The following is a 72,089-nucleotide window of genomic DNA, read 5'->3' on the forward strand; positions in this document are numbered from 1 at the left end:
GAGACAGCTCTGGAGGCCAGGATGTTGGATGTATTTAAGGCAGAGATCGATAAGTTCTTGATTATGGGGAGAAGGCTGGGGAGTGGGGCTGAGGAGGGAAAAAAAGGATCAGTTATGATTGAATGGCAGAGCAGACTCGACACGCCAAATGGCTTAATTTTGGTCCTATGTCTATAGTCTTATGGTGTTATGGTAAACATAGTGGTCATATGTTAGCAAAGTACATAACTAGACTACTTAAAGTTAATACTTACACAAAATACACATTATAATGAATGCTGTCACCTTAGTTATTTAGTAGTTTGCACTAAACTGCATTTCAAGTGATGACTCCCAATTACTTGACAGTATAGTATGTGATAATATTTAAATGTGTTTCATTTCAACTATTTAGGAGGAATAATTTCTCTGAGCGGCTGCAGGTTATTTCTATAAAACTTGGTAATATGTTCTAAACAAATGTTATTGGAAATTTCAGTGAAATTAATGGTCATAAGAATTGTTGAGGAAGTACATTGTAATCAGGCTTGTTAATCAATAAATGCTATTGACAAGAAATTTATCCCCATTGCTAGCTGAGAATATGTTATGTAGGAGCATCATCATGTTGTAGTCTGGCTCTGTATTCACAGCCTTTGCAATACAAGTCACAGTCAAAGCTACAATGTGCTGGTATACAGTACAGTACATTTAATGGCTCCCACTAAGATTGAATGTCTACACATACAGTTCCGTAAGAATTGAGCTGATATGCTTATTCAAAACTATTTGATCTTTATATCTTTTTCTCAAGCAGGCTGAGGCATGAAGGACAACTTGAAAGATATCATTCAGATCTGAAGGCTAGATTGAGGCTTCTTCTGAAGAGAATTCACAAAACACAGGGACAGCCTCTATTTTTTTTTGCCGGCTCTTCTTTTCATAAGTTTTGCGATAGATTTTATCCTGTAATTGTTGCTTATCCTCTTGAGCTTTCCTTTTTTCCCCAAATGTTTCAATTTGCCTTGACCCTTGATCCATTTTGTTGTTGCCAATCATTGTCTCCCTTTATCCTACATGTCACCTTTTCCAGTCCTTGGGCTCTAGCTCTTTTCTCTCTTGCATCCTGGTATTTATTCCTTCTCATGCCTCCCTTTGTATTTTCAAAATGTGTGGGATTTCTCCTCCATTCCCATATCTGCAATACTTGCTGCTGGATATTTAATGTAAAGAATCACTTCAGTACATTCTTTTCTCTCTTTCCAATTTAAGATGTTGTCTCAGATGCTTTCAGCTTGGAGTGATCACTTAATTCTCATTCTTTGTATCTTCTTAGTTTTGCCCCCTCCCCTTCACCACTTGCATCTGTCTACACAATATCCTGCTTTCCTTGAGCTATCTATCAATGATGTTCAGTCTTACCTTTGTATAAATGATCCCTGTCAACATGTCCCTCAACTTAATACCATATATAAGCAGATAATTACCAGTCATACTCTGCTCTACCTGGCCTGACCAATCTCTCCTGTATGCAGCTTATACATCAGATTCAGTTTATTGTCATTTAGAAACCACAAATACAATGCAGTTAAAAAATGAGACAACGTTCCTCCAGAATGATATCACAAAAGCATATGACAAAACAGACTACAGCAGAAAATCCACTTAACATTTGGCAGTCCCCAATCCAGAGTCCGGAGAGGGTGCTGTGTATTAATATCACGCTACCGTCTTAGCGCGTTCCCCGGAAAGGAGCTCCAAATCCACCAGACAAACAAGACCAAAAACTAAAGCTACAAGACCTGCACAAAACCACATACCGTAGATTTCGCACTACAGAGCGCACCTGATTAGATAGATAGATAGATAGATAGATAGATACTTTATTCATCCCCATGGGGAAATTCAACATTTTTTCCAATGTCCCATACACTTGTTGTAGCAAAAACTCATTACATACAATACTTAACTCAGTAATAATATGATATGCATCTAAATCACTAACTCAAAAAGCATTAATAATAGCTTTAAAAAAAAGTTCTTAAGTCCTGGCAGTTGAATTGTAAAGCCTAATGGCATTGGGGAGTATTGACCTCTTCATCCTGTCTGAGGAGCATTGCATCGACAGTAACCTGTCGCTGAAACTGCTTCTCTGTCTCTGGATGGTGCTATGTAGAGGATGTTCAGGGTTTTCCATAATTGACCGTAGCCTACTCAGCTGGCTCTAATTTTAGAAATAAAATCAATTTTGTACTTGTACAAGCCGCACCGGATTTTCGGCCGCAGGTGTCCCACGTTGTAATATGAGATATTTACACAGAAAGATATTACACGTGAGGATTTTTTAACTTTTAATTAAATCCATATGGTAACATAAACAAATACATATTGCAAATGCTTTTTTTCGAACCGTGCCTGTAACGCGGCTACTTTTAAATATACGTTGCGTATACTTTTTTACTGAACAACATTCCAATATCTCCTAACGACTGGTAAAAAATATATATACTGCAGCCTACCAGGAAAAGTTATTGATCGCCTTTAACTTAAAAGCAGCGTTTTCGCTCCGCCGCTCCGCCGCTCGCCCCCCGCCTTCCCGTTTATCGCAAACCGGTATTTTTCCCACAAGACGCGGCGAAACCGGGTGTGACGTCATAGCATCCCGGGATGTAGTACAGAAAACAAATATAGTTAAAACCCTTCTAACTTTAACTAACAAATGAATTACTAAGCGAAAATATTATAAACTAAATAACTGCCATAAAGGCAGCACAATGCACAAGGTGCAGAAAGGGACAAAACTCCAAGAGATCCTGCAGGTGCTGGAAATCTTGACCAACACTTACAACATGCTGGAGCTACTCAACAAATCAGGCAGCATCTGTGGAGAATCTTGGCCTAAAATGTCAATCATGTGTTCCCCTCCATAGATACTGTCTGACTTCATAGATACTGCTTGACTTGTTGAGTTCCTTCAGCACTTTATGTGTGTTGCTCAAAATATATATATATCCAGGATAACAAACAGCATGTTAAGACACTGGGATTTTATCATTGATGACTTTTATACTATCAAAACATGTAAAATAGTGATATGGGTTGAAATTCTATCATATTACTTCATTAACGTGTCATAACTCTGTTGTTGTCACCCAAAGGAACGTACAGGGGTGCGCCGCTTAACGTCCATTTGGACAAGGTCCAATCGCATATACGTCTGTAGTCCCGATCGTAGAATGTGACGTAGCGGACGAAACCAATCTTGTGTATCGCGTGTCTCTTGAGTGTAGTAGCATTATCTCTCTGTTTAATTTTCTATCGAAAGTATTACCGAAAAGTGTATCATGGCTTCCAAATGCAGCAAAACCACTCCTACTTTGATCCTGATCCTCTTTGATAAGTTGTGTGTGATATAGGCTAAGAAAGTGTTTACATAAAAGTTTAAAAAGTGAAGAAAATTAAAAAGTTTAAAATAAAATAAAAAATGGTAGTTTATGTATGTATTATAGTGCACAGTATACAGTTTTAGTATAAGTTCTTGGCTATTTTGTCAATACAGGTACACTACAGTACTCCATATAGATTTGCTAAGTATATAATCACATAATGTCCAATTTCACTGAATGTATCATGGACGTTAAGCAACACATACCTGTACTACTACATGAAAATGCAAGAATATTCAGTATTTTGAACACAACATAATAATAATAGCCTTAGTGCAGTACCGCATGGACAGATGAAGATTGTTTTCCTACATCACTGATTTTAATCAAAAACTATGGTATGATTTAAAAACACCTAATGTTCCTAGAAACTGCCACTGAAGTATTTGTCAGTGTATACTGCTTCAGTAATTATGATTTGTATATATGCAAGGGCTAGTTGCTGGAGGTATTTTAAAGATTATTAATGATGAACTTGTGTAACTACACCACACTGTCAAATTGAAGTTTGATAATTTAATTCAATGACAAGCAGGAGAAAAAATTGGAAGAATAACCCCCACAGCTACATATGTTCATGCATTTTGACTCTTTAGTGAATCTCCTGCATTTTTCAAAGATTATCCTGCAGAGTTTACTTGTTGATTTTAACCCCCTTTATCTACATTTGAAAATCTTCCTATAGGGATAAATATCCTTAGAATAGAGGATATTTATTGGATACAGGCCTCTAAAGCAAACTGTATCAACATTACATATTACTCATATCGTTTACTACAATTATTGAACAAAGGCAAGTTTAGCACTGATTAAAATTATCATTAATGCCATATATTATTACTTCAGATTGACATGCTCTTCATATTGGAATATGAAGACAATGAGCATAACTAGTAATAAAACAGTATAGAGGACCAACACATTGGATCTTTGCCAAATAATTTTCCCCAATTAAGTTATCTTCAACATTTCCTTTTACCATAACTTCTGTAAATATTCCTAAGTAACTAAGACAACAGTCTCATAAAGGAACACAAATTTTGCATTTGTGTCGTACCTTTCATAACTTTGGGTTGTCTTCAAAACTTCACAGCCAACTAAATCCTTTGGAAAAATAATCACTAGTTGTTAACTTAGCCAAATTGTGCACAGTACATAATGCAAGGTAAAGCTGTTTGAGATCGTTTAAACTAATTTGGCAGGGCAACGGGCATCTGAGTGATAGGGCTGAGGATGAGGCAGTTGGTATACAAGTCGATGCATTGTGTGGTGAGACCATGAGGAAGGACAGGAAATTGCGAGGCAAAATTGCAGTCAGTGAGATGAGTTGAAGTGTAACGGGAGCAAAATTTAAAAGGCTGATGAATACAGGACTGAAGGTTTTATATTTGAATGCACACAGTATATGGAATAAGGTCGATGATCTTGTAGTGCAGGTAGAGATTGACAGGTATGATATTATGGGCATCACTGTGTCATGGCTCAAAGAAGATCACAGCTGGCAGCATAACATCTAAGGATACATACTGTATCAAAAGGACAGGCAGCTAGGCAGAGGGAGGTGGTGTGGCACTGTTGATAAAAAAATGAAATCAATTCATCAGGAAGAGGTGACATAGGATTGGAAGGTGTAGTATCCTTGTAGATACAGTTAAAAAGCTGTAAGGGTAAAAAGACTCTGATAAATACATGCCTCCCACAAGAAGCCAGGATGTGGGATATATTGCAAATTAAAACAGGCAATAGAAAAGGCATAGAATATGGGCAATGTTACGAGAGTCCTGGGGGATTTCAATATCCAGATAGATTGGGAAAATTAGGTTGCTACCGGATCCCATGAGGGAATTTGTTGAACACCTATGAAATGGCTTTTTAGAGCAGTTGTGGTGGAGCCCACTGGGGGATCAGCTATTCTGGATTGGGTATCGTGTGTGGAACTAGACATGATTAGGAAGCTTAAGGAGCTCTTAGGAGACAATGATTATAATATGATAGAATTTACTCTACAGTTTGGGAGGGAGAAGATAAACTCAGATGTATCAATATTTTTCTGGAGCAAAGGAAATTATAGAACCATGAAAGAGAAGTTGGACAAAGTTGATTGGAAGGGAACGCTAGCAGGGATGATGTCAGAAAGAAATAGCTGGAGTTTCTGGGGGAATTTGGAAGGTGCAATTGTAGATTCATCCCAAAGAAATAGTATTTTAATGGGAGTATGAGGCAATGGTGGTTAATAAGGAACGTCAAAGTTAGCACAAAAGCAAAAGAGAGGACATATAATACAGCAAAAATAAGTGGAGAATTGGGAAGCTTTTAAAAAAGAACAGAAGACAACTAAAAAGGCCATAAAGGGGGAAAAAGATGAAATATGAAAGTAAGGTAGTCAATAATATACCAGAGGATACCAGAAGTTTTTTTCAGATACAGTACTGTGAAAAGTCTTAGGCATCCCATATTTTTTAATACAAAATTTGTTTTAGATAATTATTTTTTTGTTTTCTTCATTAGTGTGTCCCCTCTAAGTCAGAAGAAATCCAGAACTGCTATCAGCTCTGAATGCACAGAAACCACTGGAACCCAAGTATATCCTTCTCCAGCCTTGGAGAAGTCCAATCAGAAGTGGTTGGCTTGGAAGAGTTTCTGCCAAAAAGCCATTGCTCAGAGGTGGAAATGAAGCTAAGAGACTCACCTACAAGCAAAAACTCAAGAAGTGGAATACCGAACAATGGCAACAAGAGCTCTGAACTAACAAGTTAAAATTTGAAATTTTTGGCTCAGACAGGAGACAGTTTGTTTGTAGTAGAACTGGAGAGCACTACATTGATGAGTGTCTGTAGTCAGCAGTGAAACACAGTGGAGGTTCCCTATAGGCTTGGGCTGCATTTTTGCAAATAGAGTTGGTGATCTGGTTAAAATTAAATGCATCCTCAACACTGAGAAGTACAAGTAGAATCTCAGCTGTTCTGCAATAGGTCCGATCGGTCACAACTTCATTCTGCAGAAGGACAATGACCCCAAACACATGGCCAAGGTCAGAGAGAACCATCTTCAGTGAAAAGAAGAACAAGGAGTTCTGCAACAGATGGTAGGGCCTCCACAAAGCCCTGATCTCAACATCATCGAGGGTGTCTGGGATTACTTGGAGAGACAGAAGCAAGTGAGACAGCCAAAATCTGCAGAAGAACTGTGGCAAGTTGTCCAAGATGCTTGGAACAACCTAACAGCCAATTTTTTTCTATGAAACTGCACTACAGTGTACCTAAGTAAATTGATGTAGTTTAAAGGCAAAGGGTGGTCACACCAAGTATTGATTTGATTTATTTTTCTACTGTTTACTGTTCTTTATAGTATTTTTAAAAAATATTTAGAAAACTTGATTTCATTATTTCTGAAAGCATCATTGCCTTACAGAGTCTTTTGCATGTGTCTAACACTTTTGCACAGCATTGTATATAAAGAGTGAAAGAGAGGTGAGAATGGATATTGAACTGCTAGAAAATGATGCTGGAGATGTAGTAATGGCAGGGAGGGGCACAAAGAAATGACAAATGAACTTAATACTGCAAGTATTTGCATCAGTGTTCACTGTGGAAGACACCAGCAGCATACCAGAAATTTGAGAGGGTCAGGGGACAGAAATTAGTATAGTTGCTATTGTTGTAGCATGAACAAAGTCACCAGAGAGACGTAGCTGGTGGATATGAAGTCGTCTTTTATTCAACAAAATGAGACACAGCAGGCATCATATTGAGACTATTTTGGAGGAAGACGCCTGTTCGACTCAACATTATATGACATTTTATATGCTAAAGATCAAAGGACATTCTATATTTACAATGTATCTATAATGCTTCCTTTGAATTACATATCATCTTTGCACCTCGTTCTTTGCACTCATACTCCAGACAATGTTATCAAACATTGTCTGGTTTTTCAATTAACTGCTGCTCACATCTCTACGAACCTATTTAAAACATAGAATATAGAACAATACAGCACAGAAACAGGCTATTTGGCCTACAATTTTGTGTGGAACCAGCTAAAAATTAAATCAAAAACACCCAAACAATAATCCCTCCTAGTTACATTGTTCTCCACCCTGGATGCAGAGACCAGAGACCAATGCTCAATGGGAGAGGTGCTCGACCATGTCTGTGGTGTGGTATACTGGGTGCTGTTACCTGAGCTGCAGAAGGCTGTCGTACTACACTGAGACTGGCTGACACTGTACCGCCCCAGCATTCCTCGTGGCCAGCGCTATTGATTATTTTTGTTTTGAAGTGCTTTCATGGGATTATGGTGAGATGTTCAAGTTCATTTATCATTACATTTTAGCTTGTCTTATACAGTTATTTGCATGCATATTTGTGGATCCCCCTGACTGCAACCAGAATGTATAACAATCATCTCCCCGGTCTGTATGTGACTGAGTACTAGTGCTTGGTCTGATTTTGTGCTTGTCGCAATAAAGACGTCAGTAAAGATAAACCAGCTTTTCTCGTTTTCATTATGGACCAAATGCTCACCACAATTCTAACATGGATAGAAGATTGGCTGACTGGCAGGAGGCAAAAAGTGGGAATAATGAAGGCTTATTCTGGTTAGCTGCTAGTGACCGGTGGTGTTTCTCAGAGGTCAGTACTGGGACCTCTTCTTTTCACGTTTAAGATTTGGATGATGGAATTGATGGCTTTGTGGCCAAGTTTGCAGAATATATAAGGATAGGTGGAGGGGTAGTTAGTGTTCGGGAAGCAGGGAGTCTGCAGAAGGACATAGATTGAGAGGATGGGCACAGAAGTGACTATGGAATATAACGTAGGGCAATATATAGTCATGCACTTTGGCCAAAGGAATAAAGGCATAGATTATTTTCTAAACGGAGAGAAAATTTAAAAAAATTAGAGGTGCAATGAGTCTTGGGAGTCCTTGGGAGTAATTTGTAGGTTGAGTTCATGGTAAAGAAGGCAAATGCAATGTTAGTATTTATTTTGAGAGGACGAGAATATAAGATCAAGGATGTAATGTCAAGGCTTTAAAAGGCATTAGTCACTTTGAGTGTTGTGCACAGTTTTGGGCCACTTATCTAAGATAAGATGTGCTGCCATTGGAGAGGCTCTAGAGGAGGTTCACAAGAATTATTTTTGGAATGGAAGTTTTAATGTATGAGGAGTACTTGATGACTCTGGAATTGAACTTGCTGGAGCTTATAAGAATGAAGGGGGGCCTTATTGAAACCTATCAAATATTGAAAGGTCAAGAGAGAGTGGATGTGTAGAGAATGAATCTTGTTGCACTATAGCAAATTGTCAGGTATGATGTTGTGGCCATCAATGAATCAAGGCTGAAGAATGGTAATAGTTGAGAGCTCAATGTCCAAGGTTACACATTGTATTGGAGGGATAGGAAAGTAGGCTCTTCTGGCAAAGAATGGCATCAAATCAGTGGAAAGATGTGACATAGGATCAGAAGATGTTGAATCAAGAAACTGCAAGGGTAAAAGTACCCTGATGGCAGTTATATACAGGCCTCCCAACAGTAGCTGGGATGTGGACAACAGGTTACAACAGGAAATAGAAAACGTGAGTCAAAAGAACAATGTTATGATAGTCATGAGAGATTTTAACGTTCAGGTCGATTGGGAAAATCAGGATGGCACTAGATCTCTAGAAAATGAGTTTGTTGAATGCCAACAAGAAAGCTTTTTAGAGCAGTTTGTCACTGAGCCTACTAGGAGATCAGCTATATTTGATTGGGTGTTATGTAATGAACCGGAGGTGATTAGGAAACTTAAGGCAAAAGAGCCCTTAGGAGCCAGTAATCACAATATGATTGATTTCAATTTGAAATTTGGCAGGGAGGAAGTAGAGTCGGACATAGCAGTGTTTCATGGACTAAAGGAAATTACAGTGGTATGAGAGAAGAGTTGGCCAAAGTAAATTGGAAGGAGATGCTGATAGGGATAACAGCAGATCAGCAATGGCATGTGTTTCTAAGAAAAATGAGGAAAGTGCAGGACAGATCTATTCCAAAAATGAAGAAATACTCAAAAGGCAAATTAGTACAACTGTGGCTGATAAGAGAAGTCAAAGCTAATGTAAAAACAAAAGAGAGGGCATACAGCAAAGCAAAAATTAATGGGAAGGTAGAGAATTGGGATGCTTTTTAGTTGCTACAGACAGCAACTCTCTCTCTCTCTCTCTCTACAGAGAGCAACTAAAAGAATCATTGGAAGGGAAAAGATAAAATATGACAGCAAGCTAGCAAACAACATCAAATAATATAGTAAAAGCATTTTCAAGTATGTAAAAAATAAGAGAGTTGAGAGTAGATATAGCACCATTAGAAAATTGATGGCAGAGAAATAATAATGGGAGACATGGAGATGGCAGATGAACTAAATGAGTATTTTGCATCTGTCTTCATTGTGTTTGCCAGATGTTGAAGGGTGTGAGCGAAGAGAAGTGGGTGCAGTTACTATTACAAGGGAGAAGGTGCTCAAAAAGCTGAAAGACCTAAGGGTACATAAGTCACCTGGACCTGATGAACTGTACCCTTGGGTAGTGTTAGAGATTGTGGAGTTATTAGCAGCAGTTTTTCAAAAACCATTAGACTCTGGCATAGTTCCAAAGAACTGGAAAATTGCAAGTGTCACTCCACTCCTTAATAAAGGAGGAAGGCTGAAGAAAGGGAATTATAGTCCAGTTAGTCTGACCCCAGTGGTTAGGAAGATGTTGGATTCAACTGTTAAGGATGAGTATTTGGTGACATGGGACAAGATAGGTCATAGTTAGTACGGTTTCCTTAAGAGAAAATCTTGTCTGATGAACCAATTGGAATTCTTTGAGGAGATTGCAAGTAGGATAGATAAAGGGGATGTAGTGGATGTTGTATATTTGGATTTTCAGAAGGACTTAGACAAGGTGCCACACATGAGGCTGCTTACTAAGTTAAGAGCCCATGGTATTACAGGAAAGTTACTAACGTGGTTTGAGCATTGGCTAATTGGTAGAAGGCAGCAAGTGGAAATAAAAGGATGTTTTTCTGGTTGGCTGCCAATGACTAGTGGTGTTCCGCAGGGGTCGGTGTTGGGACTGCTTTTTATACTGTATATCAATGATTTAGATGATGAAATAGATAGCTTTGTTGCCAACTTTGCAGATGGTATGAAGATTGGTGAAGCAGTAGTTAGTGTTGAGGAAATAGGTAGACGGCAAAAGGTCTAAGACAGATTAGGAGAATAGGAAAGAAAGTGGCAAATGAAATACAAAATTGGAAAATGCATGGTCATGCACTTTGGTAGGAGAAATAACTGTATGGCCTATTTTCTAAACAGGGAGAAAATCCAGGAATCTGAGAAGCAGAGGGACTTGGGGGTCCTTGTGCAGAACAACCTAAAGGTTAACTTGAAGGTTGAATTGGTGGTGAGGAAGGTAAATGCAATGTTAGCATTAATTTCAAGAGGTCTTAAATACAAGAGCAGGGATGTGATTCTGAGGCTTTATAAGGCATTAGTAAGGCTTCATCTTAAGTATCGTGTACAGTCTTGAGCTTCTCATCTTAGAAAAGATATGCTGGCATTGGAGAAGGTCCAGAGGAGTTTCAAAGGATGATTCTGGAAATGAAAGGGTTATCATACGAAGAATGTTTGGTGGCTCTGGGTCTGTACTTGCTGGAATTTGGAAGGATGAGGAGGGATCTCATTGAAACCTTCTGAATCTTGAAAGGTCTAGACAGAGTAGATGTGGAAAGGATGTTTCCCATGGTGGGGGAGTCTAGGACAAGAGGCACAGCCTCAGAATAGCGGGGTGTCCATTTAAAACAGAGATGCAGAGAAGTTTCTTGAGCCAGTGTGTGGTGAATTTGTAGAATGTTTTGCCACATACAGCTGTGGAGGCCAGGTCATTGGGTGTACTCAAGGCAGAGATTGATAGGTTCTAGATTGCAACGGCATCAAAGGTTACAGGGAGAAAGCTGGGAAAAGGGCTGTGGAGGGGAGAAAAGGATCGGTCATGATGGAATGCCAGAGCAGACTCGATGGGCCAAATGGCCTAATTTTGCTCCTATGTCTTATAGTCTTGTTTCCTGTAGTAAATGAGTCTCAAATCAAATGAGAGGGCAGAGCCTCAGATAGATGGATGACCATTTAGAGCAGAGATGAGGAGGAACTTCGTTCGCCAGAGGGTCGTAAATCGGTGCAATTCATTGCAACAGACGGCTGTGGAGGCCAAGTCATTGAGTATATTAAAGGCAGAGTTTTATAGGTTCTTGATTAGTCAGGACATCAAAAGTTACAGCAAGAAGGTATGAGAATGGGGTTGAAAGGGTTAGTATATCAGCCATGATGAACTGGATGAGCAGACTCAAGAGGTGACTGGCCTAATTCTGCTCCTTAGTCTTACAGTAAAGAAAAACAACCAACTCTATTTCTTACGGTTTTGACGAGAGGTGGAAGTTGACCATGACTCTACAAGGACTCGCTGTTCATATTTAAAAAAAATATGTATTTTTATACATCCAATTTAATTGAGCCACTGAGAATTCAGTTTAATATCCTATCTGAACGAGTGTATCACACACAATTTATTATTTGCTCAGGATAGCTCTGTAATCAGAGTTCAGAGAGGCACAAACCAGTAAATCATAGAAATATGAGCAATTCTATTGAGTCACGCTGGCACTAATATTGAATGTCGTTCATGAAATCACGTGGTTTCCCATTGGGATGAGGTTGGTTCTTTTATCTGCTCACATGAAATAATTATTGGCATCTGTGATTGAACTGTCCTGAAAGCTGGAGATTGATCAACTTTGTGGCAAAAAGGTTCCCAGCAGTCCTAAACCTCTGCATGCTGTGGGTGGTACTAACTTCATCATCCACAGTTGTCAGGGAATGAAATATAAATTCATGAACTAGGTGACAAGTTCTTTATTTGCATATTCAGTTCCATCTTCTTTATCATGGACAAAAAGCACCAGTAACATCAAGCAAAGCAGATTGAACAAAGACAGGATTCCCAACAGTCCATGGGTCAAAATCAGATTTATTGAGTTTATATAAATGCACTCTCTCGTTTGCTTCATTGCACAAACAGCATCATCTCCATTCATCAGAACAGATATTGTTCTAAATCTCTGGTATTTTATCATGCAAATTAAACTCACATTGAGGGCAGCTGTTATAACAACCACATTTTGAGGTTGCTCCACAAGTGTCCCCAAAATACACAAGAGACAAAAAATTTGCGCAGGTGCCTCACATATAATCTTGTTTATTCTCTAAAGTCATGAGACTTCCATAGCATCACAGAAAGCCAGCTGCAGCGTCTACCCCAGAGATCACAGAAGACACCCTGAGAGTTGCTGTGGAACCGACAATGCAACACAGGAAGTTCTAGAAGCACTGCTGCCATCTGAGGAGTATTGTGGCAATTTTGTGGCAGTATTCAAACCTGTCCCATGCCAGTGAGAAACATGATGTTTGGACTTAGCCCAGAATTATGTGGGGATTGTGCAGCCATCCCAAAATCAAACAAGATGCCCAAAGCATATCATGCTATGCACCGACATAATGGGAGCTTTTAAAACAATGGCTCCCATTACGTACCACTGAAGAATGGTGAAATATTTTTGCCAAAGATGTCGGCTGCTGGGCAGGAATCATAATAGACAGACAACATCTGGACTATCCTTAACAATTACTAGTGGGGCATCAGGAACAGGCACAATAACTCACTCTCTTCTGAAGGCTTGCTCCCATGTTCAAAGTTCATGGCAAACTCAAAGCAAGTATTTAAGCTGAAATATGAAACAACAATGCGGATTATGCTTTGGACACTGACGAACATATTACTCCACACCCAGAGGCCTTTGAGGGAAAGTCCAAGAGAAACACACACGTACACGCATACGCATAGTATATTCACATGCAATCTACGTTGAAACCCAGATGACAGCCACAGTAGGCTCCCTGCATATGTTCTTGCAGAATTATCGAACCTGAAAAACTGCTTACTGTATTAATAGTCCAAAAGAGTGTTTTACATTCTCTAGGTGACACATAAATCTTTCATCTACACTGCAAGATGAAAACGTGCTGCCAATTTTTTATAAATTTGCCTAATACAATACCTCTGTGGAAAAATACAGCTTGCTGATTGCTTCTGCAGTATTTCTCCTTGGTGACTTTGTTTGACATATCTACTCCTAAAATATCTTTGGAGCTGTAGAATATTACAGCACATGTATGCGTCAATAAACCCAGCAATTCACAGCAGTGTGTTTATCAAATAGTCCCACATTCCTAGTTGCCTGGAAAATCCATTATGGTTTTAGGCTTCGTCTTTTACATAGTAACAAAGCTCCATAAAATGGATCAATACTGCTTAAGTATTTGGGATTGAAAGCTAGCCCTTGATGCCCAGCAACTAAGTTCCAAGCAAAGTAAGATGAAGGCTTCAGCATTCCTTAACTATTTTGACAATCTGATGCCACAGGTTTCATGTTACATGGGCATTGATGTTAGACAGACATTTTGGCTATCTGACAGACAACTTCCATCAGCCTCTTCTGTGCTGCATATCTAATGATCATCAGAATTAGTACATCAGTTGAACCACTTGATGACACATGCAAAATACTGCAAGAACTCAGTAGGCCAGGCAGCATCTATGGAGAAGAGTAGAAAGTCAAAGGTTTGGGCTGAGACCCTTCATGAAGAGTCTCGGCCTGAAACATTGTCTGTTTACACTTTTCCAGAGATGCTTTCTGGCCTGCTGAGTTTCTCCAGAATTTTGTGTATGTTGCTTGGATTTCTAGCTTCAGCAGACGTTCTCTTGTTTGTGATTGAAACACTTAATGCCCTGGTTTATTATTCTTTGTGGCTCATTCCCAAGCTCAGAAGTCAGAAAAAACCACCCACTCCACAATCAAATCCCAGACTTCTATACAATATGAGAGACGAGGCAAATGGCATAACAAGCCTTGAAACAACAAAAAGGGATGGTCTTCTGGTCATACCTTTAAGTTTCCAGAAGGTCCTTAACATGTCATTTGGTCTTCCTGTACTCCTGTGATTAACAGATTCTTCCTTATGAGGCATCATACTAGCAAATGTGATCTCCAGTGCTCAATATAATACAAGCAACTCAAAATCAGATAGAAATCCTGAAGCAAAACCAATGGATTTCCGCCATAGCTGTAGGAATCTAGAAGGGGATTGAGATAGAGTCCTTATCCTAGCAACTGCATCTTGAGCTAAAAGTAATAGAAAAATATTAATAAACAACATTTTGTTTGAGTGTCAGTGGGGTGCTAATAATAAGAGATATCCAGGGATGAAGGAATAGTCAATAATTACCTTACTTACAAAGGAGGACTATTTCCCCCCTTTTCAATAATCTTACAGTTGTTATACACTGAATTGGAGTTTATCTGACGCATTGTAGGAGGGGCATGGCACTTTTCTGGTGAACGATATGAGCCCTTAAGCCATGATACTTCTAATGTGCACTGAATCTGCAGAAGATATGTTGGTCCTGGTCCCTAAACTTGGGTGAGGAGTTCACCAGGACTTCTAAACACGGCCTAACCATAGTCTACATTCTCTGTGATCTTCTTAAATAAGACATTGTTAAGTCACCGACCAAATGTGCTGTCAAAAGTATCTAAAGATACTTAAAGCATAAGAGAGGTTAAAGAAGTAAATCAAAGTTCATTAGTCACATATTTTAGCTAAATGTCAGTGAACAGCTAACAAAGGATTCTCGTGTATCTAGGGCAAGGTGAATTCTGCCATGAGGCAGACAGGATGCCATTTGTTTTGTTTGACAAAACTATTAGTATGTTAATGAGAATAAACTGTTTTTAATGTGCTCCAATTAAGGATTAGATTATAAACTCCTTTAAATTGCCAGTCATCACGGAACTGGAGGCTAACATGAACAGTGTTATAAAATGAAAAAAGCCGGTGGTGCAAGTAAGACGGCTTTCATGCTGTGTCTAATCAGTGTCTAATCACATTATCAAAATGTCACAAGGTACTGTTAACAATTAGTTACTTACTGGAATTCAGTGACCATCATTGGGTAAGCAATTGTAACAGCCACTCCATGACAACGTCCCTGATGAACAATAAGACAAATGACTGGTTAATCTATTTTCTATTGGACAGGGAAGTATTGGCTGAGAGAGTATATGACTTTGTTTAGTTCTTTGCATGGTTACTTGCAGCAGCTCTCCTTAGCCTAAAGGTCAGGGTGCAGATGTGAAGCACATCAGCTCAGCATTTTTGTGCTCTGCCCTTGAATTTCAAAGTTCAAAATAAATTTATCAGCAAAGTACATATGTGCCACCATATACTGTCCTGAGATTCATTTTCTTGTGGGTATTCACAGCAAATACAAAGAAACACGGAAGAATCAATGAAAATCTGCACATATCAATGGTGCACAAACAACCAATTGTGCAAATACCTACAAAAAACTAAATAATAAACAAGCAAATAAATAAATAATATTGAGAACATGAGCTATAGAGTCGATAGGTTCAGGCCAGTGTTGCAGTAAGTGGTTCAGGAGCCTGATGTTTGAGGGGTAATAACTGTCCCCAAACCAGGTGGTGTAGGACCAATACCTCATTTCTGATGGCCACGGTTTGATGAGAATATGGCCTGAATGGTGGGGATTTGGGGGTGAATCTGACAGCAGAGCAGGAAGTCAAGTGTACTAGCATCTACCCTGCAGCTTCTTCCTGAGCTTGATTTTGCAATGTGAATATACAAAGTCACCAATGAGTTATAGAAGGCACAAGCTGCACAGAATGACCAGAATGAAGATGATGTTTCTTGGTCAAGTGGAATCTGTGTATTAACAGTTGGAATACCCTTCAAGTAGAAAAAGGCAGTGGGAAAGAATTTTGACCCCATCATCATAATTGGGCACTATGGGTGTAGGAGAAAACTTAGGAGTTTGCGAAGATTCACATGACATCTAAAACTTTGACACACTTCTATAGATATGTGGTGGAGAGTATATTGACTGGCTGCATCACAGTCTGGTATGGAAATACAAAGCCTTTGAATTGAAAACCTTACCCAATGTACTGGACATGGCACTGTTCCCCACAGGAAAAGCCTGTTCCATTGAACACATCTACACCAAATGCTATTGTAGAAAGCATTACCCAATGTAGAAAGCAGCATTATCCATCATCAGGGACCTCCACTATCCAAGACATGGTGCCACCAGGTTCAGGTACAGTTTTTACCCTACAAGTATCAGGCTTCTGAACCAGCAAGGATACGTCACTCAATTTCACTTGGCCCATCGTTGAAATGTCCCACAACCTATAGACTCATTTTCAAGGATTCTTCATCTCATGTTCTCAATATTTATTGTTTATTTATTTATCTATATATTTTTCTTTTTGTATTTGCAGTCTGTTGTACTTTGCGCTTGCTTGAATGCCCAAGTGGTTGTGTGCTTTATTGATTCTATTATGGTTATTATTCTATGGATTTATTGAGTATGCCCACAAGACGGTGAATCCTGGGGTTGTGTAAGTAAATTTACTGTGAACTTTGTTGCTTGGCGAAAGTTCTGCAGCCTCTGCAGCCAATGTATCCTTACTTCCAGTTTAAGATGGCATTTCTGAATTTGGGTGATAGTTTACAGGTGATTCTTAAAGCAAGAAATATGACTTAATACCTTATTAATAACATTTTTTTCTGTAGTAAATTATCACCAAAGATAATGATGAGGTGAGGGAAGGTGAGGCTGACCTGAGGATCGAGGCTTGTGAGTACGATGAAAGCTGGAGTGTGGCATGTTCAAGAAGAAGTGGTCAGAGTGAGGTCAAGGCATGTTCAAGTCAGAATCGGAGTTGAAGATAGTGTTGGAGTGAGTAAATTGGAGAGGAGGCAGAGCGGAGGAGCTTCAGAGCCCGTCCACCTAAACTGGGAGTGAGGTTGGATCAATCTAAGCACAGAACTGATGTGTCAAGGTCCGGTACAGGCTGGAAAGTGGCAGCAGGGGCCAGGCCAGAGTGCGGCTTGGGTCCCCATGCAGGGGGTGACATGTTGTTTGGACAATTTAAACACCGGAGCAGATAGACTGAAAAGGTAGGGAGTCAGGACCAGAGGCAAGGGTCGGGCCGATTCTGCTTGGTCTTCCACAACATTTACTCCACTTTCCCTGGTGCGGAGGCTGTGAGTTTTGAAGCGATTTGCCTCACTGTGTGATGAACTCAGGCTGATGCTAGCGGCCTGCTCCGGCTGCTCTGGGCTTCAGCTCTATGGACTCAATTTCATTCTGAATGCTGTTGCTTGTTTTTATTGTTTGCACAATTTGTGTTTCTTTTCTCTCTCTGTGCATTTGGTGCTGGTCTTATTTTTCTTTCCAATATTTTTATTAGTTTCTACATAGAAGAATAGAGTACAAGAAAGTATATATAAAAGGTCAAAAAAGATTTTAAAAACTACTAATTACATTATAAGGTCTTATTTTTAAACTAAGTTCTTTCAGTTTCTTGTTTTGTGGCTGCCTGTAAGCAGACAAATCTCAATTTATGCATATTTTGATGATAAATATACTTTGAACTTGGAACTTTCTCAAGTAATAATATGAATATTTATACAAATATTACATACGCTGGATACCTGTATGTTCTGCAGAATGGTAACGTCCCTTATGGCTCCCAAAACTTAAAATAACACTCATAGTCAAACAGTGAAGTGACTTTCAGTAATGTGATTACTGAAATCCTGTCCTACCAGCTATCTGCAGATTTTCCAGCAACAGAGCCACTTTATGACCTGTCTGTCAAAAGCAGGAAAATATATGTTTCCCCTGCTGTGCTGTAGGATGACAGGTTGCAGTGGTGTTGGTGGACAGAAAGAGTTTGAAGCATTATTGTACAACTTCATGAACAAGCCCCCCCAGTGAACTATTTGATTCCACCATGTAGTGTGACGCTACAATAACCAATAACATCAAAGAATGATATTGGCAAAAGGTAACAAGAGCACATTTTTTGGCAGTAATTTGATTTATAACATTATCTTTGATTGCACACAATACTGTAGCAGTTAACATAATGCTTTACAGTGCCATCTGTAAGATTAGGGTACAATTCAAACCAGTCTGTGTGGAGTTTGTATGTTCTCCCTGTGACCACTGTCAGTAGGTTGTGAGCATGCTATTCTGGCACCAGAAGCATGCGGCATTTGTGGAGTGCCTCCAGCACACCTTATACGTTGACAAAAATGACTCATTTTGCTGTAGGTTTCTATGTACGTGTGACAAATAAAGCTAATCTTTCATCTTTAAAAGCATTAGTAAACCACCTATTTTATAAATGCCATACACAAGTTACTTAAGCAAATGATATTCAATAGCTTACTCACATGTGTAATTTTCAAGAATCACCCACACCGTGCAGTGTTCCTACTCACATTGGGCTGTATCAGTTAACCCACCAAATGTCAGCTACTACAGTTTCTAATCAGAAGGTGGGTGGACAGGCAGATGTGTCCACCAGTCACTGCCTGCCCACCGTCCAACTTCCCTAAATAAATCAGCCCTACACTGCAGTGCTCAGCATGGAAATCAGATCAGAATTACCATTACCCAAACACTAGATGACGTTGTGATTTCAGTCTCTGAGGCCGACGTGAGGGCAATCTTCAAGAGGGTGAACGCACGGAAAGCATCTGACCCAGACTGGGTACCTGGCAAAGTACTAAAGACTTCTGTTGACGAACTGGCTGGTGGGTTCACCGATATCTTTGACCTCTCACTTCGGCAGTCTGAGGTACCCACCTACTCAAGCAGGCTTCATTAAACCAGTGCCTACGAGGAATGTGGTAACCTGCCTCAATGACTATCATCCAGCAGCACTTACATCCACTGTGCTGAAGTGCTTTGAGAGTTTGGTGATGAAACGTATCAATCTCTGCTTGAGAAGTGACTTGAATCTGCTCCAATTTGCCTACTGTCACAACAGGTCAACAGCAGATGCCATTTCATTGGCTCTTGAGTCAATTCTGGAACACCTGGACAGTGAAGATGCTTTTCATTGGCTACAGCTCAACATTCAATAGTATCATCTCCTCAAAAATAATCAATAAGCTTCAAGTCCTCAATACTTCCTTGTACAAATGAACCACACTTGCAGATCCCAGTTAGTTGAGATTGCCAACAACAATCTTCACAATCTCCACCGGCACAAGTGCACTACAAAGCTGTGTGCTTAGCCCCCTGCTCTACTCACTTTATACTCATGACTGCGAGACTAAGCGCAGATCCAATGCCATTTTTAAGTTTGCTGCCAACAACACTATCATTGGCTAAATGGTTCAGAATATAGGAGGGAGAACAAAATCTGGCTCTCACGCCATGTCTCACTCACTCATTATCAACAAGATCAAGGAGATGATCATTGACTTCAGGAGGAGGAAATTGGAGGTCCATATATCAGTTCTTATTGGGAGATGAAAGGTGGAGAGAGTCAACAACTTTAAATTCCTTGGCCTTAATAGTTTGGAGGATTTGCCTTGGGTTTATCACACACGTGTCATTATGAAGAAAGCATGGGAGCACTTCCACTTTATTAGAAGCTTGTGAAGATTTAGCATATCATCTGAAACTTTGATAAGCTTCCATAGATGTGGTCTGGAGAGCTTGTTAACTAGTATGGAAACACCAACGTCCTTGAATAGAAAATCCTACAAAAAGTAGTGGATAAGGCATCACAGGAAAAAACCTCCCCACCATTGAACACATCCACACAGAGCGCTGTTGCAAGAAAGCATCACCCTTTATCAAGGACTCCCAGCATCCAGGTCATGCTCTCTTCTTACTGTTGCTTTAAGGAAGAAGGTACAGGAGCCTCAGGACTCACGCCACTTGGTCCAGGAATAGTTAATACACCTCAACTATCAGTCTCTTGAAACAGAGTGGATAACTTCACTCGTCCCATCACTGAACTGCTCCCACAACCTATGGACTCACTTTCAAACACTCTTCATCTCATGCTCTCAATATTTGTTGCATATTTATTTATTATTTTTTTTCTTTAATGTTTTTTTTATTTGCGCATTCTGTTAATATTTTGCACATTAATTGGCCCCATTTGGCGTGTCCTTTTATTGGTTCTATTGTGTCTCTTGCATTTACTAAGGCTTGTGTACAAGAAGATGGATCTCTGGGCTGTATATGGTGACGTATGTACTGCGTATGTTAATCAAAATGTCTTCTTTGTTTGTTAAAAGTAAAACTGCTTCTTTGTTACGCTAACTGGTGAGGGAGTGCTTTTCTTGCAGAGCATTCTCAAAGCTTCTCGAAGCTTGTTTAGGTTAAAGTTGCTGATAACTGGGAATGTATTCATTTGTTAACCAATGGGTTGGGTGTTATTTTCTTTTGTGGGTCTGGGAGCGGGGATTGCGTGGTCTTTTCAGCAGTCGGGAAGAAGACGGCGAGGAAGGCGGACGGGTGCGGCACTGATGGTTGATCACCAAGGGTGGTGCCAGGTGTGCAGGTCGTGGAGGTCGGAGAAGAGCGAAGAGTGGTCGGAGAGTCGAGGATTGAGCTCCAACGATGTGCACAACTTGACTGAACTCTGATAAGTTTTGGCACCTTTTCTTTATTTTCTTTCCCTTCGTATATGTTGTATCATTATTAATCACTTAGTTCTAGTAAGATTTATAAAGTGTATTCTGTAACTGTACCTGGTGTTTTAGCTTGATATTGTGTGTGCGAGTTTGTATTAGCGTGTATTTCACAGCATCCACATATACGGGAGGCGGGGTTTGGCGGGTGGCTGAAATTTTCCCCTAGACATACACCAGCCTGTCGCACAAGTGTTACACATATATGCATGTACTTTGATAATAAATTTACTTTGAACTTTTCCATTGAATTCTGAAATGCCCATAAGCATTAGAAGCTCTATACCTGACTGTGATGCCACCAGTCAGAAGGATATCCACTGTATATCTGTAGAAACTTGCAAGAGTTAAATGCATGTCCTCTACTACATGGATATGGGAAGAAGCAATTCTGACTGTCTACCCTATCTATGCCTGTCATTATTTTAAAAACTTCTACCTGGATTCCTCTCAGCCTCTAATGCTGCAGGGAAAACAAACCAATTTAGTCTAATCTCTCCATATGCCCTCTAATCTGGGAATATCATGGTAAACCTCTTGTGTGCCTTTTCAAAGCCTCTACATCTTTGGGGTGACCAGATCCTCCAAGTCCAACCTGAATAAAATTCCTAAACGAAGATGCACGGTGGAGAATATACTGACTGTTTACATTATAGCCTGGCATGGAAACACCAATCCCCTTGAATAGAAAAGCCTTCTAAAAGTAGTGGATACATCACAGGCGAAGCCCTCCTTACCATTGAGTTCATCTACAAGGAGCGTTGTTGCAGGAAAGCAGCATCCATCATCAAGAACGCCTGCGACCCAGGCCATGCTCTATTCTCACTGCTACCATGAGGAAGGAGGTACAGAAATCTCGGGCCACACCAGCAGGTTCAGGAACAGTTATTATCCCTTATCCATCAGGCTATTGAACCAAAGGGAATGACTCTTGTCATCTTCACTCGGTCCATGACTGGACTAGACTCACTTTCATACTCTGTTTATCTCATGTTCTCGATATTTATTGCTTATTTATTTATTTATTATGATTGTTATTTAGTTTTTTCTCTTTTTATTTGTATTTGCACCATTGGATTGTTTTTTTGCACACTGGTTGTTGTCCATCCTGTTGGGTGTGGTATTTCATTACTTCTCTTGAGTTTTTTGTACTTACTGTGTTTACCCATGAGAAAATAAATCTCATGTTTGCATATGGTGACGTATATGTACTTAGATAATAAATTTACTTTGAACTTTGATCTTAAACAGACTGAGAAGAGAAGGTAATTTAGTCAACTGGATACAAAGCTGATCTGGTGGAAGGAGTCAGAGGTGAGAGTAGAGGGTAGCATTTCATTTTGGAGGCCTGTGAGCAACAGTAGATGTCACAGAGGTCGATGTTTATCCTCCCTTTTTTGTCGTGCAGTATATATATTAAGAAATTTAGATGAGAATTCAGGTGGCATGATTAGTAAGTTGGCAGGTGACTCCAAAGCTAGCAGTGTAGTGGACAATGAAGAAAGTTATTTGAGAAAAGAATAGGACCTACATCAACTGGAAAAGTGGGCAAAAGGAACAGCAGATGAAATTTAACTCAAACAACTGCAAACAGATACATTTTTAGGAAGTTAAGGCCATAAGACATCCAGTAGAAGCAGAATTAGGCCATTCAGTCCATTAAGTCTGCTCTGCTGTTCAATCATAGAGGATTTATTTTCACACTCAGCCCTATTTTCATTTCTTCCTTCTCATAACCTTTAGCATGCTTACTATCAACCTCTGGTTTAAATATGCCCAATGACTTAGCCTCCATAACCATCTGCAGCAACAACTTCCACAGGTTTGCCACCCACTGGCGAAAGAAACTCCTCCTCATCTCTGATCTAAAGAAAGGAGAGTTCTTGTGTCCCCTTCCAATCAACTTTGCCCAACTCCTCTCTTGTGCCAAGTTCCAGCTTTACTATATTAAACCTGAAACCTGCCAATGGTTTCTGTCCCAGTAGCACACTAAGAACTGGTATTGATTCACATGCACCGAGGTTCAGTGAAAAGCTTTTCTTGCATATTGTTCGTACAGATCAGATCATTACACAGTGCATTCAGGTAAAGTAGAACAATAACAGTACAGAATAAAGCATAACAACTACGGAGAAAGCTGCAGTGCAGGTAAACAATAAGATGGAAGATCATAACAAGGTGGATTGCGAGGTCAAGAGTGCAACATATCGTACTAGGGATCTAATTACCAGGATGATAGCAGTGGAAAAGAAGCTGCCCTTTGGTGGTAGGTGCTTTCAGGGATTTGTACTTTCTGCCCACTGGAGGACAGAAAAGAGAATGTCATGGATAGGTGGGGTCTTTGATTATGTCAGATGCTTTATGTTTGAAAGCTGCACAACCAGGACCACACCTACCTAATACTAGCCTAATCTCAGGACAATTTACGCTCGGCAGAGGATGGTGCTCGGAGAAGCTGTGCCGGAGGGGATGGTCGTCGGCTCGGAGGTTCGACGGACTCAGAGTCCACTGCGGTCAGGTCGCTTTCGGTGTGTGCTGCGTCTGTGAGGCTGAGTCAGGAGGTGCCGTGGAAGTCCATAGCAGGTGTGTTCCCTTCTGCCGCCGGCGTGGGATGGCGAGTCTGTCGGGACCATGGGGACTTGTGGAAACTGTGTGGTGATTTCTTTTGAATTTATAGTCCTTTAACATCTTTGGACTATTTTTACTGTTCCCATAGTCTGTTTTTTTAAATCAATTATGCTATTGTTTGCACTGTTGTAACTATGTGGTTTTGTGCAGGTCTTGTAGCTTTAGTTTTTGGTCTTGTTTGTCTGGTGGATTTGGAGCTCCTTTCCGGGGAACGCGCTAAGACGGCAGCGCGATATTAATACGCAGCAGCCTCTCCGGACTCTGGATTGGGGATTGCCAAACATTATGTGGATTTCCTCGTGTAGTCTGTTTTGTCATATGCTTTTGTGATATCATTCTGGAGGAACGTTGTCTCATTTTTTAACTGCATTGCATTTGTGGTTTGTAAATGACAATAAACTGAATCTGAATCCGAATCTGAAATTTACAATGACCAATTAACTTACTCACCGATACGTCTTCGGACTGTGGGAGGAAACTGGAGCACCCTGAGCAAATCTATGCAGTTCACGATGAGAACGTTCAAACTCTCTACAGAGAGAGTGCTGGAATTGAACTCTGAAACCCAGGACACCCCAAACGGTAAAAGTGTTGTGCTACCCACTGAATGACCATGCTTTTGCCAAGTATGGACAGAGCCCGTGGAGGGGGAGGCTTTTTTCTGTGATGTTCTGAGCTGTGTCCCCAATTTTCTGCAGCCACGTGCATTCCAAGTAATTGTTCATCCAGATAGGATGCTTTCCATGGTGTATCAATGTGGCAAGAGTCACACTTGGTAAGGGTCAATCATTGGAACACCTGGATAGGCTGAGTGGCCTAATTTCACTCCTATGCCTTACGGTCTAAATAGGATGTCACAGTTGGTCCCACTGAGCCTCACAATCCCTTTTTCTACGAAGATCACACTGCCATGAGGTAAGGCCTGCTCCGTGCAACGTTTTGCTCAATATTTAGTCTCATCTATGCTGCTCTTGTGAAAAACATCAAGATCCATCACTGGGGGCTTGATGGTCGACACTGAGTCAGTGGGCCAGAGGGCCCGTGACTCCATGACCCTTTGCCACTCAGCAACTAGCGTCCTTAGAGCTGGGTGGCTACAGAGACACCAATGACAGCAGCTGCTGTCGGTCAGCTAGCTATCCGCTTGAGTAGAACATTCAAAACTGTGTAAGTGAGCAAGATCTCATCAAGAATACACAAAGTGAGAGATGGCTCTCTTGGAAATGGCCATGATCGTGCTCATGAATTTGTATGCCATTGAGGGGATTTGTGCTGTATCATTTAGTGCACAATCACGTACTGTATTTTTCAGATACCAACTACCATTGACAGGACAGCAGTGAACTTCACCCAGCAGGACAGAGCCACATGGGACAGTGGGTCTTATCATCCATTTTCCTTAAAGTGGCTGGGGTATTAATTGAGATCTGCATTGCGCTGAAGTTTTTGAACAATTTGTTACCAATGGTTTGCTGAAAGGATTCCCCTCACTGAATGCAATATTGCTGCATCATTGTGAGAACGTATTTTACTCTTCCCTTCTCCACCAAAGTGCCTTAGATGACACAGTGACCAGGACATGCCCTGGTTCGGGGTGAATTCTGAGTAACAAGTGGTTATACATGTGGTTGGGATGATGAGCCCTACTTCCACTGCTTGGATTGATTCCTAAAGTACTCGCTCCCTGTGGCAGCTGCATAACGAGTCCTGCTGACACCATACTGGAGTGGCACTTTTTATTATGCTGTTTACATTGTGAATGCATACTGGTATTTATTTATGCACATTTTATTCCATATTTATTCTTTAACCTTTAATTTTAGCAGCTTTTTAAAAGTTTATCTATATTTCTTTATTTTTTTGTAATTGTTGAATGTTGTTGATTGTTGTGCCTGACTAGCACATCGTATCAAATTCCTAATGCATACAAACGTACAGTCGGTGGCCACTTTATTGGGTATGCCTGTCTATCTGCTTGTTAATGCATATATTTAATCATGTGGCAGCAACTCATTGTTTAACAGTGAGCAGACTTGATGAAGAGGTTCAGTTGTTCAGAATGGGGAAGTAATGCGATTTTAGCGACTTTGACTGGGGAATGGTTGTTGGTGCCAGACAGGGTGGTTTCAGCATCTCAGGAACTCCTGATCTTCTGGGATTTTCATGCACAACAGTATCTGGAGCTCATCGAGAATGGTGCGAGGATCAACATCCAGAGAGCGGCAGTTCTTTAGGCAGAAATGCCTCTTTAATGAGAGAGGTCAGAGGAGAACGGCCAGACTCGTTCAAGCTGACAGGAAGGCGACTAACTCCGACAATGCATCACAACAGTGATGTTCTGAAGAGCATCTCTGAACACACAATACATCAGACCTTGAAGTGGATAGGCTACAGCAGCAGAAGACCGTGTACACAGTGGCCACTTTATTAGGTTCAGGAAGTACCTAATATAGTGGCCACTGAGTGAATATAGCAAGCAAAGTCAATTGATCCTTGAAAGATACAACTATACATGTGGTTGGGATGATGAGCCCTACTTCCACTGCTTGGATTGATCCCTAAAGTACTCGCTCCCAGTGGCAGCTGCATAATCAGGTCTGTTCTGACTTGCACACCTTTGCAATTCGTTGGGGAGCCTTTTCTGTAGAAGTATCCTTAAATTCTCTTGTGACAGAGTTTTGTGGAACTTGTTTTACAGCAGATTTATCAGATTCTGGTTGAGTCTTGCAAATTTCTGCATGAAATAAACTGGTTTCATGCTAAAGCATAATACCACAGGCAATATAGCCTTTCAGACCCCGAGTTCATTTATTTCTGATAATGAGCAGTTTCAGCCTTAGCATGTCTTCTTTCCAGGATTCAGTCCTTTTTTCCCTTCTGGTAATTTCAGGTTGTTAAGTCTTCACAAATGCATTCAGGCACAGTGTGTATACTTCCAATAAGGTACTGATTTATTTTCAAGGCAAAACATTTAAGTAATACACATGTTGATCCTTCAGATTCCTGCTACGAAGTGCTTCATCAAGACACCGTCAATTTACATTGTAACAAAGCAGATGAACTGCATGACTTTTGTCCAAAAGGAAAATGGCATATTACACAGATACCTTTTGTTTTTTTAAAAAAAGTATTTTCAACATTCCCCATTCCATAACTTCAACAGTGAAGCCTAAACGTCTTGGCAATATAAATCAGAATCAGTTTTATTATCAGTGACTTCTATGATGTGAAGCTTGTTGTTTACCAACAGCAATACAATGCAGACATAAAATTAATAAAATACATGAATAAATTAATAGTACGTATAAAGGAATAACAGGGAAGTATTCCATTACTGCCTTAAACACAAGAGATTCTGCAGATGCTGGGGATCCAGAGTAGCACACACAAAACGCTGGAGGAACTCAAAAGGTCAGGTAGCATCTATGGAAAGAAATAAACCATCATTGCTTTGTGACGAGACCTTCATTAGGTGCTGATGAAGAGTCTTCACCCAAAATGTTCACTATTACTGTCCATCTCTTTTATGTGGATAGAAACTTTAAATATCATCTTTCTACCAGTTTTCAGACTTCACACCCTGTAAAGTTTGTTTATTAGTTGTCCCTGAATCCATGTAGTTCACATCAATCCACTTCAAGTGGCGAGGAAATTGCCACTCCTTTCTCACAAAGGTTACAGGAACTTACTGCATGCAGCAGGTTCCTGCAGACATAGAGTTGGTTATGACTATGAATACAAAGGGTTCTGGTAGCTCATTCATACTTAGGCTGGTTCGGTGTTTAAGCAACTGCTGGATTGTTTGGTTCTCAATTTGGACTTAAGGTTCTGCTCTGTTTAGGCTGGCATGGACTTGGTTTTTCCCTTTCTGGATCTGTCTCAGACACAGTATCATGAACGTGTGATTTGCCATCCAGATTTAGTCCATTTCTAGATGAGATTATTTGAGTTACATTTGTACTTTGGATTCTGCTTCTAACTTCCAAAAAGTCACTGTTGGGTTTTTTTTAAGGCAGAGGCCAATAGGTTCTTGATTAGTCAGGAGAGGAAAGGTTACAGGGAGAAGGCAGGAGAGTACAGTTGAGAGAGAAAATATATCAGCCATGATGAAATGTTAGAGCAGTTTTTATGGGCCAAATGGCCTAATTCTGTTCCTCTCACTTGTGGTCCACAACCTCTACTGTGTTTCCTGTCTCCCACTTGTATGAAGCTGACATTGCAGGGAATGAGGGGATTTGGAGGCAATGACCATTCACTGCTTTCATTCTGATTAATGACACAAGAAGAATTTTGACTAGACTGCTTTTCCTGTAGTGCAGAGGTCAAATTTGATTGAGAAAAGATAAAGCATGGTCTCAATCCTTTCATCATTAACAATTCTGCAAGTGTATACCCAGTGATAGTGCAGGAAATTGTGCTGAAAACTAATAGGAACTGGTCAAATGATGTCACACACTGAGTTTTAAATATTCCTGCAAAACTTATTTTTTGAGAGTTTCAACTACTGTAACTGACCTCACAACTGTTTAATTTTCAAACAGATTATATGAAATATGGCTCAAGTTGTTCTGTTTCATATAACTGGCAAACAAAAGAACTGAAACTTGGAAGGAATTGTCAGAAATGACCACTTCAAGTGGGCCATGACATGCACCAACAGACTTTGAAACCCTATACAGTAGTGTTTGTCCATAAGCCTACATAAGTCATATCAATCCACTTTGAGTGACTGTTAATCAGTACTAGGAAATTGTCAATCCCTTTCTCACAGAAGTCTACACAAACACAATGCAGACATTTAGCTGGCTATGGCCAGGATTGCAAATGAGGTTTTTGTGATACATTCAAGGGTAGTACTATATTTGCTTCTCAATGATTCTGAGGTCTTCGTCCAAATAGGATCAGTTAATGAAGATCCTTACAAATTGCTTTGTACCGACTATAGCTGCCTATAGAAATGTAACCAAAGTCTTTCATCTCAAAGCCGTAGCTATCATCTCTCTCTGAACTTCACCCTTGCTCATTTGCTATTTCATTGCAACAACTGTGAAATGACTTCCGTTCTTCAGCTATATACTAGACAGTCCTTTCTGTCTCAGTTCATGCTCCTTTTCAACAATTAGTCTAAGTGAATCTTATCTATGATTTCAGATGCAGTTACTGGAAAAACCTCTCTAATTGGATTTCACTTGTAAATTAGATTTTCACTACCAACATTAGATATCTCATGCCATAGGCGCAACAGAGCATCTGCAGTGCTCTCTGATAGGAACTCCCTCACTCAAACTGTGTTAGAAGGATTGTTTGTCTTTGCATCTTTGATGTTACTATAGCAGATATTTCTGCTTTGAGGCCTAATCTCACATCTGTTACTAAAGTATTAGATTTGCTAAATAAATGCTGATAAATTTCCTAACTCCAAACTATTCTAATTGGCCCCCTCCTTATGAGGTCATGATGTGCTTATCTTGTCCATCAATCAAAATCAGGTTTATTATCATCAGCACGTGAGATGAAATTTGTTAACTTAGCAGCAACAGTTCAATGCAATACATAATCTAGCAGAGAGAAAAAAATAATAGTAATAAATAAAATAAAACATAATAAATAAACAAGTAGATCAATTACGCATATTGATAGATTTTTTAAAAATGTGCAAAAACAGAAATACTGTTGTTACGAACCCCGTAACTGGGTCACTTACCAGCAAAGATGGAGACATCCGTTGAAGTCTGATGATACTATTTTTAACAGTATTTATTAGTAAAATACACAAAAATAATATCAAAGCAAATATACAGATAATATACATCGTCAATACTAAATCTAAAAGTGAGGGTATAATAATAATCAATAAGAAATAAGCTCTATCGTTGTCTAGGGGATAATGTATTGTCCGATGTAAATATAAAGTTCATTCAGTTCATGCAGGCTGCAGCCATTGGGGACTGCTATATTGCAATTGTTGGAGAGAGAGAGAGAGATTTGGAGAAAAACTTGCCGACTTTCCTTTTATGATTTCGATCCGTCAGGAGTCTCGTTGTCGTGGCCTTTCACTTGTGGCCTCTCCTTTAGCTAAACCGTTCTTCCGTGGTGAGCCCGCCACCCTGACAAGGGAGGACGCACACGAGCTCTCACCGGCTGTCGCTATTAAATGCTGTCACGGGATCTCTAGCGTTTCTCCTGGTGCGTCTAAAGGGGCTGTTCCCCAGACCCCTCTTTTATCCTTACTCACGGGGTCTCAGATGTCAATCAGGTTGGGATGATGCAATCCCTCAACCAGACCACTCTGGTCATCCCCTGAGGGTTTTCAATGAATAGTACAGTACTCAATACACAATTCCGTCTCCAAGAGACAATGGCCGTTATCAGTGGTTCCGTTTCGCTGAGGTCAGGACACATTCCAAACCTTGTGTATTCTGGACATCTCTCTCTCATTTCCTGGGTCTCAGACCCGAATTAATAGCGATCTTGCGATTCTTAAAAAGGAGGAGGCAACTTTGTACCCTTTGGCCCCTCAGAGTTGCGTCACATTCGTAACACTGTATATTAAAAAAAAAGTGAGGTACTGTCCAAAGCTTCAATGACCGTTTAGGAATCGGATGGCAGAAGGGAAGAAGCTCAAGTCAAGTCGATTGTCATTTCGACCATAAACTGCTGGTACAGTACACAGCAAAAACAAAACAGCATTCCTCCAGGACCATGAAACAACACAAAACTACACTAGACTATGTGAAACAGCACAAGGGTACACTAGACTACATAAAACAACATAAAAACTGTACTAGACTATAGACCTGCACAGGACTACATAAAGTGCACAAAACAGTGCAGGGCAGTACAATAATTAATAAACAAGATAATAGGCACAGTAGAGGACAAATTACAGTATAATAATAAATTTTGATGTCAGTCTAGACTCTGAGTATTGAGGAGTCTGATGACTTGGGGGAAGAAACTGTTGCACAGTCTGGTCGTGAGAGCCCGAATGCTTCGGTACCTTTTCCCAGATGGCAGGAGGGAGAAGAGTTTGAGTGACGGGTGTGTGGGGTCCTTCACAATACTGTTAGCTTTGTGGGTGCAGCATGTAGTGTAAATGTCTGTAATAGCGGGAAGAGAAAACCCAATGATCTTCTCAGCTGACCTCACAATCCGCTGCAAGGTCTTGCGACCTGAATTGCTGAGTGTGTGCCTTCAGGCTTTTGTACCTCCTGCCTGATGCTAACAGTGAGAAAAGGGCATGCCCTAGGTGCTGGAGTTTCTTACTAATGGACGCTGTCTTTCTGAGACACTGCTCCCTGAAGATGTCCTGGTACTTTGTAAGCCAGTGCCCAAGATGGAGCTGACTAGATTTACAACCTTCTGCAGCTTCTTTCAGTCCTGTGCAGTAGCCAATCTATACCAGACAGTGATGCAGCCTGTCAGAATGCTCTTCACTGTACAACTATAGAAGTTTTTGAGTCATAGCATCATATACTTCAAGAATGCACCCACACCATAACATGCAGCCTCATATGCAAATCCCATTGCACACAATAAACAGGGACAGCATCACCTACTCCTTGTTCCAAATTCATTTCATGTCCTTTACTTTTAGCTGGACATGCTATGCTTGGAGAACTGGACCAAGATCCGGAAAAAATTGTGTAAAATACTGCACCATCTCTACCAGCCTACACAGAAACTTATTTCATAAGTCACAATCTAGAGAAACCAAATGCTGCAAGGCATGAATAAGTGGTTTATCAGAATCAGCTTTAATATCAATGGCATATGTCATGAAATTTGTTAACTTAGGCAGCAATACAATGCAATACATGATAATACAGAAAACAAAAATGAGTGAATTACAGTAAATATATGTGTACACACACACACACACACACACACACACACACACACACACACACACACACACACACACACACACACACACACACACACACACACACACACACACACACACACGCGCAAAAGTTTGGTCACCCCTGGTCAAAATTTCTGTTACCGTGAATAGCTAAGTGAGTAAAAGATGACCTGATTTCCAAATGGCATAAAGTTCAAGATGACACATTTCTTTAATATTTTAAGCAAGATTTCTTTTTTATTTCCATCTTTTACAGTTTCAAAATTACTAAAAAAGAAAAGGGCCCGAAGCAAAAGTTTGGACACCCTGCATGGTCAGTACTTAGCAATACCTCCTTTGGCAAGTATCACAGTGTGTAAACGCTTTCCGTAGCCAGCTAAAACTCTTTCAATTCTTGTTTGGGGGATTTTAGCCCATTCTTCCTTGCAAAATGCTTCTATTTCTGTGAGATTCTTGGGTCGTCTTGCATGCACTGCTCTTTTGAGGTCTATCCACAGATTATCGATGATGTTTAGATCAGGGGACTGTAAGGGCCATGGCAAAACCTTCAGCTTGCACCTCTTGAGATAGTCCATTGTGGATTTTGAGGTGTGCTTAGGATCATTATCCTGTTGTAGAAGCCATCCTCTTTTCATCTTCAGCTTTTTTACAGACGGTGTGATGTTTGCTTCCAGAATTTGCTGGTATTTAATTGAATTCATTCTTCCCTCTACCAGTGAAAAGTTCCCCATGCCACTGGCTGCAACACAAGATCGATCCACCCCTGTGCTTAACAGTTGGAGAGGTGATCTTTTCATGAAATTCTGCACCCTTTTTTCTCCAAACATACCTTTGCACATTACAGCCAAAAAGTTATATTTTAATTTCATCAGTCCACAGGACTTGTTTCCAAATTGCATCAGGCTTGTTTAGATGTTCTTTTGCAAACTTCTGATGCTGAATTTTGTGGTGAGGACGCAGGAAAGGTTTTCTTCTGATGACTCTTCCATGAAAGTCATATTTGTGCAGGTGTCGCTGCACAGTAGAACAGTGCACCACCACTCCAGAGTCCACTAAATCTTCCTGAAGGTCTTTTGCAGTCAAATGGAGGTTTTGATTTGCCTTTCTAGCAATCCTACAAGCAGTTCTCTCAGAAAGTTTTCTTGGTCTTCCAGACCTCAACTTGACCTCCACCATTCCTATTAACTGCTACTTCTTAATTACACTACAAATTGAGGAAACGGCTACGTGAAAATGCTTCGCTATCTTCTTATAGCCTTCTCCTGCTTTGTGGGCATCATTTATGTTAATTTTCAGAGTGCTAGGCAGCTGCTTAGAGGAGCCCATGGCTGCTGATTGTTGGGACAAGGTTTGAGGAGTCAGGGTATTCATAAAGCTTTGAAATTTGCGTCACCTGGCCTTTCCTAACGATGACTGTGAACAAGCCATAGCCCTAACAAGCTAATTAAGATCTGAGACCTTGGTAAAAGTTATCTGAGAGCTCAAATCTCTTGGGGTGCCCAAACTTTTGCATGGTGCTCCTTTCCTTTTTCTCACTCTGAAATTGTACAAAGCAAAAATAATACACGAATCTTGGTTAAAATGTTGGAAAAAAGTTTCATCTTTAAACTTTATGACTTTGAGATCAGTTCATTTTCTATTCACAGTAACAGAAATTTTGACCGGGGTGCCCAAACTATTGCACGCCACTGTGTGCATATTGAACAGTTAGATTAAAAATGGTGCAAAACAGAAATAATAAAAAAGTGAGGTAATGTCTATGGGTTCATTGTTCATTTAGGAATCTGATGGCAGAGGGGTAGAACCTGTTCCTGAATCGCAGAGTGTGTGGCTTCAGGCTTCTGTACTTCCTTCCTGATTTTTAACAGTGAGAAGAGGCATGACCAGGATGATGGGCTTCCTTAATAATGAACGTCACCTTTCTGAAGCACTGCTCCTTCAAGGTGTCTTGGATACTATGGAGACTAGTACCCATGATAGAGCTGACTAATTTTCCAATTCTCTGTAGGTATTTTCCAACCCGTGCAGTAGCCCTACCACTTTCATGCCAGACAATGATGCAGCCTGCCAATATGCTCTTCACAGCACATCTGTAGAAATTTTTGAGTGTTTTAGGTGACAAACCAAATCTCCTAAAACTCCTAATGAAATATAGCTGCTGATCTGCCTTCTTTATAGCTGCATCGATATGTTGGGACCTGGATAGATCTTCGAAGGTATTGACACCCAGGAACCCGAAATTGGTTGCGCTCTCCAGTTCTGTTCCCTCTATAAGGATTCATTTGTGTTCCCTCACCCTACCCTTTCTGAAGTGCACAGTCAGCACTTTCCTCTTACTGACATTGAGTGCAGGGTTATTGCTGCAATACCGCTCATCTAGTTGGGATATCTCGCTAGTATATCTCATCTCCATCTGAGATTCTACAAACAATGGCTATATCATCAGTAAATTTCTAAATGACATTTGAGCTCTGCCTAGTCACACAACCAGAGAAAGTAGAGCAGTGGTTTAAGCACATATCCCTGAAGTGCATCAGTGTTGACTGTCAGCAAGAAGGAAATACTATTACTAATCCACACAGATTATGGTTTTCCATTCAGGAAGTCGAGGGTCTAATTGTAGAGGGAGGTACAGAGGCCCAAGTTCTGTAGCTTTTCTGTTGGTGTTAAATGCCGAGCTATAGTCAACAAATAGCATTCTGACACGGGTGTTTGTATTGTCTATGTGATCCAAGGCTGCATGGAGCCATTGAGATTGCGTCTGCCGTAGACCTATTACTAAATCAATTGAGTCACTAGTTTCCTCACCTTGCTTCTGTCTCTTTGTCCAAAATTACAACTATTTATCACTGCTTTGGACTAAGCAAAACATATTTTGTTTTGTCAGCCATGAGATTTGTTATGGTGCCATTTGCTGCAGGCCAAAACTTTGTTAGAAATTTTGGTCCCCTATCATATATTTAAAAGGCCAATCACTTAATACATGCATGGATTGAGACTTCAGGACCCTGCTGCTTGTTCCAGTTAGCTTCGTTATTCATAGCAGGTCTAACACTTGATCCCTCTTTCTAATAGGATCACTTATGTTCTTGAATCTTTCTATTCTCTCATTTCCACCTTCTTCAGGCCTGCATTTTGTTATTTAGGAATCTCATCATACCAATTTGGAGTTCTCGTGATACCAACATCTCCTTCAGTCTTCATTTCGTACACAAGCTGGAAGGTTTCTGAGGTCAATCATATGTGAGAAGGCTCCCAATTTAGTCTGTCTGGGTAATTGTGTTGCTCTATTGTTATTCACCATGGACACAGCTAATCCTGGTGTGAACAACAGCCTGCGATAGGTTCCCTCCTGCAGTGATTTGCTGGACAATACCTTCTCGTTGGTACATGCAAGACCTTCAACAAGTGATTACAGAAATTTACTGCATTTAATCACTTGCCCAGAACTTGCCAAGAGAGAATCATCTGCGTCCTTCAAAAATTCTGAAGAGCATCTGCTTGAAATTCTATTCACATAACCGAATGTATCCTCACAAATGCGTAGGCAAGAAAAGTGGCAGTGCTTATTTACTAGACTGAACAGTTAACACATCCATATAGTGTAACTTCAAATCCCTGCTGTTTCTTCCAGTTTGTGTCATTGTTACATAACAGGCATACTGCTTAAGTCCTCTGTTAAAAGGATTGCAGTATGTTCCTGATACACTGTTAAGTGTTCAGCTTCTCTCATGTCCACTTTCTCCAGGCCTACTTACTGTTATTCACCCATCCTCTTTATCACTGCCTTTCACTCAGTACCATTACTTCCTTTGTTATTGTACCCCTCCCATCTTCCAACTCACCACAGACTTTTCTTTGTGTTTTCCCTGCCTCTCTTCCATTCCAACCATCTTAACATTTTTTTCTTCCATCTGCATCTCTTTCCACATCTGCTGAAAGACTATCAACCTGAAAAGTTAACTCTGCCTCTCTCTCCATGTATTCTACGGATCCTACTGAGTAAGTCTGATGCATTTTGCTTTATTTTTAAATCGATTTCTTGGTTTGGATCATGGTGAACTGTGCCTGTGGTCCCAGCACACCTTAGTTTACCTGGTCCAGATGCAAAGGACTGATTTTTCTGGAGTGTAGCATTGTCCTTAGGCCTTTCACAGAACACCTGGTAAATCTGGTGACTGGGCTTAGCCAATTTGATACTTATCAGTCCTCTGATTAGCTTCTAAATGTTTTGGACATCCACAGGTATTCAATTAGAACACAGAACAATACAGTACAGGAACAGGCACCTGATTGTCACTGTGTCCACAACAATCAAAAGCCTGCCCATACATCCCTTCTGCTTGAACATGGTCTTGATCCCTATATCCATATATATCTGTTCATTTGTCTGCCTAAATGTGTCCTAAACTGTCATAATGGGGGCGTTTGGAGCGAACTCAAATGCAAGACACAGACACTGAACTACCAGGAACAGGACCAGGCGTGAGAAGGAAGCAAGGAAAGTGGGGAAGAAAGGACGCTGGACATGACACCGGCCCTGAAGGAGACAAGGATTCTGGGACTGGGCTAGGGCTTGACTAGGATAGCGGAACCAGGACATGGAACTGGGAACTAGGATCCTGCACTAGGACTCCGAGCCAGAGACTGAGCAAGGACCCAGTACCTGGGTCTTGACTCGGGCTCGGACTCCAGAACTAGGCGAGGACAAGATGTGGCTACAGGACGAGGAGAGGCAACAGGACTGGAGGTGAGACTCCTGGACATGACAAGGGAACCCTAGCACCAGGCTGGGCAAGATACTCCTGGGCTGAGCGAGGCACATGGACATGACAAGAACACAAAGCCATGGCTTGGAGAGGACAAAGTTCTTGGACATGGCTAGGTCTGGACAAGACCCCGAAGCCTTGACTGGGCCAAGGGAGAGACAGGAACATGGAACACAGAGCCAGAACCCTTCCTTGGAAACAGGACATAGGGCCGGGACTCATTACACAGAATGCAGAATATGACAAGACAGTTCCCAACACAAGGTAGCAGCAGACAGCCAGACCTACCTAGTGAAGACGTGGGCACAGAGACAGTTCAAAACAACAAAAGACAGTTCCTTATCTTGTTCCGGTGGTAGAACTTGACAGCAGTGAAGGCGAGGCGAGGCTCCAGGTGGAAGGTGAAGGGAAGGGATACAGACAGGGGGTTTGGACAGGAACAATCCAGCAGCCAGAGGCTAAATCCTGAAGCTATTTATGAAGCCAGCCCAAACAAGAATCAGCTGCCTCAACAGAAACTGGGGAAAACTGGAAAACCTGGAATAAGGAGCATGGACCGGACCATGAACCGAAATGCGGATTTCATGGACCGGACCATGACATAAACATCACTTTCATATTGGCTTTACCATCTCTCCTGACAACATGTTGCAGGAGTCACCATTCTTTGGGGGGGGGGGGGGGGGAAACTGCTTCACAAATCCTCTTTATATTTTCCCAAAGAATTAATTGTGGGCTTCAGGAAGGAGAACACTCACCAGTCTGCATTGATGAATGGGTGGTGGAGAAGATTAACAGCTTCATGTTCCCGGGTGTCTGAGGATCTAACCCAGGCCCAAAGCACTGATGCAACCATGAGGAAGTCACTCCAGTGGGTCTGGTCCGTTAGGAGTTTGAGGAGATCTGGTTTATCAGTAATAACTTGTACAGATTTCCTAGATGTACAGCGGACAGCATTCTGATTAGTGGCATCACAGCCTTGAATGGAGCTTCCAATGCATAGGATTGCAAAAGGTTGCAGACACAGCCAGCTCCATCATGGCCACTGTGGAGGACATCTTCAAGAGGTGGTGACTCTAGAATGTGGCATCCATCACTGAGGACCACCATGATCCAAGACATGCCTTCTTGTCAGTGCTACAATCAGGGAGAAGGTATAGGAGCCTGAAGACCTAAACTCCATGATTTAGGAACATCGTCTTCACCTCCACTATCAAACCTGAGGCATGATCAAAACAGGCAACAATTTTTTTTAACACTGGTATCTTAACAGCCCATGAATCTATGAATACTCATTATTCCTCTCTTAGCACTAATTATTTCTCTCTGTAGTTTATAGATATTTGCTTTTGCAAAGCACTGCTGCCACAAAACGACAATTTCCACGTCATACGTCAGTGATAATAAATCAGATACTAATTTCAATTTAAACTTATGCAATGGAGAATTTGACACATCCATCCTTATTTCTTCAATGTGAAGTTTTTAAAAGATTAAAAATAATTATAAATTTAAAAAAAACAAAACTAATTACAGTCTGTCTGTCTGTCTAGGTACCATATTCGATGTGGACGTTGGTGACCATGGTTTTCCATATAGATCTAACCCTCGTTCTTTGGATGACTTCCATTTCCTCAATGTGTAGCCACCTGACTAGGCTTTTGATGTACATAAGCCAAGGTTTTCCTCTAGGTTTGCTCCCCTTGAGCTTTCCAGAGAGTATGAGTTTTTCTAGTTCATCTTTCCACATGATGTGTCCTAGGAATCTTCCTCTTATTGTTGGTCTAAGTGATCTAACTGCTTGGGCTCTTCTGAAAACTTCGTCATTTGATGTGTGTGTAGTCCATGATATTTTTAACATTCTCCTGCAGAACCATAATTCAGCTGCTTCTAGTCTCTTTACCATTGCTGGGGAAATGGTCCAACCTTCACTTCCATAAGTCAGGATAGAATAAATGTAGCACTGCAGTATTCTGTTTTTAGTGTACATGCTCATTTTCCTGTCTGTTAATATTGTCTTCATTTTTTGGAAAGCTTCTTTCGCCATTGCTATTCTGTATTCGATATCTGTGTCGCACCTGCCACCGTTTGTTGTTAGGCTGCCAAGATGTCTGAATTTGTTGACTTGTTTGATGTTTGCATTTCTGATCTTGATCACACATTGTGGAATGTTTGTCTTTCTGGAGATGACCATACCTTCTGTCCTCTTGGTGTTGATGGAGAGGCCTATGCGATTACTTTTTGCTGCCACTGTAGTGAGTACCGTAGATTCCGTACTACAGAGCGCACCTGATTAAAAGCCGCTGGCTCTAATTTTAGAAAGAAAATCAATTTTGTACTTGTACAAGCCGCACCGGATTTTAAGCCGCAGGTGTCCCACGTTGTAATATGAGATATTTACACAGAAAGATATTACACGTGAGGATTTTTTAACTTTTAATTAAATCCGTATGGTAACATAAACAAATACATATTGCAAATGCTTTTTTTCGAACCGTGCCTGTAACACGGCTACTTTTAAATATACATACGTATCGGTAACACACAAATTACATTGCGTATACTTTTTTACTGAACAGTGCACGAACAACATTCCAATATCTCCTAACGACTGGTAAAAAAATATATACTGCAGCCTACCAGGAAAAGTTATTGATCACCTTTAACTTAAAAGCAGCGTTCTCGCGCGGGTCTAATGCGCTCCCCCCCCCCCACCTTTCCGTTTATCGCAAACCGATATTTCCCACAAGACGCGGCGAAACCGGATGCGACATCATAGCATCCCGGGATGTAGTAGAGAAAACAAATATAGTTAAAACATTTCTAACTTTAACTAGAAAATACTAACAAATGAATTACTAAGCGAAAATATTATAAATTAAATAACTGCCATAAAGGCAGCACAATGCTTTTCTTCGAGTGTTTTCCATGTTGATGAGGGTGAGTACAAATGACTGATTTACAATAATTTAATTGTGAAAGTGCGCTTGATTTATCGTACAATTTCATTGGACCTCTGTGAACTACTCATCAATTTTATTGGTCTACTGTTACGAGGCAAAATGTTTTTGGCAGCATGAAAAAAAACCATGCATTAGCCGCACCGTAGTAAAGGCCGCAGTGTTCAAAGCTGTTCAAAATGTGGGAAAAAAGTAGCGGCTTATAATCCGGCATCTACGGTAGTTCTTGAAGTTTTGTTTCTGAGTCAGCTATTGATATGATGTCATCAGCATATCTGATGTTATTTATATTATGGCCTCCAATTGTGAATCCTTTGATGTCTTTGATACTTCTCAAGATATCTTCACTATACAGGTTGAATAAGTCAGGTGAAAAGACACAACCTTGTCTCTCATGATATTCACATACTCACTCACTTCTCCTTCTATTCTGATGGATGCTGTCTGGTCCCAGTATAAGTTTTTTAAGAAACGCATATCTTCCCCATCTATTTCAAGATCTTGAAGCATTTCCAGAAAATCTTGGTGTCTGACAGTGTCAAAAGCTTTTGTATAGTCAATGAAACATAGGTAGACGTCTTTTTGTGCCTGGATGGCTCGTTCACAGATCATCTGTAGCATGAAAATTCCATTTCTGGTTCCAGTGTTTCCCACAAAGCCGCATTGTTCTTTACTGCTTTCTGGTTTTATACAGCATCTTGCTCTCGTCATGATTACTCTGAGAATAATTTTTGCCACGAGGCTCATCAGGCTTATTGTACGATGTAACTCACATTCTGTTGCTCCCTCCTTCTTTGGAAGTGTGAGGAGCACTGATTTACTTAAGTCATCAGGTATCTCCCCATGATCATAGATTTTATTTGCTATTTCTGTTATTTTCTCTGTTCCAAAATCTTCTAAGGCCAGTATCATTTCAACAGTGATGTTGTCTGGACCAGTTGCTCTGTTATGTTTTGTTTTATTTATGGCTGCTCGAATTTGTGATTTTAGAATGCCAGGTCCTTCAAGATTCTTCTTTATGTTTGATTTTTCTCCTCTTTGGTCTTCAAAAAGTTCTTTTATATATTCTGTCCATCTGTTTAGGATTTCCTCTTTGCTCATAATTAAGTTGCCATCTTTCGTCTTGATGCATCCACTTGCTGAGCAAGGTAATTTCCCCATTAGTTCTCTAACCTTACTGTGCATCAACTTTGTTCCAGGGTTATGGGTTTGTAGCATTTTTATCTCTGAGCGTTTCTCATTTAACCATCTGTCTTTAGCTTCTCTGCACTTTCTTTTTATTGTCTTATCAAGTTGTTTGTATTCTTCGCTGTCTCTTGGTTTGATGGTCTGTTTTTGTTACATCATTTGTATTATATCTTCAGTTATCCATTTCTTCTTACTTTTCCATTCTTCTGACTTCTTAATTACAGTATGACACATAAACTTGATTGGTTTCCTTCACCTTGTAGCTATTCTGTAGCAACATTGTATTTAATCGTCTTATTTCCTCAGGGAGACTCTCTGGGTCCAAAATAGTTTTCGCATGGTTAATCAAAGTAGAAAGAACCCTCTACGCTGGGAGGCGTGATGGTGACTGTTATTGTTGTGGTTTAAGTCCGTATGAGTGGGTTTCCAGTAGATGCCATGTCTGAAACTACTGTCCTGTTTGTGTCATATTAGAATGTCCAGGAGTGGGAGGCAACCATTCTTCTGCATCTCCATCATAAATTGAATGCTTGGATGTATACTGTTCAGATGGCTGTGGAACTGTTGGTGTGCCTGAAGGCCATGATGTCACACCATGAAGGTGCCATCGATGTATCTGAAGAAGCATTTGGAGCGTGAGGATGATGAACTCCGAGCTCTTTCCTCAATGTCCCCCATGTAGAAATTAGCAATAGCAGGTGACAAAGACAATCCCATGGTTACTCCATCCATTCATTCATAGTACTTACCCTTATAACAGTGTGTTCAAAAAGGTCAATGATATCCTTATCAAACATTGACTGCAGGAGGAAGGACCAAGCTGTTCCTAATGGGAACTCTCCTGAACAGGGACACCATGTCGAAACACTAAGTCACAGAATGCGCAAAATACTGATTTGGCTACAAGTAGATTATTGAGTGCAATTCTTACTATTCACTTCAGAAGGATTCATAAATGTCCTTGAAAGAGTGCACTAGATTTATCAGAATGGTGCTAAGAGCAGGGGCTTTCAGCTACATGATTAGATTGGTGAATCTGTTTTTGTCCTCCTTCGAGCAAAGAGGAGTAAAAGGTGACTTAAATAGATCATTACTAGTTTAGACAGAACAAGTGTCGGGAAGCAGTTACATTAGCAAATGCTTCATGAAACATCAATTTGAAGTAATAGGTAAAAGTTATCATGATCAGCAACTCACTGTAATGACGATAGCAATATCTTTAATCAGGAATAAGCACTTGAGAAAGAATACATGGAAAATTATTAGTAAAGTGAAAAACAACAGGATTGATGGGATTACTCAGATAAATATAGATTCACTGGTCTGAATGACTTCTTTTTGTGTCATGATATGCTGTTGTTACAGTTCTCTGAGTCTATGGTACACATTTTGGCTTTTTCCAAAGAACGTTCATAAGGATAAGAAAATACATTTCTCAGCTAATGGAAATTTTGACCATATGCACAAATCCAACATTAAACATTAAACATTAACACACACACACACACACACACACACACACACACACACACACACACACACACACACACACACACACACACACACACACACACACACACACACACACACACACACACACACACACACACACAATGTTAAACCCACTTATTTAAATAATACCTACAATACCTTACTTATCCTAAACTTACTTCATTCACATCCAGTCAAACTCAGCTGGTAAATTGCCACTTAATTACACTATAATATCATCATAAAGATCACTATCATGAAATGCTCTCCAGTAATTTTTATCAATGTATCATACAAATGTCCAAAGGTGCCAATATAATTTCATAAAGTTGAATAGATTGTAAAATCCCATTAATTTATAATATATATTCTGGCAAAATTCTGGACATAGTTTGTAGTGACTTTCCCAGCATGAAGCATTTAATACCATCTGCGGTAGCAAGTCCATCATTGTTCAATAAGATCTAATCACCTTAATAAAATTTACATCTTCACTTTCATTCAAATAAATCTTCACTTCACTAATTCTGTAAATCAACTAGCAAGGACTATTGTGCTGTCATTTTGTATTTTATTATAACAACTGCAGTAAAAAAAAGGTTCTAAGTTCTTATTTTCAATATTTTATTCCTCCTGAAGTCTCTCTCATTGCATTTGCATCTCTGTCACTTTGATGGCGAACTGTTAACCTATTCCAGTGCCCTGACAATGTGTTCTCTGCTCATACCTTAACTTCCTCATAAATTCAGATTTGTGAATATGCTTATTTTACCATTCTAATCAGACATGGGTCACAGCTGTGATTCCGCCTTGAAGGGATGTGCTAAGGAACAAACATTTGAAGCCAGGCTTGGAAATGAGACCTTTATTCACTGATGATCCAGGCTGTGCCATAGTAATGGGTCTAAACATTTTCTAAGGCCAACAGCAGTATAGAACTATCTTACTAATCCTGTTTATTACTCAGCTGAAGGATGCTTTGATCCCCTTAGAACAGCTGGAATCAGGTCAGATGTAATCAATGGAACCGCAAGGCATGAAAACAGGCCCTTTGGCTGACCGAGCCCATGGTGATTATCCAGCTCCCTTTCCACTAGATTCTACTAATCACTTTCACACTGGGGACAATTTCCAGTAGCCTACCAAACCAAACATCTTTGAAAATTGAGAGGAGGTAGAAGGCACCAGAGAATATAATAAACTAAATCGTAGGGAGTGGATCAGTTTGGGTTAAGTACAAGTGAAGAAGAGTGCAGAAAAGATGACTGAATTCTCCAAAATAAAGAATAAGACAAAAAGTCTAGAAAGGGATAAAAATTAATCTTCAGCCATCATGGTGACAAAATTTAAAAGAAGGGTGATGAATATAGGACTGAGTGTCTTATGTTTAAATATACACAGCATACAAAATAAGCTAGATGAACTTGTGATGTAGTTAGAAATTGACAGGTTTGATATTGTGGCAGCACAGAACTGTGGTTGAAAGAAGATCACACCTGGGAGCTAAACAACAAAGGATATATATCCTATTGAAAGGACAGGCAGGCGTTGTTGCTAAAAGATTGTAATCAAATCCTTAGAAAGAAGTGATGTAGGTTAGGAGATATAGAATCCTTGTGGGTTGAGTTAAGAGACTGCAAGTGTAAAAAAGACCCAGATAGGAGTGATCTAAAGGCCTCCAAAGAGTAGCCAGTATATAGGGTACAAATTATAACAAGAAATTGAAAAAGTATGCAAAAAGGGTAATGTTATGGGGATCATGGTGGATTTTCTTATACAGGTAGATTGGGAAAATTATGTTGGTGCTTGATCACAGAGAAGGTACTTGTAGAATACCTGTGAGATGGCTTTTTACAGTAGATTGCAGTATAGCTACCAGGGAAACGGCAACTCTGGATTGGATGTTGTGTAATGAATAAGATTTCATCAGGGAGCTTAGGATAAAGGAACCTTAGGAGGCAGTGATCATAATATGATAGAATTCAACCTGCGGTTTGAAAAGGAGAAGCTAAAATCAGATGTATTGGTATTAGCGTGGAGAATAGGCATCTACACAGGCATGAGAGAGGTGCTAGCCAAAGGTGATTGGGATGGGACACTCATAGAAATAACTTTAAAGCAGCAAAACCTAGAATTTCTGGGGTAATTTGGAAGATGCAGGATCGGTTCATTCCAATGAAAAAGAATTCTAAAGAGAGGATGAGGAAATTATGGCTGACAAGGCAAGTCAAAAATAGCATGAAAGTAAAAAGGAAGACACACACAATATCAAAAACTAATGGGAAGTCAGAGGATTGTGATATTTAAAAAAAATAAACAACAGAAGGGAACAAAAAGCAATAAAGAGAAAAAAGATTAAATATAAAGGTGAGCTAGCCAATAATATAAAAGAGGATGACAAATGTTTTTCAGATACACAAAGAGTAAAAGAGAGGTAATAGCTGACATCTGACCACCAGAAAATGAAACTGAAAGGCAATAATGGGGTCAAAGAAATAGAAAATGAATTGAATATATTTTGTGTCAAACTTCCCTATGCAAGACTGCAGCAGCATGCCAAAAATTCTAGAGTGCTTTGGGTCTGAAGCAAGTGCAGTTGCTATTAATAAGGAGAAGGTGCTTGAGAAGCCAAAGGTCTGTAGGTTATTAAGTCACTTGGACCAGATGGGTTAGACCACACAGTTCTGATTAACGTAACTAAAGAGATTGTGGAGGCATTAGATGTGATCTTTCAAGAATGATTCTTGAAGACTAGAAAATTGCAAATGTCACTTCATTCTTCAAAAAGAGAGGGAGGCAGATGAAAGAAGATTATAGCCTAACTTTAGTGGTTGGAAAGGTGTTGGAGTCCATTATTAAGGAAGAAGTTTCGGGGTACTTGGAGGCACTTAATAAATAGTTCAAAGTCTGCATGGTTTCCTTAAGGGAAAATCTTGCCTGACAAATCTGTTGGAATTTTTTGAGGAAATAACAGGCAAAATAGACAAATGAGAGTCAATGGATGGTGTCTACTTCGATCTTCAGAGGGCCCTTTGACATGGTACCAGACATGAGGCTGCTTCGCAAGATAAAAGCCCATGGTATTATAGCTAAGATCCTAGCATAAATAGAAGATAGGCTGATTGGCAGAAGGCAAAGAGTAGGAACAAATGGAGCCTTTTCAGGTTGGCTGTCAGTAATTAGTGGCGTTCCTCAATGCTCGGTGTTGTGTCTGCTACTCTACATTTCATACTTTAATGGTCTAGGTGATGAAATTGATGGCTTTTGGTCAGATTTGCAGATGATACAATGATAGATGAAGGGGCATTTAGTGTTGAGGATGCAGGAGTTTGCAGAAGGGCTTGTACAGATGAAGAGACTGGTCAAAGAAATGGCCATTGGAAATGGAATATAATGTAGGTAAACGGTTAAAGAAATGGAATACAATGTAGGTAACTGTATGGTAATGCATTTTAGTAGAAGGAGAAATGGCGTTGACTATGTTCTAAATGGGGAGTAAATTCCGAAATCGGAAGTGCAAAGGGACTTTGCTGTCCTGGTGCAGGATTCCCTAAAGGTTAACACGCAGGAGGGTAAATGTAGCATCAGTTTCCAACAGGATGTTTCCAGCAGTGGGAGACTCTAGGATGAGAGGGCACAGCCTCAGAATAGAAGATGTCCCTGTACAACAGAAATGAGAAGGAATTTCTTTCACCAGATGATGATGAATCTATGGAATTCATTGCCTCAGAGTGCTGTGGAGGACAAGTCTGGGTACATTCAAAGTGGAGGTTGATAGGTTTTAATTAATAAAAGGGCATCAAAGGTTATGGGGATAAGGCAAAAGAATGTGTTGAGAGGGAAAATAAATATGCCATGATCACACGACTGAGCATAAATGACGGGCCAAATGGCCTGATGCAGAACTATGTGTTTTGTTCTTAATGGAAGTCTAAGTGGTCACAGTGAGAACTACACAGCCAGTGGTAGTAGTCAGTATTAGACGTTGTTGAAACATTATTCCTACTGACGGTAATACTGTGCTTCCCTAAGTCCCCCTTCCTATTTTATGCTATGTGACCAGTGGAGAAAAATACAGCATTTGCATTCATGTAGGGATTTTAAGAGGTGATTCAACTTGCGTGCTTCCACAGCCATGAGTTGTTAAAAGCCTGCCTCACTGTGCGTTGTCAGAAGTCAGACATTAAACATTAATTTAGGCCTCATCTGCTCTTTCAGATATACATAAAAGCACTATTTCAAAGGAAAGCTGAGAAGCTGTCCCTGGTCTTCAGGCCTATATTTATTCCTTATTCAGTAATATCAAACAGATGATCCACTCATTAGCATATTGATGCTATAGGAGATTGCTGTGCACAACTTTGCTGGCACATTTGAAAGATAGAGCACTGTCTTCAGACCAGATAAACTTCATTAGTTGGCAAAGAGCTTTTGGGTATCCACTTAGATGTGAAAGGTGCTATTTAAATGCAAATCTTCACAGAACTATAGTTTGGAAGATTGTTGCTAGTGATGGAGGCCTTTTTGAGATGTTTCTCCATATGAACAGGGCTCCTTTCAGAAATATCAGATTAAAAGCACACCAGTATGTTAGATAATGGAGGAGTGGGTGAGCATTAGCAGAGTGGGCAACAGTAAAGAAAATGAAGGAAGGTTTAAAAAATTGCATCTTGAGTAACTATAGTTTTAAACCTGATTTTAAAGGTGGCTAGCACATTGTTTTACAACAGGGGATTCCAGGAAGTAACCAATGTGCCTAATTATGAATGAGCAGGAAAAGAGAAAATAGTGGGACATAATATGGGACCAGATGTTGGGAAGCTAGTAACCAGTGCATTTTAGCCCAATTGGGCAGCTGCCCCATTTAGCTGAAGTTTCATAGAAATAGTTAAAGAGGTATGAAAAGGACAAACTACCATTTAACTGAGTAACAAATTAGGTATTTAAATGAAATACAGAGTAAATTAGAGCACTACCAAAGCTACTACAGTACTATTCTATAAAACTGTTCCTAATAGTTATTGATGGAGGAATTCATCCAGTGTACACTGACATGTTCTTTTGATTGACTGTAGATGAATAAAATCAGCGCAGACACCTAGTGCAGATAGTGGACTGCCAATGGTTGTCAATACATTTACTACTCGCCAATAATCAGTGACAAAAATCACTGCCGTTTGAACATAAACATAGAAGTGACACTATTTATAAACTGTTCACTCTAAGCACGTAAAAAAGAGCTGGATGAACCCAGCAGGTCGGGTGGCATCTGTTGAAAGGAGCAGTCAACGTTTTGGGCTGAGACTCTTCGTCAGGACGGTGTGTGTCTAACAGCCAGCCACATGATATGCACATGACTGACGCTAGCTGGAAAATGTTCAGCAACCATCTCCTGCCCCAATTAAGTGGTATGGTGTCCCAAATAAATGAAGGAAACCCAGCTATTTTCTCAATTTGTTCTTTTGGAGTTGTACCAAATATGTGCCTGCCCTGATTAACTGATGGCCCCAATTAACTGGGGTCTACTATACTGCTGAGACAAACACAATAAATAAATAAATACGTGCATATTGTTCCAACAACCAACCAATCTGTTAACTCTGGTTTAACTAAAATTCCTTAGCCATGTTTTACAAATTTAATTCAACAGGTACAATAAATAAATGAACATGGTGAGGGTGGGTTGATGAGGGAGCATAACAGAACATGGAAAGGGTTGATAGCTGAGGATTTTTTGAGTAAGTCGAAGCTTGTACTCGGTAATTCTGCAAAATGAGGATGTTTCACCAGTTAAAGTTGAGGTAATCAGAAAGTGGATCAGGATTTCAATAGCATAAACCCAAGTAAATCTGCAGATGTTGAGCAACACACACACACACTGCTGTAGGAACTCAGCAAGCCAGGCAGCATCTATGGAAGGGAATAAACATTCAACTTTTCCATTAGACCGTGAGACCATAATATAGGAGCAGAATTAGCTTATTTGGCCCGTCGAGTCTGCTCCGCCATTTCATTATCTGATCCAATTTTCCCCTCAGCTCCAATCTCCTGCCTTCTCCCCGTATCTCTTCATGCCCTGACTAATCAAGAATCTATCAACCTCCGCCTTAAATATACATTAGGACTTGACCTCCACAGCTGCCTGTGGCAAAGAATTCCACAGATTCACCGCTCTCTTGTAACACCTGTGTAGTGCTGGTCTGATCTTGTGTGACTGGTCGCCACACTCTTTATGAGAAAAATCTAATTACGCAGCACTACTCCAGGTCCTAGTGGGCCATCAGGAGCTCAAGGTTTCAAAAGCAGACAGTGAATAGAAAAACATATTCTTTTGAAAGTAGGTTTATAAAAAAACATAACAATATACACAAAATATTTACATGAGTAAGAATAATTCAGAATTCCAACATTCTGTTTTAGGTTCCAAATCTCAAATATCAAATGAAAACTAAATTCCTTTTTAGTTAGAATCAGTGAGATTCATTAGAATAACCTTTATAACTCCAATTTCTCTAATTAATTAGATCTAATGGTATTCCCTATTTAAAGGTTTACAGACTAGCATTTGCCTTTTTATTTATCCCTAGTTAGTTAGGAAACTAATTGAATTCCTATTTTTAAATATTATGGTTAACCTCAGTTTCAGATAAGTAGGTCTAAAAATTCAAATTCATCCCCCCAATATGTATCTCAGTTACAATACTACTGAACATATTTCACACACAAATTCTACACTCAGAACAGTAAAAATGTTTTAACTCACTAAATCCCTTGGCAGGATTTAACAGAGCTAATTTCCAGTTACACGGTATAGATCTTGTGAGCTACTCTCTGCCGATATTGTCTCGCTATAGCAGATGCTCATTATAGCTGTAGCTTCAATAAATATTTTCTTGATATCATCAATCCTCCAGGGGTTTCGCCTGAGGATTTCCAGTAAGTAGGGTAGAGATACTAGTTACTAATTCAACTTTTAACAATTTATATATCTTTTGTTAGTTTCGATAGTTTGGTGTGATTGTGTCACTCATCCACACCTGCGTCAGCCACGCCCCGTTCTTGTTATTTTTTTCAAGTTCTTTTTTTACATTCAGTAAGCCTCATTTTCATCCTTCCACAGGTGGAGCTCTAAAATTACATTTTTGAGTTTAATTAACTTGAGTTTCACCCTGGCTAAAGAAATGTCTTCTCATCTCATTCTAAAAGGACACCCCTCTATTCCAAGGCTGTGTCCTCTGATCTTAAACTCTCCCATAGGAAACATACTCTCCAATTCCACTCTATAAAGGCCTTTCAGCATTCAATGGGTTTCAATGAGGCCACCCCTCATTCTTCTGAACTCTAGTGAATACAGGCCCAGACCCATCAAATGCTTCTCATATGACAAGCCAAGACACTTCATCAGGACTCATATGTAGGATATATCATAAATAGGAGCAGGATTTCAATTGTGTGGAAGCCAAAGGAAGACAGAAGTACAAGTAAGAGGTCTCTGTGGTGGAACAAAAGCGAGAAAATATGAAGAAAATTGAAAGAGAAAAAAGAAGATATAAAAAAGAAACAATGATGAGTTATCTATCACTCCATGTTCTTTGATGACGACTTTATGATGATCCATAAATCTTCTAATCCATCAATCTTTACTTTCATCTCTTCAAAAACTTATCAAAACACTTTTAATTATTCAATCATATTGCATTGACAACTAGCCAACAGATCAGTAAAGAGTGGTCAGTCATCTGTAATTTATAGATCTATGTGTTCTAGATTTCTTTGCAACAAGTGCAGATGCATCAAGTGTGTCATTCCACACTAAACTCACCACCAAGTCCAAAAGCACTCCAGAAGCAGATATTTTTCTACAGAATTAGTTTGCCATTGGGTAGTGTCTTTTCAGGACAGGTGGCCTCAGCCATTAGCAATAGACTTTAGAGATTGTCTTCCTGGCAAAAATGGTTGCATAACCAGGACGTCTGCTATGCACCGGCTGCTCATATGACCATTTGTCACCTGCTCCCATGACTTCATGTGACCCCGATCGGGGGCTAAGCAGGTGCTACACTTGTCCAAGGGTGACTTGTGGGCTAGTGGAGGGAAGGAGTGCCTTACACCTCCTTTGGTTGAGATATATCTCCCACCGGCACTCATTTTCTTAGATGTGGCCATGGACTCAGCTTCACCTACCTGCCTTTTCCCCCAAACCCTTAATTTTCCTGCCATGGAAAAGGTCTGTCTAATTGGGTCTTATATATATTTCATGAGGGAGCCTTTGGGCTGAGAATTCCACAGATTCATTACTATCTGCAGAAAAAGCAGTTTCACCTCACGTCCATCCTAAATCTATTCGCCCAAGTCTTGAGGCTATGTGCCTTATTTCTAGTCTCATTTACCAGCGGAAGCAACTTTCTTGCCTCTACTTTGTCTTTCCCTTTTATATTTTTACATGTTTCTATACAGTCCTTTCTCAATCATCAGAAATCCAGTGAGTAAAATCCCAGGTGACTCAATCTCTCCTCAACACTGACATTTCCTGCAGAAACCCAAAAAAAATTATAGAACAACATGTGCAGCATGTGGCGATTAGTCACGTTTCCAAAAGCAGCAGTGGGCTCCCCTCCGCACTAGACGTGCATGGAGCTGTAACTTAAAGCATTGGAATACATGTATATTGAGTAGTCTGATTGGAATCGAAAGAAGAAGGGCATCAAAAGCCTGTAATTATTTCATCCATTTCTGTGATATATAGAAAGAGGCACACATAAACATTGGAACTTAATTCAACTCAATACATAGACAAAGTTACAATAGCTTACTGCTTTTTAATAGTTTTTGCAGTGTAAGACCTCAGTTAAATAATTAGGGAAGTTTCTATCAAAATTATTTGCATTATGGAGAATGTGAATTGTAAAAAAAAAAGCCGATGTTTGATCAAAGTTCATTTATTATCAAAGAATGCATACAGTATACAACCTTGAGATTTATCTTCATGCAGGCAGCCACAAAACAAAGGAACACAATAGAAACACGAAGAAACATCCTAACCCATTTAAAGAAAAAAAAACCCACAACAAGACCATCAGACTCCCAATGTGTGATGAGAAGAACAAATCGTGAACACAATGAATTGTGAACAAATAACATTAACCATAGAGTCCACAAAAGTGAGCCTACAAGCCACGGAGCCTCTGAGGTGAGGTCGAGCCAGTTCAGCGCTTAAGTGCCTTGATCAAATTGTGCAAATAGTAAAAATGTAAAATAAAAACACAAGGATCATGAGGAGCAGAGTCCCCAAGAGTAAGTACACAGCTACAGAGTGCATTCAGCTCTGAGGCAAGTGAAGCCTGTCCGATAGCCTAATGCAGTTTATTTTTTTTATTTCAAGATAATTGGTGCTGAGTAGCCCACATTACTGCATTTTGAGGAAAATTTCATAAAGATTAAGTTCTTCATCTGTGAGATTCATAGAACAAACTGACGTGTTTTCCTGTGTAAGGTTGTTTTGAAATGTCAACACAGGATTCCCACTTCATATATTAGAAACTTCCACCATTGTCAGCATTTAGTCAACAGGTACAATCTTTGCAAGCAGTTCTTAAAGCGATGTACTGCAATTGAACTAACTTCCTTTTAGCTGCAGGGCAGCATTGCCACTGAATGAATGAATGCTGCAGTGATGGGGGGAGGAGATTCCCAAGGGGTCAGAGGGTACTGAGCAGAACTAAGAACCAATTTTGCAGGAGACCTGATCTTTGTTCAAAGGAATCTCGGAGAGCCTTCAGTCTGCAGCCAGATGCTTGCAACAGATAATCACCCGGGAGATCTCAGTAAGGATATAAGTGTTTCTAGGAATGTCTGCAATATGGGACAGCCTGTAAATCACTATCCTTGTTCCTGGTAATTGAAGCAAGTGAAGACGAAGTTTCCTCTCCTTATGTTTGGAGCATTGTTTGATCTTTGTAACGTTCAATCAGGTTTGTGGGTCTGGCAAGAGATACAGAGAGTACTGTCTGCGAATGGGTATATACTTAGCTAGAAGTGCACATAGAGTATGCCTTCCTAATCATTACATGCATTCTTGCCTGAAAGAAAGGAAGAAGAGAGCAAGCCCCTTTCATGTGCTATTTTATATACCTGGGATATTTGAAACAGGACACCAGGTAGTTATCCAATGGGAAAAGCAGCCGCAGCTTCCAAACTAACCAATCACAATGGAAGCGACTTTCAACAATCAGAATAAGGTATGCCCCCACAGGACAACCTTTGAACCCAGGATTAAGCAGCAGAGGGAGCATAACACTGGCTAATATTCCTCCAAGCCCTGCCACTTCTTGAGGGGAGTTATTTCACTGAAAAAGAGAACATTAACGACAAAGCAAATCACTCTGAAAACCAGAAATGATTTCCTAGTGTGGGCCAAAACAACAAAATGCTTATGTAGAATTGATTTAATCCAGTTTTCATAACACAGTACCATTCGTTTCAATATTGGGTGAATAAATTTCTAACCCAAAGTGATTAATGAACTGGATATGAAATACAGAGGGCATTGTCCAGAACATCAGGAGTGAAGCATTTATCTGATAGGGTCCCTTGGACCTTGATTTAACACTCACTTTGAAAATCAGCAGACTGAATATTCATCCATGCCATGAACACACATTAGATTTACATTTTGTGGCAAGCAAATGCATATTTTGGAAGATTGTAATGCATTGCCCTTAGACCCCCTCCCCCCACTCCCTATCATCTTGCTGGCAAATGTACAGTCTCCAGAAAATAAAACTGAATACCTAAAAGTAAGATTGCAGTACCAGAGGGACATCAGCGGCTTCTGTACACTTTGCTTCAAGGAAACATGGTTCATCCCTAAAATTTCATTCACAGCGCTATAACTCAAGGGCTTCACCATCCATCATATGGAGAGAACAGTGGGAGGTGTGGTGTGTGCTTCATGATTAAATCATTATGATGCACAGAGGTGCTCACCTGGCCTGGAACATCTAGTTGTCAAGAATCATCCATTTTATTTGCCAAGGGAGTTTTCCTCTGTCAACCTGGTGGTGGTGTATGTTCCAGCCCTGGCCAATGTCAGGCAGGTACTAGAGGAGATCAGCACTGTTGTTGTGTATTTAATATTTCAGTAATATTTGAATAATATTGTAAATATGTTGTTTATTAAGTATTTTTTGCTTAAATAATTCATTACATGTTATATATAAAGGTATGCAAATAGCATACATCATCACACCACCATCTCAGATGTGCATGCTCCCTTAAAGTGAAGATGAAGTTAGACTTACCTTCCCAGCTCTGTGTTTTTGCTTCTAATTAACTTTATGTTTTGGAGTTACAAACCAACAGTAGCAACAATAAGTTTATAATGAACCAGACACGGCCATCTACCTGTTGAAGCGCAGGAAAGCAGTTTTTTAAAAAGTGCAGTGAGAAATGCTGAACAGTATATTCGTCTTTCAAAACATAAAGCAGCACAGCATATCCTTCTTTTGAAGGAAAAGATATGGTTGAGTTTTTTTAAAAAAAGGCAGAAAATGGATGTTCACAGGTTCCTAAACAGTGAATACTGGGTAATAATCATAAATAAAGAAAGCAGAAGGGTCAGAAAATTTGACGCAATTGATTGCACAAAAGATAACTGGGTATTGTATATTGAGCAGTATTTTAAAGCAAATGAAATAGCCAGTGAGAAGTGAATGTGAATTTCACTGAATGCATTGGGTTTAAAGGCATACAGTTTGCCTTGAAGTGTGACTGCTCTAACCAAACCAGCCGAAATGAGCTTTGCTGATATTGTGAAAGTAATGCAGGAACATTTAAAATGGAAACCACTGATCATTGCAGAATGCTTTAAGTTTCAAAAGCAGAATCAAAAGAAAGAGTTAATTTCAGTGAACATAGCTGAATCGAAGAGGTTTTCTGAGCATTGTCAGTTCAGTGATGGGCTTAATAATGCACTTAAAAACTTAATGATGAACATTTAGCTTGTGGAAGTCATTAAATTCAATTTCAGAAAGGCAAAGTTTGTGCAGATGCGACAAAGACATCAAAAGGCAAACTGGAAGGAACAGGTTAGTCAGTTGAGGAACAATGGAGTCATTTTAAAGAGGTAATGCGTGCAGTGCAGGAAAAGTTCATACCTAAGGTTGGGAGGAGCAATAAAAACAATAGATGAACTACATGGATTAAAGTTATGCATAAAAATTATTGAAGAAAAGACAGCTATATAAGGAATATAGATAAAATAGTACTGATGGTGACCATAGGGCATATGAAAGTATGAGAACTATTATCAGGATGGAAATTCAGATTGCCAAAAGGCAGGTTGAGAAGTATATTGCTGATAATGCTAAGAACTACCAATAATTTAGTAGTAAAAGAAAAGTCAATGAGAAAGTTAAGTGCAATAGGAATAATAGTGAAGAGTTAAATTGTGCAGAGAAGGACATAGCAAACAACCTTAACTCATATTTTGCTGAAGTATTCACCTCCAAAGATGTTAGCAACTTGCCAGTAAGTGTAAAGAAAATAAGGTTGTTTTAAGTGACTTGAGATCTTAGAAAGTGAAGTCCAGCTTCAGCTGAAAAAGTTGAAAGTTAATAAATCTCCAGGGTCAGACAACATTTATCCAAGGTACTTAAAAAGGTCCGTGATTACATATACAAACCCCTAAAATGTATTTTTCAAAAGTCAGTGAAGACTGGTGAAATCCCTAAGGACTGGAAATGGTTAACGTTGCCTGGTATGTAAGAAGGGTGACAGTACTGACCTTGGTAATTATAGACCAATAAGCTTAACACATATCGTAAGTAAGATAATGAAAACATTAATAAAGAATGAAATGGAAAAGCAGATGATAAGAACAGGCATGTTAGCAGAAAGCCAGACTGGGTTCAGAAAGGGGAAATCATGTTTTACTAACATGCTGGAGTTCTATGAAGAAGCAACTAAAATTTATGATAACAATAGAGCAGTTGACATAATTTACTTGGACTTTCAGAAAGCTTTTGACAAGGTACCCCACAAGAGGTTAATAATCAAATTACAGGAGGTAGGGATTCAGGTGAAGGTGTGCGAATAGGTGCAGAATTAGCTGAAAAACAAAAAAAACAAAATCTAGGTGTTGGAAGATAAATTAGTTGAAGTCTACCTACAAGTGGAGATGGAAGAAGAGTCCAAATTGTTCCTCATCAAATAAAAACTCACAAAGGGCTTTGTCACTATAATGGACTTAATTTTGGAGTAACTCCTGCACCTGCACTCTAGCAAAAAGCTATAGACCAGGTACTGCAAGGCTGCCCAGGCACTTAGTGTTACATGAATGATGTAATTGTTAACGGTAAGGATGATAAGGAACATCTCCAACAACTCAAGACAGCGGTAAAAAGAGAAGAAGATGATGGGCTCAGAGCACAATGCAGCAAGTGTGAATTATTTAAACTAAGCATCACTTACTGTTGTCATAACATTGATGTACGAGGATTAGGCAAGTGTGCTGAGAAAATTCAAGCAATAGTGGATGACAACATTTGCAGTTCACTTTAGGATTGTCATGCTGAGCTGGGTTACTGTGCTCCACCCCTTGAACACATTACTACAGATCAGGAAGAAATGGACTCTAGTTATTTTAGGAATGCAGAAGAAAAAGATCTTCCCATCTGGTCAACTATCAGATGGAGAACACAGAGGTAAACTGTTTCCATATTTGTCCATGTGGAAGAAAATTTATGAACTATTATTGAACTAGTTGGTAAACATCCCGGGATATACTGCCGGCCTTTTACACAATTTTGGTAATTAACAAGTCAATGAACAAGCAAAACAAGCTATTGGATAGACCTTACTATGGCAAGGGAGGCCAGGACTTTTGTAGTAACTAAGCAACAAATAAAAAATAACCAGAATAATGCATTATGAGTTCTCCTAGATACTACTATACCCAGTTTTAAAGAATCTCCCACATGGTACAAACATGAAGCTGATGGTGAAGGTGAGGTTTGGGTATGCTGCCCTAAAATAGGTAGGAAGCAAATACCTCCTGATCACAAGTGGGATGCACTGATTCAAGGAATCGGACACAATCATAGTGGTGGACAAGCCACTCATGCAAAATTAACTATATAGGTGACCTTACATGCTGAAGCAATTTGTTGCAAATAGTAAAATTTGCTGACCTCTAAAAAAGGAGCAGTCACAAAACCACCTCCTATAAGACAAGCAAAACCAGCCACTGCAATGCAGCTGTGACAAATTGATTATATAGGCCCATTTCTTGCATCCCAGGAAGCCCACATTATTGGAAACTTAATAAGTATATTCTTGTGACAATAGTCATTGCATGGGATATACATGGATAGTCTCCAGAACAATATACACTGGCAACCCCGCCTGCATACATGCCGACCGAGGTCTTCCTTTAGTGTTAAAGGCATTCAGACATACAATTCGATTTTAGCACTCCATTCTAGTTGCAAATAATTTGTCTATTTAGAGGCAAGTAGGCTACACTTGTCCCTGAAATGCAATTGCCGGTAAACAAAGTGCCAATTACAAAACCAGGAAGACACAAGAATGTTACAACTTTTAATGTACAATGTTCACCAAAATACACCCCTGATCGCTAACTCAAGGCAACCATTGCCTATACCCTATACATTTCTCCTCAAGGAACTGAGAGAGTTTATGGAAATTCAAGGGAAAGAAAAAGGGACCAGACAAGAAAGATTTGAGACCACAAAAAGGGGACCGAGTACAAGAAAAACAAATTCCATAAAATTGAGACCCTAGTTTCAATTCTACTGGAAACCTCCTTGTCTCGTTACCCAGGTTATCAACGACAAGTCTGAGATCATTGAGAAAGGTGGTGGGGCAAGAATATGAGTAAACTGTCTCCATAGATACCATCAAACCTGTACCAGCAGGATTTATCCCTCCAGGGTGAGTGGAACACTGATATTAGGGTGCACCACGGAACCCCTATACCCTGGCGGGAAGGGGGAAGTGAGATGTATTAACAAGATAAAAGATAGATCTGAAAAGCAATGGAAAAATTCCCAAACATAAAAAATCCTGCAGATGTTGGAAATCCAAAGCAACATAAACAAAATGCCGGAGGAACTCAGCAAGTCAAGCAGCATCCATGGAAATGAAGAGTTTACAACCGGGTACAGGTATCAATTATAACTACTGTTTTAATGACAAACTCTGCCATCTTCATCAGGGATAATGCCTGGGTATGTCTAGTGCAGTGGTTTTTATACCCCTGCAGTCTGTCCCTCCTGCTTCATTAGTCCTCATCCAATCAGGTTTCTGCTCTCCCACCTTGTTTGGAATTGAATTCCAGTTCTTACTTAGAGCAAGACCACCTTTGCTAAAATACTTTTCCTCTAGTTTTATTTAAATGTCTTCCTTCACCAGGCAATCCCAAAAGCCATTGGTGTCAATCCTATGGCCATTGTGAATGCAATGTTCTGCTACCATTGATTTCTCTGGGTAACCCAAATGGATGAACCTCCTGTGCGTCTTGATGCAGGTTTCCACTGTGCATACCGTCTGGCCGATATATACTGCTCCACATTCACAGGGAATCCTGTAAACGCCAGCTGTCCTAAGACCCTGGTCACCTTTGACCCGCATAAGCTGAAACTTGAGCTTCCTTACCGGTGTGTGGATGGTATTAATCCATAATTTACATCTCGGGCTGAGACCCTTCTTCAGGACTGGAAGGGGAGAGTGAAGATGTCAGAATAAAAAGGTGGTGGGAAGGGAAGGAGGATAGCCAGAAGCCTGGTGAGTAGAAAATGTCAAGGACTAGAGAGGAAAGAATTGGATAGGAGAGGAGAGTGCACAGTGGGAAAAAGGAAAGGAGGAGGGACACTGGAGGAGGTGATAGGCAGGTGAGATAAGTGGTCAGAATGGGGAATAGAAGAAGAGAGGAGGGGGGAGAGAATTTTTTTTTACTGAAAAGAGAAATTGATATTCATGCCATCAGGTTGGAGGCTAACCAAACGGAATACAAGCTGTTCCTCCTCTATCCTGAGGGTGGCCTCATCATGGCACAAGAGGAAGCCATGGACCAACATGTCACTACGGGAATGGGAATGGGAATCAAAATGGGCTTTCTGCTTTTGGTGCATAAGCTGCAGGTGCTCACCAAAGCAGTCCCCCAATTTATGATGCTCTCCCCAAAGTAGAGGAAGCCACATTGGGAGCTGCAGACACAATAGACGACCCCAACAGAATTGCAGTAAAGTGTTGTCTCACCTGGAAGGACTGCCTGGGGCCCTGAATGGTGGTGAGGGAAGAGGTGAATGGGTAGCTGAAACACTTTGGCCACTTGCAGGGATAAGTGTCGGGAGGGAGATCAGTGGTGAAGGACGATTTGACAAGGGAGTTATAGAGGGAGTGATCCTTGTGGAAAGTGGAGAGTGGGAAGGGAGATAATGGTAGTAGGATCCCTTTGGAGATGGCACGAGTTGCAGAGAATGATATGCTGAGAAATTCTTATTCACCTGAGGAAGATCTCATAGCTACATTGCTTCAGGATACATGCAGAATGTGTTGTTTTTTTCAGACAGGCAGACACCAGGAAGAAATGTTGCTTTTGGTGTATTTTACTTTTAATATTTGTCCTTATTATAATATTGTTCAGTGCTGCCTGACTTGCCATTTGCTATTTTTGTAGACAAAGTCGCACTTACTATGGAAATAGCTTATCTGGCTCAAACACCCCTAAAACTTAATGACTCAGAGAATATTAGATTAAGGAGATCTGCGAGCAATGATGATTCTAATTTAAATATTACTAAATGGTCCTTACCTCTTGGTCATATGTGAACTAATACACTGGAATCACTTTCAGAAATGATTAATAACACCATGACAGAACTGAAAGATTCCAGCCCAGTTATTGAAAGTAAACGAACAGAGGAATCCCTTTTAATTCATTCCTTTGACATTTGATGAAAAGTATAGATACTGTTATGTCAATGAATGATCCCACTCATGGGAACAAGACATTGAAAGCGCTGGACTAGAGCATTGTGAAAAACACTAATTTTCTAAATGAAGACTTCTCCCTTTATGGTCAACAGCTATATAAGCATACTTATTATGAAAATTTTAGACATTAAGACCATAAGACATAAGAGCAAAATTAGGCAATTTGGCCCAGTGAGTCTGCTCCAGCATTTCATCATAGCTGATCCATTTCCCTCTCATACCCCATTCTCCTGCCTTCTCCCCATATCCTTTCATGCCCTGACTAATCAAGAACTTATCTACCTTCACCTCAAATGCACCCAGTGACCTGGTTTCCACAACAATAAATTGGAAGATTTACCTTCCTCTGGCTAAATCTTTGTTCTAAATGGAAATCCTTCTATTTGGCAGCTGTGGCCTCTGGACCTAGACTCGCCCACCAGAGGAAATGTACTCTTCACATCCGGTCTCTCTAGGCCTTTCAACATTCGATAGATTCCAAGAGATTCCACCCACCCCCACCCATATTCTTTTAAATTTAGCAAGATTAATTGCTGCTCATATGATAACTTTATCATTCTCGTGAACCCCCTCTGAACTCCAAGTGAGGCCTCACCAATCCAATGCCGTATACATTAATGCCTTATACAATGCCTCAGCATTACATCCTTGCTTTATATTCTAGTCCTCTTAAAATGAATGCTAACATTGAATCAGAATCAGAATCCGGTTTATTATCACTGGCATGTGTTGTGAAATTTGTTAACTTAGCTGCAGCAGTTCAATGCAATACATGATAATATAGAATGAATGAATGTATAAATAAATAGATAAATAAATAATATGTATGTTGTATGTAAATATATAAATATATATGTAAAAATAATATATGTATATTAAATAGATTAAAATTGTGCAAAAACAGAAGATATATATATTTAATAAAAGTGAGGTAGTGTTCATGGGTTCAATGTCAATTTTGGAATCAGATGGCAGAGGGGAAGAAGCTGTTCCTGAATTGCTGAGTGTGTGCCTTCAGGCTTCTGTACCTCCTTCCTGATAGTAACAATGAGAAAAGGGCATGCCCTGGGTGATGAGGGTCCTTAATAATGGATGCTGCCTTCCTGCTACCTTAAAGGAGTTACCGCTCCTTTAAGTTGTCTTGGATACTACGGAGGCTAATGCTCAAGATGGAGGCAACTAATTTTACAGTTTTCTGTAGCTTCTTTCAGTCCTCTGCAGTAGGCTCCCATACCAAACAGTGATGCAACCTGTCAGAATGCTCTCCACAGCACATCTATAGAAGTTCTGCGGTGTATAAGGTGACAAACCAAAGCTCTTCAAACTCCTAATGAAATATAGCTGTTGTCTTGCCTTCTTTATTGCTGCATTTATATGTTGGGAACAGGTTAGATCCTCAGAGATCTTGACACCCAGGAACTTGAAATTGCTCACTCTCTCTACTTCTGCTCTCTCTATGAGGATTGGTTCGTGTTCCCTCATCTTACCGTTCCTGAAGTTCACAATAATCGCTTTCGTCTTACTGATATTAACTGCAAGATTGTGGCTGCGACACCACTCAACTAGCTGGTATATCTTGCTCCTGTATGCCCTCTCATCTCTATCTGAGATGCTCTACCAGCATCAGCAAATTTATAGAAGTACTTGAGCAAGAGCAAGCCACAGAGAAGTGGGTATAGAGGGAATGGAGCAGAGGGATAAGCACACACCCCTGAGGTGCACCACTGTTGAACATCAGCGAGGAGGACATATTACCACCAATACGCACAGGTTGCGGTCTTCCAGTTAGGAAGTTGAAGATTCAGTTGCAGAGGGAGGTATAGAGGCCCAGGTTCTATAGCTTGTCAATCAGTGCTATGGAAATGACAGTGTTAAATACTGAGCTATAGTCAATAAACAACATCCTGACATAGGTTTTTGTTTTGTCCAGGTGATCTAAGGCCATGTGAAAAGTCACTGAGATTCCATCTGCTATAGATCTATTGTACTGATAGGCAAATTGCAGTGAGTTCAGGTTCTTGCTGAGACAAGAGTTCATCTAGCCATGACCAACCTCTTAAAGCATTTCATCACCGTAGACGTGAGTGCTACTGGATGATAATCATTAAGGCAGTTCACACTACTCTTCTTGGGCACTCGATATTTGTTCCCTTTTAGGAGCAGGTGGGAACTTCCGACCATAGCAGTGAGAGGTTGAAAATGTCCTTGAATACTCCCGCCAGTTAGTTAGCAAAAGTTTTCAGAGCCCTACCAAGTATTCCATTGGGACCCTCCGCCTTGTGAGAGCTCACCCTCCTTAAACTAACATCAGCGTCCAAGACAGAGATCACAGGGTCACTGGATGCAGCACGGATCTTCCCAGCTGTAGTTACGTTTTCCCTTTCAAAGCAGGGGATAGAAGGCATTGAGCTCATCTGGTAGTGAACCATCTCTGCCATTCATGTATTGGGTTTTGCTTTGTAGGTAACAATGTCCTGAAAACCTTCCTAGAATTTACATGCAAAGAATGTTGTCTCCGACTTCACTCAGAATTGTTTCTTCGCACTTGAAATAGCCTTCCGCAAGTCATGCCTGTTTTTTTTGAACAGACCTATGTCACTAGACCCTAGTGCCACAGATCTAGCCCTCAGCAGACGACCAACCTCCTGGTTTATCCACGGTTTTTGGTTTGGGAACATACAGCAAGTTTTTGTAGGCACCCTCATCCACACAGATTTTAATGAAGTCAGTAACAACCGTGGCACACTCATCCTCATACAAAAATGATTCCCCAAATATAGTCCGATTCAAAGTAGTCCTGTAAGTGCTCCTGTGCTTCACTTGTCCATATATTCTTGGTCTTCACTACTGGTGCTGCAGTCTTCAGTCTCTGCCTATATTCAGGAAGTAGAAATAGAGTCAGCTTATCAGACCTTCCGAAGTGTGGGCAAGGAATAGCATGATAGGTATTTGTGATGGTGGTGTAAAAGAGGTCCAATGGTCCAGTGTGTTGCTTCCTCTGGTAGCACAAGTGATTTGCTGATGATAATTATGTAATTACTTTATCAAGCTGGCCTTGTTAAAATCCCCAGAATGATGGTGAAGGTGTCAGGGTGTGCTGTTTCATGCATGTTAATCCTATTGCTCAGATCATGCATTTGCCTTTCTAACCAGTGATTCAACCTGCAAATTAGCCTTTAGAGAATCCTGCACAAGGACTCCCAAAACTGCTTGCACCTGATATTTGAATTTTCTCCCCATTTAGAAAATAGTTTATGTTTTTATTCCTTTTACCAAAGCACGTGACCATATGCTTTCTGACACTGTGTTCCATCTGCCACCTCTTTGCCCATTCTCCTAATCTAAGTCCTTCTGCTGCCTTTCCGCTTCTTCAATATTACCTGCCCCTTCACCTATCTTCATATCATCCACAAAATTACCACAAACCCATCAATCCTGCCATCCAAATCATTAACATACAATGTAAATAGAAACGGTTCTACCACAGACCCCTGTGGAATATTACCAGTCAGCAGCAGACAATCCAAAAGGGATCCCTTTATTCCTGTTCTTTCCCTCCTGTCAATCACCCAATGCTCTATTCCTGTTAGTATCTTTCCTCTAATACCATGGGCTCTTATCTTGTTTAGGAGACTCATTTGTGGCACCTTGTAAAAGGCCTTCTGAAAATCAAAGGACACGACATCCACCAATTCTCCTTTGTCTATCCAGCTTGTTAATTCTTCAAAGGATTCCAACAGATTAGTCAGGAAAGGTTTTCCTTTAAGGAAACCATGTTGACTTTGGCCTATTTTGTCACGTCCATTCTAGTAGGCCAAAACCTCACCTTTGACAATCAACTCCAAAATTTTCCCAACTACTGAGGTCAAGCTAACTGGCCTACAACTTCATTCTTTCTGCCTCCATCTCTTCTAGAAGAGTGGAGTGACATTTACAATTTTCCAGTCCTCCGGAACCACACCGAAATCTAGTGGTTGCTGAAAGATCACTACTAATGTCTGCGCAATCTCTTCAGTTTAGAGCTCTGTGATGTCGTTCATCTGGTCCAGGTGACTCATCTACCTTCAGACCTTTCAGACACTTCCATTACTTTAATTATGCATACTATTCAACTCCATTGTTAAATGTCCAAGGTAACATGACAATTTTCAGCATTTCTGGGTTATATTCTAAATGGTACAGAGAAGTTTTTGTTCCAGGCTTTTGCATAGGAAAACAAAATGGAAAAATGCACAAAAGCAGAAGTTAAAATAAATCAAAAATGTTTCCTCTCTGTTCAACTGAAATTGAAAAGTCCAATAGTATTTTTAGAGATTGTAGTGTCATAGGCTACCCAGATCTCCAATTTGCCCTTAGTCAAACAGTCTTGAATAATTTGTTTTGTTGTGTGAATAATATATTCCAACAAAAATTAGTTCAGAATTACTGGTGTCCTTACAAGTTCAATTATATTTCAGGTATACTTTGACTATAAATTGAAGAATGGAGAAACAAACCTATGGCAAATTTTAGACAATAGACAGACAGACAGACATACTTTATTGATCCCGAGGGAAATTGGGTTTCATTACAGCTGCACCAAGAATAGTGAAGAAATATAGCAATATAAAACAATAAATAATTAAATAATAATAAGTTAATCATACTAAGTGGAAATAAGTCCAAGACCAGCCTATTGGCTCAGGGTGTCTGACACTCTGAGGGAGGAGTTGTAAGGTTTGATAGACAATAGACAGTAGGTGCAGGAGTAGGCCATTCAGCCGTTCTAGCCAGCACCGCCATTCACTGTGATCATGGCTGATCATACACAATCAGTACCCCGTTCCTGCCCTCTCCCCATATCCCTTGACCCCGCTATCTATAAGAGCTCTATCTAACTCTCTCTTGAAAGCATCCAGAGACTTGGCCTCCACTGCCTTCTGGGGCAGAGCATTCCACATATCCACCACTCTCTGGGTGAAAAAGTTTTTCCGCATCTCAGTTCTAAATGGCCTACCCCTTATTCTTAAACTGTGGCCTCTAGTTCTGGACTCACCCATCAGCGGGAACATGCTTCCTGCCTCCAGTGTGTCCAATCCCTTAATAATCTTATATGTTTCAATCAGATCCCCTTTCATCCGTCTAAATTCCAGTGTATACAAGCCCAGTCGCTCCAGTCTTTCAACATATGACAGTCCCGCCATTCCGGGAATTAACCTTGTGAACCTACGCTGCACTCCCTCAATAACAGGAATGTCCTTCCTCAAATTTGGAGACCGAAATTGCACACAATACTCCAGGTGGGGTCTCACCAGGGCCCTGTACAGCTGCAGAAGGACCTCTTTACTCCTATACTCAATTCCTCTTGTTATAAAGGCCAGCATGCCATTAGCTTTCTTCACTGCCTGCTTGCTTTCATTGACTGATGTACAAGAACACCTAGATCTCATTGTATTTCCCTTTTTCCTAACTTGACTCCATTTAGATAGTAATCTGCCTTCCTGTTCTTGCCACCAAAGTGGATAACCTCACATTTATCCACATTAAACTGCATCTGCCATACATTCGCCCACTCACCTAGCCTGTCCAAGTCACCCTGCATTCTCATAACATCCTCCTGACATTTCACACTGCCATCCAGCTTTGTGTCATCAGCAAATTTGCTAATGTTATTTTTAATCCTTTCATCTAAATCATTAATGTATATTGTAAACAGCTGCGGTCCCAGTACCGAACCTTGCGGTACCCCACTGGTCACAGCCTGCCATTCCGAAAGGGACCCATTAATTGCTACTCTGTTTCCTGTCAACCAGCCAATTTTCAATCCATGTCAGTACTCTGCCCCCAATACCATGTGCCCTAATTTTGCCCACTAATCTCCTATGTGGGATCTTATCAAAAGCTTTCTGAAAGTCCAGGTACACTACATCCACTGGCTCTCCCTTGTCCATTTTCATAGTTACATCCTCAAAAAATTCTAGAAGATTAGTCAAGCATGATTTTCCCTTCGTAAATCCATGCTGACTCGGACTGATCCTTCTACTGCTATCCAAATGTGTCGTAATTTCCTCTTTTATAATTGACTCCAGCATCTTCCCCACCACCGATGTCAGGCTGACAGGTTGATAGTTCTCTGTTTTCACCCTCCCTCCTTTCTTAAAAAGTGGGACAATATTAGCCACCCTCCAATCTGCAGGAACTGATCCTGAATCTATAGAACATTGGAAAATGATTACCAATGCATCCACGATTTCTAGAGCCACCTCCTTAAGTACTCTGGGATGCAGACCATCAGGTCCCGGGGACTTATCAGCCTTCAGACTCAACAGTCTATGCAACACCATTTCTTGCCTAATATAAATTTCCTTCAGTTCATCCATTACCGTGTTGGAATTTTACTGTTGGAAACCGATTGATAATGTTAAATTTTGGGGTTACACATTACTCCTCAAATAGACAATGTCACTTACACAAACAAGCCTTCAATTATTGACACAAAATGCTGGTAGAACACAGCAGGCCAGGCAGCATCTATAGGGAGAAGCAATGTCGACGTTTCGGTTCAAGACCCTTTGTCTCGACCCGAAACGTCGACATCGCTTCTCCCTATAGATGCTGCCTGGCCTTCTGTGTTCTACCAGCATTTTGTGTGTGCTGTTATTTGAATTTCCAGCATCTGCAGATTTCCTCGTGTTTGCTCTTCAATTACTGATGCGTATTCAGTCACATGGTGTTATCGTCAACAGGCAGAGAGTAAACCATGATCGGGCTGTAAATAATTTTCATGATTTTTTAAAATATTAGAATAAAACTGGCAGTACTCCTATGCCTCGACAATCCTCACTCCCATAGTAGCATCAACGTGATCCTTTGTTACACTCAGAAGGTAGAAATTACTGATGACAAACGTTGTTTAGATGTACTACTCTCAGAGGATTACACACTTTTTGAGGTTTAGAGAGGAAATGACTCAGCCTAATTTGATGATTTAGTTTCTATTGCATTTCTCAAGACAGAAACGCAAGCGTAGTTTTAAGGAATGATTTTTGATAGATGCTACAAAGAATATTTGAGGAAGACTTGATATTCATCAACAATGGCTCAAAGAAACAGTCAAATCAAAAGAGCATTTCTCTATACATTGCGAGAGTAACAAACTGACACAATCAGAGGAGCGAGGCACGTCCTTTCACAACTTTCCTTTGCAGACCCATACTAACCCCGGACTGATATAACACTTTAGCTCAGGGGTCCGTGGATCCCTTGCTTAATGGTGTGGATCCAGGGCATAAAAAAGGTTGGGAACCCCTGCTTTAGTTGAAACTATAGTTAAGACCTTTCCAGCTGTTGCTGATTTAGCTTCTGTAGTGGAAAATGCAGTTTTTGGTAGATTGGCACGACATTAAATTGGGTTACAGATATTATTTTTTGCAGTTTTTCCAATGGGTAATTCCCCTAGCCATTGGAGTTATGTTTTTGTGGTGCTCTTTCTGTTGAAACGCTGAAGCCTGCAGGGATGCAAACACGAGGAAAACTACAGAGGCTGGAAATTCAAGCGACACACTCAAAATGCTGGTGAAATGCAGCAGGCCAGGCAGCATCTATAGGAAGAAGTACAGTCGATGTTTCGGGCTGAGACCCTTCGTCAATACTTCTCCCTATAGATGCTGTCTGGCCTGCTGCATTCCACTAGCATTTTGTGTGTGTAACCTGCAAGGATGGACGTTTGGTGACTTTTGCTTTTTGTATATGGTTCCACTCCTAAGGGAATCTGAGGAAATATCATATATGTACTTGCAAAGTCACCCAAGTGGCAGAAAAAGGGTATAAATGTCAAGAACAGTTCAGGCTTATTAGGAATGGGATAAGGAACATCAAGAAGCATTAAAGAAAGCTGGGGTGAACTAAAATCCATTCCTCTCATTTCAATTGCTGTGATGGATGATTCATTCATCTGCATTGTTGGTATGTCTTTTTAGTTTATGGGATTGTACCTTGTGTTTTGGGAATCCTTTGTGTTTTAGAAATGGTTTGTAATTTGGAAATGTTTAAGATAAAAATCCCCTGTGAGTTTTAAGTGTGTGTGAAGAATGTTGTTTGGACTTAGACGTCTATCACTGAAAATAAATAAACTGCTTTTAAACTAATTTGTTAGCTGTACATATCTTTGCTATGTTAGGGAGAGGGGACCCACCCCTCAAATAGTGAGCATTGGTAGCAAAACTCACCGTGGAATAAATGGGGAAGTCAATTAGTCTTTGAAGATTCGGTAATTATAGTATAATCTCCCTTTAGTGAGAATACATAGCTATTTATATTCAATAGGGCTTAAGGTCTTCTTTTGAGTTTAGAACTTTGTGGTCAGCAAACCCAATACCATCACACAAGAGGTGCTTTCGCAAGAAGGTAACATTTATCATCAAAGTTCCCCACCATCTGGGCTATGCCATTGGGCAGGAGGTACAGAAGTCTGAATTCCCACATCACCAGCTTCAAGTTCAGCTACTTACTTTCAGCTATTCAGTTCTTCAACCAACCAGCAAATCTGTAATCAATACTGTTTAGCAACAATATGTTCTAGTCGTGTTCTTGTTTGTAAAATTGTATATACGAGGGGTGATTGATAAGTTTGTGGTCTAAGGTAGAAGGAGTCAATTTTAGAAAACCTAGCGCATTTATTTTTCAACATAGTTCCATCCTACATTTACACACTTAGTCCAGCGGTCGTGGAGCATACGGATCTTGGACCTCCAGAAAGTGTCCACAGATGGGTGATTGATAAGTTTGTAGCCTAAGGTAGAAGGAGATGAGTTATACAGATCTTGTTACATGCACATCAACTCTGAGTGATTATGCAGAAAGTTTGGTTAATAACTCATCTCCTTCTACCTTAGGCCACAAACTTATTAATCACCCCTGATGAGTTAACTGATGAGTTATTAATTTCATGCCCAGGATGAGGGATGAGGACAACAGCAGTTCATCGAAGGAGCGCAAGGGCGAAGTAGAAGAACAAGAAATGCAGCAGGATTCGGATGAGAACATGGATGAAGCTGCTCTTAGTGCCAGTGGGAATACTGTAGCAATGTTAGCCAGCAGCCTGAGGAAGGTCCCCAATGGCCAGCATCGAAAAAGTACCCTTTGCAACAGTTTGGCAATCAGCAAAGGAGTTTTATTTGTGGCTGGTTTCACCTGTACTCCTGGCTGGAATATTCAATCATGAAAGATACTACGTTCTGCTTCGCATGCAGGCAGTTCCTGTGTGGAGGACGTGGGTTCCATTCTGAGTCTACCTTCACTGTCACCGGTTACCGCAACTGGCGGAAAGCTACAACAGCTTTCAAAACCCACCATGTAAGTGCAACTCATAAGTTTGCTATGGAGGCATGGGCTGAATTCAGACTGAGAAAACAAGATGGTTCAAGATTGGGAAATATGCTTGATGAAGGACATGCAAAGATTGTCCAAGAAAATCGTGAGTGTATGAGAGCAGTGGTTGAGTCTCTGCGCTTTAATGCGAGCCGAGGCATTGCCCAGTGAGGACACCGGGAGGATGATGGATCTGGCAATAGGGGAAACTTTGTTGAGTTGCTCAGTGTAATTAGGCAGTTTGATAAGACTGTAGCTAAAAAAAATAGAGGACAATCCTGGAAATGCAAAAAACACCCATCACGATATCCAAAATGAAATTATGGGTATCATGGCAGATATGGTCAGATGTCAAATAAGTGCAGAAATCAAGGAGGCTGGACATTTTGCCATCATGGTGGATGAAAGTACAGACGAGTAAAAAGGGACAAATATCAGTGGTGGGGCGGTATTTCAATAATGAAACAGTGCTTGAAGAATTTTTGCACTTCACTCCAGCAGAAGGGTTGGACGCAGAGTCGCTTCTTAAAAGCATTGAACAGACACTCGCCCAGTGTGTTATTGATAAGAACGCGTGTATAGGTCAGTGTTATGACGGGGCAGCAGTGATGTCTGGGTGCAATAACGGTGTACAAGGGAAGTTCAGGAAAGAGGTCCCACAGGCATTATATATACACTGCCATGCTCACAGACTTAACCTTGTTTTAGTCAATGTTGTGAGCAATGTACAACAAGCGGGTGAGTTTTTTGAAACTGTGCAGCTGCTTTACAACTTCTTTTCAAACTCTGTTGCCCACGATCTTTTCATGAAGAAACAGAGAGAACTGGAATCAACTGCACAGCCCGTGGAGTTGAAGAAATTGTCAGATACGCACTGGGCATGGCAGTATACAGCTTTGTGGGCTATAAGGAAATCACTCCCTGCCATTCTAGCTACATTACAGGATATTATGGGTCAACCAAATGCATGGGGGAAAACAGAGGCCAGAGCTGGAAATGGACTGATTGACCAGCAGTTTGCTTTACTTCTCACTCTGTCTGAGGATTTATTCCGAGTCACCAAGTTCATGTCAGACCAGCTACTCTCTCCCAGTTTGGAGCCTTCATCCGCTGCGGACTTGGCTCAGTCTGTTATCGATACACTCTCAGCAAAACGGGGAGAGGAATCATCAAGTGAAATTCAGGCAAGAGCTAGGGACTTGTGCATCAAGGCTGGTAGACAGAGCAGACCACATGAAAGGAGACAGACCCAGCCACCCCGCTGCCTACATGATTTTGTTGTTGAGGCCCAAACTGAACGCACACCTGTCACATCCTCTGATGACCTTTGCAAGCACTGTTTCTATCTGGTTATAGACAGACTTCTGACTGAAATGAAAAGATGATTCTCAATTGAGACTGGGGGTGTTCTGAATGGAGTCTTAGCAACGAGCCCCAAATACAAGCTCTTCCTAGATAAGAATCGTCTTTGGCCAATGGCCCAATACTATGGAGTGACGTAAGTGAACCTGACTGCAGAGCTACATCAGGTTCGGCGTCTGCTGGAAACAAAACAAAAGCAAGGACAGACAGTGAATGACACAGTGGAATTTCCAGCTCTAATGAGACTCTACCGCGATGCATTTATAGATTTATACAATTTAATCTGCACATCACTGACTCTGCCGGTGACATCTGCCTCATGCTAACGGAGTTTCTCTTGCCTCAGACACCTCAAAAAAACCTAAGGAATAGCAACAGTGATGCTTAGAACAGCAACTTAGCCCGGTTGGCCATAAACAGCCAGAGGACCAAGGCACTTGACATCCAGAAAATCATTGATGCTTTCACCACCAATCACACCAACAGACGGATTGTGCTTCTCTGAAAATGTCAATGGTGAATGCAATTGATTTTTTTTAAATTTGGGCCTAGGGTAATGCTGATTATAATTATTATTTTGTGGTGGATACCCTATAGTCCTTATGTTTCCTGCAAATGCTAAAATATTACACTTACTGTTATTAAGCCTATTGGTTATGCTTAGACTTTCAAGCGGTGATTCTGTTGATTTTTGTTTTAAATTCAGTAGCCGAATTAATTGAGGTATGGCATGGTCAGAGTTCGATTTGCCTTGCATCTGTTGCTTGCCTTATTTGCCCTTAATAACGGTGTATATTTTGGCATTGTCTGTCTATGTAATGTGAATAACAGTGGACATTGTGGGTTAGTGTTGCGTTTTTTGGTTGAAAAGCACGCATTTGACGCTGATTGCGGGATTGGTGCATGATTCATGTCGTGCGCTGTGGATCGGATGCTCTGTTGGTTTGTTTATGCTCTGTGTAGCCCGGGTTGTCTCCGATGCTGTTGACACTGTCACAGTTCACTTCTTTATTAGATCTATCAATTGCTGGTGCTTGTGAATCAACAGAGGCATTTATAGTAGGCACATAATGCTTGAAACTGACTTCTGAACGCCACACGTCTGGCCTTGCGAATATATATTACCATACAGTACATCCCTCAGGACCATCGCTGAATAATTCAGCCCCACTACAGCACCAGCAAGAAAAAATCTCTGGCACTGCCAGTGGTCATGCATCACCAGTGTTAACAGCAGCGGGCTGAGCACACAGCCCTGCGTTCAGTGTAATGGGATTAGAGACTTTGCTGCTCACACGGACTGACTGTGGCATTACTGTTGTATCCATTTGTGGAGGGAGGTGTTGAGACCCAGCAAGGATAGTTTCCCCACTAGTTTTTGGGGTAAGATGGTGCTCAGCACTGAACTGCGGTCAATGAACAGCAGCCTGGCATATGAGATCCCACTTTCCAAGTGGGGCTGGACAGAGGCTATTGGATTGTCAGTGAATTGATTTGAGTGATAAGCGAACTGGAAAGGGTCCCGTATAGTCGGGAGAAGGAGCTTTAATGTGCTCCATGACCAGCCGCTCAAAGCGTTTCATAATGGTTGAGGTTAATGTCACCAGACGATATCCATCTGCACCTCGGTCAGCTGGGCTGTGCAGTCTTTCAGAACCCGACCTGGTATATTATCGGGCCCCACAGCTTTGCATGGGTTGACTTTGGCCAGTTTCAGCCAGATGGAGTGCCTGATCCCCTTGGGGAAGGGGGGATACTGGTGCCTTCTTTGCCAGCTCTTTGTTCTACTCATCAATCCGAGTGTAGAAGACATGCAGCCTCCCGGAGTGAAACATCCTCGTCACTGATGCGCAAGATAGACTTGTAGTCTGTAATACTTAGAATTCCCTACCACGTGTGCATCGTGTCTCTGGTAACATAGGAATAGCTGTAAATTCTCTAAGAATGCTCCCATTTCTCCTTCCTGATGGAGTGGGAAAGGACAGTTCTTGCTTCCCTGAGAACTGTCACATCCCCAGCTCAAAAGGCAGGGCCACAATAGGCCTGTGTGCCATTGCAACTAAGTGTTTCGTTGAACCTCTGCAGATATGCACTTGTGCATATGACAGGAAACTCACTTTGACTTTGACATTGAGTAATGATATAAAGCCAACATATTAGGCTTTGCTATGTGTCAGTTTTGCCACAGACACTCTCAACTGATGTCTGCTCAGTGGCACAGTAATGGAGCTGATTGATACTTTAGCATTAACAGAAGCCTCAGAACATAACCTTGACTTGGACCTGTACACCACATATCTTTTAAGACCATTTTGTTGTCTGAATGAAGATAAAGAAATAGAGAAGCCATATAAACTGAATCCTCAGTTGTCT

This window comes from Hemitrygon akajei, chromosome 12 (assembly GCF_048418815.1).
Source record: "Hemitrygon akajei chromosome 12, sHemAka1.3, whole genome shotgun sequence".
NCBI classification, from domain to species: domain Eukaryota; kingdom Metazoa; phylum Chordata; class Chondrichthyes; order Myliobatiformes; family Dasyatidae; genus Hemitrygon; species Hemitrygon akajei.